The 72,089-nt window shown below is 43.7% G+C and overlaps 1 protein-coding gene across 1 annotated transcript; it reads left to right on the top strand.

Moving 5' to 3' along the window:
- The first annotated feature begins 17,059 nt into the window (after positions 1-17,059).
- LOC124723092 (myosuppressin) lies at positions 17,060-61,357 on the top strand. The gene is made up of 3 exons (XM_047248270.1): positions 17,060-17,107; positions 58,064-58,269; positions 60,900-61,357. The coding sequence occupies exons 2-3, from the start codon at positions 58,065-58,067 to the stop codon at positions 60,995-60,997; spliced, it is 303 nt and encodes a 100-aa protein (XP_047104226.1). The 5' UTR covers positions 17,060-17,107; position 58,064; the 3' UTR covers positions 60,998-61,357.
- The last annotated feature ends 10,732 nt before the right edge of the window (positions 61,358-72,089 follow it).

Genomic DNA, 72,089 nt, shown 5'->3' with positions numbered 1-72,089 from the left:
TGCAAACGTCCCCATCTGTTGATTCATGGATCGAGACGTGGTTGCACGATCCGTTACAGCCATGCCCATAAGATGCCTGTCATCTCGACTGCTAGTGATACGAGGGCTTTGGGATCCAGCACGGCGTTCCGCATTACCCTCCTGAGCCCACCGATTCCATATTCTGCTAATAGTCATTGGATCTCGACCAACGCGAGCAGCAATGTCGCGATACGATAAACCGCAATCGCGATAGGCTACAATCCGACCTTTATCAAAGTCGGAAACGTGATGGTACACATTTCTCCTCCTTACACGAGGCATCACAACAACGTTTCACCAGGCAACGCCGGCCAACTGCTGTTTGTGTATGAGAAATCGGTTGGAAACTTTCCTCATGTCAGCACGCTGTAGGTGTCGCCCCCGGCGCCAACATTGTGTGAATGCTCTGAAAAGCTAATCATTTGCATATCACAGCATCTTCTTCTTGTCGGTTAAATTTCGCGTCTGTAGCACGTAATCTTCATGGTGTAGTAATTTTAATGGTCAGTAGTGTATATTTGTTTTGATGTGCTGTACATCCTGTATTAATCTGAACAAATAGTTTCGAAACATCGTACATAAATGGTAGGAGAAAGGAGCCAGTTGCTAGGCTGATTGCAATTACTTCTACTGTGCTTATGCTTACATTGAAATAACTGGCGGAAATTAATCTTCAACGACTTTTCATAAAGGAAGGTGGGTGTCTCACTCAGTCTGAAATTTAGTGAGACGTACTCCAGCATCTTTGTATGTTCCTTTTACTAATTTGTCTCTCTGTGATGTGTTGTCGGACTGAATTTTCGCATTAGCTGGTTTGGGAAAGCAGTAAGAAATGCGGGTCCGCATCATTATTTATTGACTATGCAACCCTAAAGAATGCAGTGACACCTTCCTTCTGAGAGGCTAATTACACTCGCAGACAGGTAGCGAGTGACTAAAGCAATTGAATAGGCAAAAAAGGCAGAAAGGTACGAGAGGCATCTGATGGATTTCTCTCAGCATTCGTTACAGCAGTAATTCCGGCATCAATATTCAACAATCGTATGTCTTTTGCTGTTTCATAGAATTAGTGCAGATTTATACTAGGCACTCACTTAAAATATAAAATCTAGTGTCTACATCTACAAGACTAGCATGTTACCACACTGAAGTGCTTGGCAGAGGGTTCATCGAACCATTTTCAGACTCTCTAGAATACCGCATGGAAAAACGAACATTTAAATCTTTCCGTGCTAGCCCTGATTCGCTTATTTTATTACAATGATCCTTGCTCCCTAAGTATGTGGGCGTCAATAAAATATTTTCGCATTCGGAGGAACAAGTTAGTGATTGAAATTTCGTAAAAAGAGCTTGCCGTAACGAGAAATTAATTTGTTTTAATTACTACCACTCAACTTGCGTATCACACCCGTGAAACTCTGTCTCTCCTATTTCAGGCCAGAAAAAACGAGCTCCCTTCCTTGAACCTCGATGTCCTTCGTCAGTCCTATCTGTAAAGATTCCATACGGGATGGACAAGCGTAGCGTAGGCAGTCACCTTAACAGATTTGTTTCTAGAATCTAAAAAAAAAAGTGTTCGCTATAAACTGGACATTATTTGATGAAACTTGGCAGGAAGTTACGTGACATTTTCCTTGGATTAAAGGTGATGCAAACCCACTCTACACTCAGTTCGTCCGAGAGATCACGTGCACAGTCCTGCATGGCTATAAAACTAGAGCATCTACACAAGCTACTGCTTACCCGCCCTTAACTACAGTAATATGGGTCGCTACCATTGTCTTCTACAGGGTGAGCAAAATAAACCTTACCCAGAAAATATGTCAAGTACCTTAAGATAGGCAACCTAGCTTACATCAACACCATCCAGGGCAGTTGATGTAAGTTGCGGTGCCTATGTAAAGATCCATGAAACATTTTCTGAGCCCATTTTATTTTGTCCACCCTGTACAGGACAAATCCAAACTTCACCGACAAAATTTCGGATGTTGTTGAGGAACGTTTTCTGAGTAGTTTAGTATAAGGTTCCCGCGAGTAACTGTGTTTCGTTTGATTTCTTACACAAATCTGTCTTTCCTGAAAATACACTCAAAGACAAGAAAAAAGACGCACCACGAAGGAATTATTCTGATGGGACGGAAATGGTAGATGTGACGTATATGTACACACAAGCAAATGAGGACAGTTCCAGAAAAATTGGATGTTTTATTCAAGATAAAAATCTTCACAAACTCAGTAAGTCAATAACACGTTGATCCACCTCTGGTCCTTATGCAAGCAGTTATTCGGCTTGGCATTGATTGATACAGTTGTTGGATGTCCTCCTGAGAGATATCGTACCAAATGCTGTGCTATTGGTGTGTTAGATAGTCAAAAACCCGAGCTCGTTAGAGAGCCCTGCCCATAATGCTCCAAATGTTCTCAATTGGGGAGAGATCCGGCGACCTTGATGGCCAAGGTAGTGTTTGACAAGCACGAAGACAAGAAGTAGAAACTTTCGCTGTGTGCATTCGGGCATTACCTTGCTGAAATGTAAGCCCAGGATAGCTTCCCATGAAGGGCAACAAAACAGGGCGCAGAATATCGTCGACGTACCGCTATGCTGTAAGGGTGTCATGGATAACAACCAAACGGGTCCGGCTATGAAAATAAATGGCACCCCAGACCATCACTCCTGGTTGTCTGGGGCGTCTCCAGACACTTCTTCGCTGGTCATCGTGGCTCAGTTCGAAGCGGGGCTCATCAGTAAAGACAATTCTACTCCAGTCAATGAGAATCCAGGCCGAAGGCGTGTCTGGAGTCAGATACCAACCTGACTGTCGCCCGCCATACAGCCTCACAGCCAGGGGTGATGGTGTGACGGGGAATTTCTTTTCGTAACACTACTCCACTGTTTGTCATCCGCGACATCCATACAGTACAGGGGTAAGTTGGCGGTATTCTACGCCCCGTTTTATTGCAGTTCATGGCGAGACATCCTAGGCCTAAATTTCAGCAAGATAACTCCCGCCTACACAGGGCGAGAGTTTCTACTCCTTGACTTCGTGCTTGCCAAACACTACCTTGGCCAGCAAGGTCGCCGGTCTCTCCTCGCTTGGCAACTTTTGAAGCGTTATGAGCACGGCCCTAGAACTAGCTCGGCATTTTGACAATCTGACGCGGCAACTGGACAACATTTGGCACGATAACTCTCAGGAGGACATCGAACAACTGTATCAACAAAAGCCAAACCGAATAACTGCTTGCATAATGGCCAGAGGTATGGACCAATGCGTTACTGACTTGCGAAATTTTTGAAGTTCTTTCTCTTGAATATATCATCCAATTTTTCTGAAACTATAAGCATTTGTTTGTCTGTATGTGTACATCACATCTACCGATTTCCGTTGGGTGCGTCGTTTTCTCCTTTTTTCTGTCTTGGAGCGTATGTGTATGGCTCTGAGCACTATGGGACTTAACGTAGGAGGTCATCAGTCCCCCAGAACTTAGAACTACTTAAACCTAACTAACCTAAGGACATCACACACATCCATGCCCGAGGCAGGATTCGAACCTGCGACCGTAGCGGTAGCGCGGTTCCAAACTGAAGCGCGTAGAACCGCTCGGCCACTCCGGCCGGCGGAGTGTATGTGTATGCAACGATTCAAATGTCGATGTTATGTGCTGTATGTGTTTTTCGAAAGAAACTTGTTCCATTCTCTCACGTTACTTTCTGTTGACAACGGTAATGCCCTCCTCGGTCTTGGCTGTCAAAATTGCTCTGAGTACTGCTTGGGTTTGCTTTTACGACAGTGTTAGCAGCATATAACATTGATACATAGCAGTATGGGTAGGTCTACTGATGAAGAGGTGCCCTATGTGGACCTTGTGCATGGGGTCAGTGAATGCTGTTGAAGAACGCCACAATGACGCTATGCTGCCTTGTTCCCACAGCGACGGCAAATGGTTCAAATGGCCCTGAGCACTATGGGACTTAAAATCTGAGGTCATCAGTCCCCTAGAACTCAGAACTACTTAAACCTTACTAACCTAAGGACATCACACACATCCATGCCCGAGCAGGATTCGAACCTGCGACTGTAGCAGTCGCGAGGTTCTGGACTGAAGCGCCCAGCGACGGCAACCAAATGGTAGCACAACATTTGCATCTGTTTGAGGCTTGTATGTGCTTAACATTATTCAAGTATGGGGGTGACCTAGAACAATATGAAAGAAAAAAGTAAAAACGTCAAATAGCTAAAATCGCTAAATACATCTTCATTCTGACGACCGTTTCAGCAATCTAAGTTGCCCTCATTGGATCTTTAAAGCATATAGATCAAAATTACAAGAATAATGGGACAAATATAACAAGACGTGGTACATCTTTACATAACATGGAAAGATATAACATAAAAAAACGACGTTCTCGCCAAGCCGTGGAGACCCAAGGGTTGTCTGCCGACCGCCGTGTCACCATGTGCCTCGCGGCGTCATGTGGATGTGGTATGGAGGGTCATGTAGTCAGCACACTGCTCTCCAGACCGTTTTGCAGACTTTCCAGAACTCCTCAGTTGGTTTCACGAGGCTTAATGCACCACATACCAGTCCTTCCACAAAGGAGAAATCCTTGGTAGTACCGGGAATCGAACCCGGATCATCCACATGGCAGCCATCAATGGTTGTTTGGTTGGTTGGTTTAGGGAAGGGGACCAAGCAGCGAGGGCATCGGTCCCATCGGATTAGGGAAGTATGGGGAACGAAGTCGGCCTTGCCCTTTCAAAGGAACCATCACGGAATTTCCCTGAAGTGATTTAGGGAAATCACGGAAACCTGAATCAGGACGACCGGACAAGGATTTGAACCGTCGTCCTCCCGAATGCGAGTCCAGTGTGCCACCTCACTCGGTACAACCATCTATGCTGACCACCCAGCTACGGACGCGGATATACATTTTACGTACCTTATGCAAATACACCACAATGCATCTGCATTATATATACCGGGTGATCAAAAAGTCAGTATAAATTTGAAAACTGAATAAATCACGGAATAATGTAGATAGAGAGGTACAAATTGACATCCATGCTTGGAATGACATGGGGTTTTATTAGAGCCAAAAAATACAAACATTCAAAAAATGTCCGACAGATGGCGCTTCATCTGATCAGAATAGCAATAATTAGCATAACAAAGTAGGACAAAGCTAAGCCGATGTTCTTTACAGGAAATGCTCAATATGTCCACCATCACTCCTCAACAACAGCTGTAGTCGAGGAATAATGTTGTGAACAGCACTGTAAAGCATGTCCGGAATTATGATGAGACATTGGCGTCGGATGTTGTCTTTCAGCATCCCTAGAGATGTCGGTCGACCACGATACACTTGCGACTTTAGGTAACCCCAAAACCCCATGTACTTCCAAGCATGTGTGTCAATTTTTACCTCTCTATCTGCATTATTCCGTGGTTTATTAAGTTTTCAAATTTATACTGACTTTTTGATCACCCGGTACATTATAGCGTGCCACACCATAAAAAGTAATTTCCGGAACATGAAAGAAGAGATGTACCGGCATGTTAAGTATAAAACAAGGTTTAGATAAAATGTCATGCGTATTGCACCGGCTACACACGCTCGTGTTCGTACAACATATGAATAAAGACTGAGATTCGTCAACAGCCGGCCGAAGTGGCCGAGCGGTTCTAGGCGCTACAGTCTGGAACCGCGCGACCGCTACAGTCGCAGGTTCGAATCCTGCCTGGGGCATGGATGTGTGTGATGTCCTTAGGTTAGTTAGGTTTAAGTAGTTCTAAGTTCTAGGGGACTAACGACCTCAGCAGTTGAGTCCCATAGTGCTCAGAGACATTTGAACCATTTTTTTCGTAAGTCAACAGAAAATATGTTACGAACTGTCATCAGGTACTAGTGAACAGAAAAATACATCGCGACATGTGAAGCACAAGGGAGAAGTTACATCCAGAAATATGCAAACCAAAGAAAAATACACGTTTTTGTATGTACATATACAAAGCAAGAAATCCAAACCAGAGTGTAATGGAATAACAAAGCGCCTTTTTTTAAAACCAAAACTCTGTAGAAAGAGAACCACTGCTCAGAATGACGTCAGATTTGAACGGCATATTATTGATGCAAGGGAAAAGCGTCATGGAACATAAAAACAAATGGTTCAAATGGCTCTGAGCACTATGGGACTCAACTGCTGTGGTCATCAGTTCCCTAGAACTTAGAACTACTTAAACCTAACTAACCTAAGGACATCACACACATCCATGCCCGAGGCAGGATTCGAACTTGCGACCGTAGCAGTCTCGCGGTTCCGGACTGCGCGCCTAGAACCGCGAGACCACCGCGGCCGGCTACAGAAAAACATTTAACGAAAATTTAACCAATAGATTGCGCTGTAAGCGCCTTAACTTAAATAGGGTTGGCTACAAATGACAGATGACTCGCAGTACGACGGCTATGGTTTGAGTTGCACATTATGGCATCCGCACTGTTCAATGTGCATGACTGCATAACTTCAGCAGTCAACAGTTGTGGCAATTTTAGTTAGGTAAGCCCATCTACCGCGGCAAAGATGTACCACATCGTATGGGAAATTTTTAATTGTCCTACGGTCAAATGCCGCATAATAATCGAAATGAGATTGGTTTTTAATTGTTCTAGAATCAAAAACTGCATATAAAGCTAATGGCATAGTTTTCTAACTGTCGTGAGACTGGCACAAGGCATGATCAATATGCTGTGCTAAAAACTGAAATTCAGAAACAGCATGCCAAAACAGATCGGAGTGTCTCGGGGGTCACGTTCAGAATGCATTCCGCAATGCGTGCCTACAATTCAGCTACATTCATAATTAGAGCAGTGAACACAACATCTTTCAGATAACCCCACAGTCAGAAGTCACATGGATTAAGCTCAGGTGATGTGGACGGCCAGGCTGAAGGGAAATGACGGATGAAGATTCTAGCATTTTCAACATATCTGCATCTACATGGATACTCTGCAAATCAAATTTAAGTGCCTGGCAGAGGGTCCATCGAACCACATTCACAATTCTCTATTATTCCAATCTCGTAAAGCGCGCGGAAAGAAAGAACACCTATATCTTTCCGTGCGAGCCCTGATTTCCCTTCTTTTTTTTTTTATCATCGCGATCGTTTCTCCCTGTGTAGGTCAGCGTCAGCAAAATATTTTCGCATTCGGAGGAGATAGTTGGTAATTGGAATTTCGTGAGAAAAACTCCTTTGTTTCAATGACGTCCGTCCTAAATCCTGTATCATTTCTGTGACACTCCCCCCCCCCCCCCCCCATATTTCGCATCAGTACAAAACGTGCTGCCCTTCTTTGAACTTTTTCGATGTACCACGTCAATTCTATCTGGTAAGGATGCCACGCCGCGCAGCAGTATTCTAAATGAGCAGGGACAAACGTAGTGTAAGCAGTCTCTTTAGTAGATCTGTTACGTTTTCTAAGTGTCCTGCCAATAAAACGCAGTCTTTGGTTAGCCTTCCCCACAATATTTTCTGTGTGTTCCTTCCAGTTTAAGTTGTCCGTAATTGTAATTCCTAGGTATTTCGTTGAGTTTACTGCCTTTGGATGTGACTGATTTATCGCGTAAACGACGTTTTCTTTTAGAACTCATGTGGATGACTCACAATTTTCGTTCTTTAGGGTCAGTTTCCAGTTCTCGCACCATACAGATTTCTTTCCAAAATAGTTTTACAATTTGTTTTATCTTCTGATGACTTTACTAGTCGATAAATGACAGCGTCATCTGCAAACAACCTAAGACGGCTGCTCAGATCGTCTTTCAAATCGTTTATATAGAAAAGGAACAGCAAAGGGCCTAAAACACTACCTTGGGGAACGCCAGAAGTCACTTCTGCTTTACTCGATGACTTTCCGTCAATTACTACGAACTGTGACCTCTCTGACAGGAAATCAGGAATCCAGTCACATAACGTAGGCGATATTCCATAAGCACGCAATTTCATTATAAGCCGCTTGTGTGGTAAAAAAAAAAAAAAAAAAAAAAAAAAAAAAAAAAAAAAAAAAAAAAAAAAAAAAGAGAGAGAGAGAGAGAGAGAGAGAGAGAGAAGAAGATAGGAATCATCTCCTCGTAAGTCCTACGATAAACAATGTCGTCAACCTGTGCCACACAGTCACCTTCGCGGAACAAATTGGTACCGGTTGATGGTCGCGTGGATTTTCCGTTGCCTTTATTCTGCAGTTCTGCCTATTGACATGTTCTTGGAGATGTAAATGGACTTCATCTGTTCACAGTATGTTCCATGGTCATTCGTTATCCACTTCAATGCAACCAACAAATTTCAGAGACAATATTCGTCTCGCTGGAAGGTTAACAACTCATGAACACGGGTAATTTCTTATGGACAGCAAAGCTGGAAATTTCGTAGGATTTTATGTACCGTGCTCGCAAGCACGTAGAACGTTGCACAGTTTCTGTACACTGTATGTTTGCAGACCACCGCTCGTCCCTGCTGCAATGCCCTGACCACAGGTTCGACAGATGTCGGATCAGTTGTTTTCCTCCCTCTACCGCAATGCACTTCAGAAGAACCCGTTTCTTCGATTTTTGTAATCATTTCCTCCAGACCCTTAGCAGACATCGGACCAGTGCCCTTTTTCCATATCCTTGAATGTCCGGAACTTCAGCAGGGCTACTGGCAACAGTCGTCGCTTTGTAAAAGAATTTTACCAGCAGCACGCGATCCTTCATGGAGACACTGATGTTGGGTGACTCGGACGCAAACTTTTGGTACCTATACCTTCTGTTAAACTAAACGTAGACGTCGATCGCCATGTCAGGTAGCACCTACACTTTGGGATGTGCTGTGATCTGAGTCTGGTAGTACAAGAGTGCAACAGTTATTTGTTACCTTGGTTGCGTACATACATTATGAATGAGATTCATTGGCTCTGGAGAAATATTTTCTTCATGTACTTGCCATAAAACTGGCTTGACTATACGGAGTGGTCCATTGACAGTGACCGGGCCAAATATCTCACGAAATAAGCATCAAACGAAAAAGCTACAAAAAGGAAACTCGTCAAGCTTGAAGGGGGAAACCAGATAGCGCTATGGTTGGCCCGCTACATGGCGCTGCCATAGGTCAAACGGATATCAACTGCGGTTTTTTTTTCAATAGAAACCCCTATTTTTATTATATATTCGTGTAGTACGTAAAGGAACATGAATGTTTTAGTTGGACCACTTTTTTCTTTTTGTGATAGATGGTGCTGTAATAGTCACAAACGTATACCTACGTGGCATCACGTAACATTCCGCCAGTGCGGACGGTATTTGCTTCGTGATACATAACCCGTGTTAAAATGGACCGTTTACCAATTGCGGAAAAGGTCGATATCGTGTTGATGTATGGCTATTATGATCAAAATGCCCAGCAGGCGTGTGCTATGTATGCTGCTCGATATCCTGGACGACATCGTCCAAGTGTCCGGACCGTTCGCCGGATAGTTACGTTAGTTAAGGAAACAGGAAGTGTTCAGCCACATGTGAAACGTCAACCACAACCTGCAACAAATGATGATGCCTAAGTAGGTGTTTTCGCTGCTGTCGCGTCTTATCCGCACATCAGTAGCACACAAATTGCGCGGGAATCGGGAATCTCAAAAACGTCGGTATTGAAAATGCTACATCAACATCGATTGCACCCGTATCATATTTCTATGCATCAGCAATTGCATGGCGACGACTCTGAACGTCGTGTACAGTTCTGCCACTGGGCACAAGAGAAATTACGGGATGATGACAGATTTTTTGCACGCGTTGTATTTAGCGACGAAGCCTCATTCACCAACAGCGGTAACGTAAACCGGCACAATATGCTCTATTGGGCAACGGAAAATCCACGATGGCTGCGACAAGTGGAACATCAGTGATTTTGGCTAGTTAATGTATGGTGCGGCATTATGAGAGGAAGGATAATTGGCCCCCATTTTATCGATGGCAATCTAAATGGTGCAATGTATGCTGATTTCCGATGTCACTACAAGATGTTTCACTGCATGACAGAATGGCGATGTACTTCCAACATGATGGATGTCCGGCACATAGCTCGCGTGCGGTTGAAGCGGTATTGGATAGCATATTTCATAACAGGTGGATTGGTCGTCGAAGCATCATACCATGGCCCGCACGTTCACCGGATCTGACGTCCTCGGATTTCTTTCTGTGGGGAAAGTTGAAGGATATTTGCTACCGTGATCCACCGACAACGCCTGACAATAAGCGTCAGCGCATTGTCAATGCATGTGCGAACATAACGGAAAGCTAACTACTCGCTATTGAGAGGAATGTCGTTACACGTATTGCCATATGCACTGAGGTTGACGGACATCATTTTGAGCATTTGTTGCATTAATGTGGAATTTACAGGTAATCACGCTGTAACAACATGCGTTCTCAGAAATGATAAGTTCACAAAGATACATGAATCACATTGGAACAACCGAAATAAAAAGTTCAAACGTACCTACGTTCTGTATTTTAATTTAAAAAACCTACCCGTTAACAAATGTTCGTCTAAAATTGTGAGTCATATGTTTGTGACTATTACAGCGCCATCTACCACAAAGCGAAAAAAGTGGTCCAACTAAAACATTCATGTTTCTTTACGTACTACACGAATATGTAATAAAAAATGGGGGTTCCTATTTAAAAAAACGCAGTTGATATCCGTTTGACCTATGGCAGAGCCATCTAGCGGGCCAACCATAGCGCCATCTGGTTTCCCCCTTCAAGCTCGACATGTTTCGTTCTTTGTAGTTTTTTCGTTTGACGCTTATGTCGTGAGATATTTGGCCCGGTCACGATCAATGGACCACCCTGTATATGCAGTAAAATATTACAATTTGCACGCGACACCTTTTTCATATGTTTCTAAAATTTTCAATTATAAAAAATTTTGGGTTTGAAAAAAGGAATTTTGTTATTCTATTACACTCTGATTTTAAATACTTGCTTTATATATGTACATATAAAAGTCTATGTTTTACATTGGTTTGTACATTCCTTGGATGTAGCTCCCCCCTAATACTTCATATGTTACGATGCATTTCTGTCTGTTCGCTAATACGGTGCCACCTGGTGGTAATTTGTAACGTCTGTTCTGTTGACTTGTGAACCTGTCTCCATTTATCTGTTGTACGAACATGAGCTTGTGTCGTCGGTCCAACATGCATGATATATTATGTAAATCTTGTTTTATACTTGACATATATCTATCACGGTCCTGAACTGACTTTTCATGATGTGACACGGCATATTCTACGTATGATGGAGATGGATTGTGGTGTATTTGCATAAGGTATATTATATATATCCATGTTATATAAATACGTACCATACCCTAATACACTTGTCTCATTATCCTTATAATTAGTTTGTTCATCGTCATCGGTGTGCTACGTCACTGTTGTGCTTGGTGCTGTTCTCCCTTGACGTCAAGAGCTGTGATTTTAATCGTACATAGTTTTGCTGTCTGTGATTGTTATGTACTACGCCGCCCATCGCTACTTTTGTGCTCCGGCTGTGTTTCGCCTTGTGTTTCTTTTAATCGTCACAGTGTGTGCATTTTTGTGTACAGTTTTTAGATTTTTATCGCCATTTTTACCGTCACCAATTTTTTACGCCATCTTCCACTATGTTTCCTCTTTTATATGTCTGTTTCGCCGCATTTCCTCCTTTCTGTTGCTTTTAAATGTCTCCATGTTCTGCACGTACTGTCTGTCTCTTGGCTGAAGAGCGGCGCCTATGCTGCTGCCAGCACGCCCCATATGGGGCACTGAAATAAAATAAAGAAAAAAAAATCCTTATAATTTCTATCTATATGCTTTACAGATCCGATGAGGGTAACTTAGATTGCCGGAATCATCAAAATAAAGTTGTATTTAGCGATCTTAGCTGTTTGAAGTTTTTACCTCTGTATTTCAGATCTGAGAGATGTTGCATTATTCCGTGTTTTGTTTTGTATGCTTTGGTGATCACACTTTACACTATTTTTCGTTGTTCTTGAAGGTATTTCAAGAAAAACAATGGTAACGCGTGTAAAAAAAGTAAATTATAGTACGAGTACATTTTTCCTTTGCAACGAACTACCTAAGGCTACGTGTACCTTATACCAAAATACTCAGAAAATATTCTAGAACAACGTGCAAAACTTGGTAGCTAGGGCTCACAGTATATCACAACGCACGAGTTCTTAATTCTCAAAATATTTCATTTTAACTGAGCTTTTCGTCAATTTTTGCCAGAAAAACTTTGCAGTTATAAATGAAACGTAAAATATACCGCTTACTACTACCTACAGTTGCATGTACAGTTTTGCATAAAAAGAAAAAAAACTCATTATCACAACGAATATATAACTGCTCTCTTAAAGCAGTGAACGTAAGCTGACTGAGTTCGGTCCATGACGCAAATTCTGAGAGAGGAGTAACCGAAATACTGCATATATGAAATTACGCTGGTGGAAGCACGCACGCGCACGTTATTGATTTCAGATCTGTTGCCCATTATAGTAGCGTATGAAGCAAGGGGCTTCGACATGTGATACGCTAACTGAATCATGCCCGGTTTCATTTGGGATGCTAGCTCTCTGTGCTCTGGAAAATCGGAGTATATTAACAACGTACCGTGTTGTGGCAGTTCATCGGCAGTTTTAACAACTGAGGTGAATTATATTTGAAAGGGGCAAGAAAATTTGAGTAACTGTAAACGGACGAGATAATAAAACAAAGTGCTCACCTGAATCGAACTCCACTGGTCTTCGTTCAAAAGCTTGATTGTGTTACGATTCACAAAGCAGATGCGAGACAGACAGACACGAAAATGTAGATCAATCAAAACTTGGTTTCCTGAAATCATCGTTGGTGACTATGCAGGGTGAATCACCTAAAACTTATACCGCAAATATTGTGGAAATGGAAAGTGCTGTTGATGTGCGGTTTTCACACAATGGATTGGTAGGCAGGAGCTCGTATTGCTTACCAATCATCAGACTATAATAATACTTAGAAAGCGTACTTTTTATGCAAACATAAAATTTTTTAAATGGAATAATGCTTACTGACATTAAAAAACTAAAACGGCGTTAAATTAGAACGTCGATGGTGTTTGTTGCAGGATTCTAGTGCGAGTCGTTTAAGAGATATCGTATTTTGAAAAGCTGCCACACCGTTAATTTCACATAACCTATGCTAGCACGCACTAAAGAACAGCGCAAGTGCATACACTGGTTATGTAGATTCTGAAAAGTAAAGAGACAACTGATCATCGCAGGTTGTGTTCAAAATGACCACCGACAGCAGGAATACTCGCTTCCGGTCTGTTATGGAGCGACTGCTGCACACGTGCTAGCATTTCAGCAGAAATGTAGACAGCGTCTTTCAGCTTTCTCCACAGAAAAAAGTTTAGAGACATCAAATCCGGAAAACGGGCCGGCCGAGGTACAGGTCCTCTGCGTCCAGTCCAACGATTTGGAAGCGATTCGTTAAGACACGCTGTAGTACGTCGTACACTATGGGCTGGACGGCCGTCATGTTGGTACCACAGGTTCCTCCCACCTTGCAGAGGAACGTCTTGTAGCATCGGTGGAACATGATTTGTTATGAAAACGGGCCTACGAGATGATGGCTCAGTATCCCACGCTACACGTTTACACTCCATGGATGCTGACGTTGCACCTGACGAAGCCGACGGGGATTGACAATAGACCAACAATACATGTTTCGGCGATTTACCTAGCTAGCCGTGATGGCTAAATGTGGCTTCATCACTAAACAAGATACATGATATATCTTGAGTATCCTGTCTTAATGCCCATGTACAGAAGTTAACACGATTCTCGTGATCATTTCCTTGCAACTCTTGATGGAGAGAGACGTGATAGGGATGGAACCTATATCAATGGAGAATGCATAGGCCGCCCGATGTGGCCGTGCGGTTCTAGGCGCTTCAGTCTGGAACCGCGTGGCCGCTACGGTCGCAGGTTCGAATCCTGCCTCGGGCATGGATGTGTGTGATGTCCTTAGGTTAGTTAGGGTTAAGTAGTTCTACGTTCTAGGGGACTGATGACAACAGATGTTAAGTCCCATAGTGCTCAGAGCCATTTTTGAGAATGCATAGGACACTTGCCTGCCTCATGCCACTTCCTCGTGCGATTGCGCGCGAACTAACGTACGGATCAAATGCAACAGCAGCAAGAACGTTAATTTCCCCCCTGCTTTGTCGTTACGTGTTTCCTTCTGTTGGGTTGTCTACGTATTACACTACCACTCTCACGTAACTGGTTCAAGTGGTTGATAATTAATTGCCTCAATTCTTTTACGTCTGTTGGGATATCTTCCCGCATACACCACACAAGAACGAACTGAATTCTTCCCTACACTCTCGATACACCATACCCCGCCGACTTTTTCTGCAGTGGTAAATCCCATTGTTCACTCACGACTTACTGCTCGGACTGTCACACACTAACTGACTGACAACTCGCAGTGCACTCAAGTAACACATAAGCACACTCTAAAGAAACACAAGCTGTAGGCTTACACATTTCTCGTAGTGTTGTACCTGTGCTTTCCGCCAATTCTCTACGCTGGTCTTCAACTCGTAGTCTGTGCCAAAATGTTATTTTCATAGGAGTGATTCATGTGAGCATAGATGAAAGTCAGAGGGAGCCACATTCGGGCTGTATTGTGGATGGTCAAACACTTCCCTCTGAAAACACCGCAGGAGCGTCTTCACTGCCCCTGCAGTGTGCGGCCAAGAATTGTCACGAAGAAAGAAATGCCATACAGTTACGTTATGTGCTGTTGCGTGAAATGAGGCGAAATCTCTCGCAGGCACCTTTACTTGGCGGGAGACTTTTTTCTAGGCGTCTTTACGTGATCACTGTGGACTCAGAACTACGAAGAGCGACGTGACGCGATCGACGAGCGTACGAGAAACGCTGCCCAACATATCAGTGCAAAGCTTCATCGGATTTTCGCTATGGTTTCCACTTCGCGCTCGTTCGGTTCAAATGGTTCAAATGGTTCAAATGGCTCTGGGCACTATGGGACTTAACTTCTGAGGTCATCACTCCCCTAGAACTTAGAACTACTTAAACCTAACTAACCTAAGGACATCACACACATCCATGCCTGAGGCAGGATTCGAACTTACGACCGTAGCGGTCGCGCGGTTCCAGACTGTAGCTCCTAGAACCGCTTGGCCACTCCGGCCGGCCGCGATCGTTCGGAATCTACTTTCTCGGCACCCCTCGTATGTATTGGTGAAGAAAGAATTATTTTCTCATACAAAAGATACAGTTCCCAAACGTATTGATACGCAAATACGGAAATACCGTGATCTGAATTAGTCTTGCTCACAAGGGAACCTCCCCATCGCACCCCCCTCAGATTTAGTTATAAGTTGGCACAGTGGATAGGCCTTGAAAAACTTAACACAGATCAATCGAGAAAACAGGAAGAAGTTGTGTGGAACTATGAAAAAAATAAGCAAAATATACAAACTGAGTAGTCCATGCTCAAGATAGGCAACATCAAGGACAGTGTCAGCTCAGGAGCGCCGTGGTCCCGTGGTTAGCGTGAGCAGTTGCGGAGCGAGAAGTCCGTGGTTAAAGTCTTCCTTCGAGAGAAACGTTTATTTTCGCAAAGTTATGATCCGTCCGTTCGTTCATTGACGTCTCTGTTCACTGTAATAAGTTTAGTGTTTGTATTTTGCGACCGCACCGCAAAACCGTCCGATTAGTAGATGAAAGGACGTGCCTCTCCAATTGCAACCGAAAACATTTGATCTCAAGGTCATAGGTCAACCGGTTCCGCCACAGGAAAACACGTCTGATATATTCTATACGACACTGGTGACGGCATGTGCGTCACATGACAGGAATATGTTGTCGACCCACCTAACTTGTACACTTGGCGAATGGGTAAAGAGATTCTTCTACCCTGCCCAATTTAGGTTTTCTTGTGGATGTGATAATCACTCCCAAAAAAGTGATGAAAACAGAAGAGTTTGTCACATAAACTGAAAATAAAAAATTAAACTTTTCTCTCGAGTGAAGACTTGAAGCAAGGACCTCTCGCTCCGCATCTGCTCACGCTAAGCATGGAACTACGGCGCTCCTGTGCTCACGCTATCCTAGTTGTTACCTATCTTGCGCATGGACTACTCAGTTTGTATATTTTGCTTATTTTTTCATAGTTCCACACAACTTCTTCTTGTTTTCTCGATTGATTTGTGTTCAGTTTTTCAAGGTCTATCCACTGTGCCAACTTATAACTAAATCTGAGTGGGGTGCAATGGGAAGGTTCACTTGTCAGAACAATTCTATTACACCTAGTTACCACATCATATTTATTACACACTGTTGCCCAGATTCCGCTCCGAAGAGTCACGTAGCTCCGGAGACGTAGAAATCAGAAACAGACAAGCGTTAGTCCCATCTACATCTACATCTACATAACATCTACATACATACTCCGCAATCCACCATACGGTGCGTGGCGATTAAAGCTCTACAGGTAAATCTGAGCGAACGTAAGTAACCAGTTATTTGATGTGGTTCTGCGGACGCTAAAATAACGTTATCACACTGGGAGATTTTTGGAACAATTAATACCGTCGGATAGCGAGTGCCGTGACGGGAGACATCCAGAAATCGTGTTATACGGTCAAAAACTACCCAGAGTGTAACGCAGAGCACGAACATCCAGCCAACGGCTGCGTCACTCGGTCAGCCACGTGCTTCCAAGGCGGATCGGCTCGTGCCACTGCTCGTGTACGTGATTCGGCACCCTAGTGCGACATGCGGAGGCGTATCGATGGAGATGACGGTATTTAAAGCGGCCGGGGCGGCGGTGGTGAGCGGGGGTGGCGGTCCAGCGGCAGTGGCAGCGGTAGCGGAGTGGGGGTGGGCGGGGCGAGCCCGCGGCGCCTATAAGAGGCGCGCCGCGCCGCCGACGCTCACACCGACGCCGACGCCGACGCCGACGCCAACTCCATTCCTCTCGCTGCTTCTCTACACGCAGGTGAGCAGCCTCTGGCCCGCCGCTCCTTGCCGCTAGGCACCTGGACCTCCCGACACAGTTTCCTTACTCACCCTAAGACGAATACAATTACTGGTATACTGTTCAGTCCTTTCCTTTTTATTTGAAACACCACTACGTGTTTCACTGGTAATGTCAATAGCTTCAGGTTGAATGCGATATTTATATATAGCTGAATTTATTTGTAAGGTACTTGTGTGTCGGCTATTTGGCAGACAGCGCTGTGGCAGGTATATTACGTGTCTTGCATGAATATCTGGACGAATATGATTGTTGTAAGCTGTCATATCGAACTGTACATGTTTGACACCACATACTTTCCAGTACTTCAACAATTATGTGTAAATACTGTAACACTGGAAAGTCTGTAGTGACAAGCACGTGGAGTTCGCTATGGCAGCATACATATTCGCCCAGATACTCGTGCAAGACGACACATAAGCTCCCCGTCACAGCGCTGTGCCAGATAGACGACGTATCTGCATGTCACGAAAAAAATTCAAACATATAAAAATACCGTAATCCACCTGAAAATGACGGCATAACCATCGAAAAGCGCAGTGGTGTTTAAAGTAAAAATAAAAGTCACTCCATCAATATACCAATAATTTCACCTACACAGACGCAGCCCTTGACAAGTAGTCCATCATGGACTTACATACATTTTCGTGCAAATTTAAAAACATTACGACTAATATTAGTGACAACAAACTCATAACATTTTTCCAAAGAAATTCTGAAAAAATTTTAATCGTGGCAGTATTCCCGTGTTTTTAACATTTTTCTGCCTCTCAGTTACGTTAGCATGATCTAGAACACAGTAACTTCCATTTAATTTGCCAGTCACAAAACATGGATACAAGAGATCCTTTCTGTCACGGCCTTTTCAAATATTCTGTTTTGGAGAACCTTCAGCTCTCATGTACATTTAACAAATCCCTTTGTCGGTTTTATACGCAACTGAAAATCCATTCTGACGTGTCGAATTCTGGTTCTTGTACATATTTTCAAGGTCTTAATTGTCGGAAGTGTTCTTCTCATTTCATTTCGATCTTAAGAATTTTTTCTTCGCAGTGCGAAGATCTCCACCGGCCCGAAGCACTTTCCTAGGCAACACGACTGCATCTAGCAATCCAGACCATTCGACACAAAATTCCAATACATACACTTCGATAACTTACGTCGGAAGCTTAAAATACTATGACTAATATTTACGATACTTTTCTGACAAGTAACATATCACCAATCGTGGCAGTATTCATGATTTTTAAAATTTCGATTTCTACCTTTCATTTAGAACTCTTCTTACTTTAGTACGTCGTAAAGCACAGTTAGCGTACGAGCTAGAAAAATTAATGAAAGAGATACTTTCTGGCATGTCCTTGTCAAATATTCTGTTTTGGGGAACCTTTTGCGCTTCTTAACTGTCCAACAGTTTTATTTTTCTGCTCCCTATACAACAGAATTTCCCTTGTTGAACTGTCGAATTCTCCATCTTGCACATATTTTTATAGTATAAATTGTTGGAAACATTTATTTCATTTTGGTTTGATGTTGAGAATTTGTTCATTGTAGTGAGAATATCCCTCTTTCTCGATAACGAATTTTTTTGTTAAATGTTCACGATTTTTAAATGTATGTAGAATATACCTTAAATGTTAGATAATTTCTGAACGTATTAAGAAGTTTTGAATAGAATATTGCAAAGATAGATAGTGTTTAAAATGCTCATTTTAATTTCAAATTGTACATTTCAGTTCGCTCATTGGATAATTTTCATGTAAAGTACTTACTAGGCGATCTTCGCATGCTATATTGTATTCAGCAGCTTCCCGCGAGGTACTTCTGTGCCTCTTGTAGCCGGCGCTGTACAAGGGCGAGGCGACAAGCCCCTGTAGTCACCACTGCGTATCGACGCCGCCATAAGACAACACATAGCACCACAGAGGCGTAGGACAGACAGATTAAAATCCCTACTGTAAACACACCAGAACTCTAGCCAGCGACCATTCAGCTAAAGGAAACCCAGAGAACCTAGTCACCCTGCCAGAACTTTTTTAAATTTCTTCGATAGTTAAGATCGCAGAAACTCAGAAACACGCGCGCCATCTAAGACTGTAACGTAACACTTCAGCAAAAATTCACCCGTTGAATATAATGTAAAATGTTCCTTCCACGATTTTCTGTTAAATAATTTCGCAATAAAGTAACGTAAAATCAGTTTCAAAAAGTCTATGTGATGTTCGCCAGTAGCATTATGTTTCATTTCTGAAGTATCGGCAGGCTTTACTAGCAATCTGGACTATAAGTATTAAATCCGTATTTGAACTAGGATAAATTCTTGTTTGGTACTTCCTGAATAGGTAAGTTCGAATGCGATGGAACAAGAACACTTTTTTTTTTATTCCTCCTCCAATAGCTCTGACACGCAACATACCTGTAGATGACATCTTTACGTTGTTGGCCGGCCGAAGTGGCCGTGCGGTTAAAGGCGCTGCAGTCTGGAACCGCAAGACCGCTACGGTCGCAGTTTCGAATCCTGCCTCGGGCATGGATGTTTGTGATGTCTTTAGGTTAGTTAGGTTTAACTAGTTCTAAGTTCTAGGGGACTAATGACCTCAGCAGTTGAGTCCCATAGTGCTCACAAGGGAACATCCCCATCACACCCCCCTCAGATTTAGTTATAAGTTGTCACAGTGGATAGGCCTTGAAAAACTGAACACAGATCAATTGAGAAAACAGGAAGAAGTTGTGTGGAACTATGAAAAAATAAGCAAAACATACAAACTGGGTCGTCCATGCCTAAGATATGCAATAATAAGGGCAATGTGAGCCGAGGAGCGCCGTGGTCTCGTGGTTAGCGTGAACAGCTGCAGAAAATTTTGCTTTCTTTATTTTCGCAAAGTTATGATCTGTCCGTTCGTTCATTGACGTCTCTGTTCACTGTAATAAGTTTAGTGTCTGTGTTTTGCGACAGCACCGCAAAACCGTGCGATTAGTTGACGAAGGACGTGTCTCTCCAATGGGAACCGAAAACATTTGATCGCAAGGTCATAGGTCAACCGATTCCTCCACTGGAAAACACGTCTGATATATTCTATACGACACTGGTGACAGCATGTGCGTCACATGACAGGAATATGTTGTCGGCCCACCTAACTAGTACACTTGGCGAATGGGTAAAAAGATTCTTCTACCTTGCCCGATTTAGGTTTTCTTGTGGATGTAATAATCACTCCAAAAAAAGTGATGAAAACATAAGGGTTTGTCACATAAACTGAAAATAAAAAGTTAAAATATTCGGTCGAGGGAAGATTTGAACCATAGACCTCTAGTTCTGCAGTTGTTCACGCTAACCACGGGACCACGGCTCTCCTCGTCTTACACTGCCCTTAATATTGCCTATATTCCCTATATTGCACATGGACGACCCAGTTGGTATATTTTGCTTATTTTTTCATAGTTCCACACAACTTCTTCCTGTTTTCTCGATCGATCTGTGTTAGTTTTTCAAGGCCTATCCACTGTGCCAACTTATAACTAAATCTGAGGGGGGTGCGATGGGGAGGTTCCCTTGTCAGAGCCATTTTTTTTTACGTTGTTGTTCCACCTCAATCCTATGCTGCTATATAAGGTACGTTTGAAGTTCCTTAACGAATTATTCATTTGATTATTTTTAACGTTTCTTCACGTCAAGGGGCAGGGATCTACAAACAACTGTCAGTCTGAAACGCTGGTGGTTGACGGAAATCGATATCGCGATTTGTGGGTCCATACAGTTGCCCGGACATAGTGACAGTGTTCTTCGCTACTTCTCCTAATATCAATAGGTAACAACAATATTTTAGAAAATTATGTCATTCGTGTTAGTCGAACATTATAAAATGAATTAAACTCAAGCGTACTTCGAGATGCATTGAACAACGAAACCTAACACTCGTCAATAATATTTATTATAACAACTCGATTTCTTTTCAATGGGAAATTTGTATTCGACTGTCCAAATAGTCAGACTTCGATCAATCTACCGTTTAGAAGTCCGCAAAAATCTTTGAAAAGAGACCGACAATCTTGTCGGCTTTCTACCACTGTCTGTCATATGATATAGGCAAATTCAGGCACAGCTACCAAATGATACAGATAAATGCAATTTTCTAAATTAAAACAAACATATATTCGATACTCAGAGTCTGTTCTAAATTGCTGGTGACTGGAACATCGCCAAGATGCTCAATCTCGTGCATCCATCGTACAGAAACAAATGCTCAAGTCCGATTGTAATTGTTCATAGCACCTCTAGCTGCATCACGTTTAAAGCTTTTCGAACAGATTTGACCAATGCGCCACTTAATGCTCACGTCCTGTGTACAAGCACCTGAGCAACCCCTACCTCTCTCCCCGGAAACAATGGTCGTTCTAGCTTGCTAACCACATTCCAAGAAATCACCTAAAACGAGGCTTAGAGGCTGTAATGTCACAACACCCATGCTCGTGTAATACCGCAGCCTGCTAGAAGATGGCATTTGAGAAGGGAAACCCTAGTCCTCTCCCTCTCATCCCATATGTTGTCAACAGGCATTTCCTGAGGCGTCAGAATTACGTTTGCGTTTTCATGCTTTCTCCGTCGATGCGAAAACCTTCTAAACACCAGGTAGAATTCACTCACTAGCAAGAAATTTTCCTTCTGTAATAATAATTGCCTTAACATAAATATTTCTGCAGGAACATGTATTGAAAGTGGTTGATAATTTGACGTATACATAGAAAACATTATTCGCACTAGGTAACTGCAACAAAATCATTTTGCACCTTTATAAGAAATATCTTACAGCAAACAAAACTGTAGAGTACCGATGGATCAAAATGAAGTTAAATAAAATGTAATAGTCACATTATTATAGGCGCGGTGTGTTACTTGCCACCAGCAACATGTTTCGGTCGGCGAAGTAATAGACTCTATACTGGTTACTAGAAGGTTCGTAGTTGGTATCCGCCGTATTTGTCACTGTTGAGGTGCTTCATGATTTTCCTGGGTCAGTTGAGATAAAATTACGCTCACGTTCTGTGCAAGGATACCTGATTCGAGACTTCTCTGAAAACTCTGCGAAATTAGAAAACGTATTCTCAGACCTCGAAGACGATCGAGGCGATTTCCAAGTCGGAGTATTTTAGCACTGAAGTACAGTGTGTTTTGCTATTACTTTTATCGGAAGCAATGTTTCTTCTTGTAAATTTCACTCATTGTCTTTCTCTATCATATCTCGTTTCTTGCACAACAGCAAATACAATCAATACGTCGATGGAACGAGTTCGAACGAAATACATTCTAGACCCGGTCTGTAACTAAAAGCTGAGTTCTTTTGGCACTGCAACATTCCGAATCACGAGAGATCAGCGGGTTTAATGCACGTGCATGACCTTCCCTGACTTCGTCAAAAACTTTCATTCTGTTATTTTCATGGTTATGTCAAAACGACGAGCTACCGACTGGTTTATCATGTTTAGTACAAGATGAATTTTGGGAAATTGTCGCGTTTCCTAGCTGCCTTGCATACAATTGAGAGTCGGTTTATAATGGCAGACAGTATTTTCAGTTTATAACAATTTAGTTTTCTGCCCTTGAAAAAGCTGGAATGTGTCTAGAGCAAGAACTAGTGGCTGAAGATTAAATATAAAATTTTAGGGTCACTTTTCACTTGGGAATGTTAGGATACTGAGCAGCTGTCCACGTACCGCTTATTCAAGTATGTCGAAGATAAGGTTTAATTAATTACAGAACAAATAGAGGTGAATAAGCAATAGTTTTCCCCCGTAGTCCTTCCGTGAATGGAAAGTAAAACGAGTGAATTTGACAGCAGGGACAATGTCCTCTGGAATGTATTTCGCACTGGTAAGGGACTGATACTTGTAGATTTGCAACTTGTAACGAAACGTAACAACAGTAGGGCAAACTGCTGCAACCTACCAGATGAGGTAGTGCGGAACATCTTCTGTAAACTGAAGCCTGCAGGAGTTGGGATGATCTGACAAAGGGTTCATGGACAGCTCACTCCAACTGGTCATTTCTTGAAGGGTGCAATCGACAGATCAGATACCTGCCTCGTAGATGAGGCTCTAAAACAGAACACTTCAACATTGAATCCGTTATAGTTGTCGCCAAATATTTGCAGCTAACATCAATTACTGGAACCGTAACTGAGAGGGCGCGTCGTAGGGTTCTCGTTCATTCTGATTTACTCTAGATGTTACGCAAATACGTAAGTTGTTGCTACCAGATATTATGTTAGTCCTTTCCCAAAGCAAACTTCTGATTTCAACGACATCGATTTCTACAGCATACTTTAAGTCTTGTCGTCTGTCATAAAGTACGCTTGAGAAATAGCATTAGTTGCGGGTCAAGGAAATTGTTATCTTTAAAAAGTATTCCAAGCAGAAATGCGTTGAATTTCTTCCTTGAAGAAGAGAAAATTCTACTCAAGGAGCAATGCTTTTTCAGAACATATTGCGGACTGAAATATGTATATTTTTCTTCCCAGAGAGATTCCGTAGACTACAAGCGGTTTTACTAGGTTTTTGTAATCTACCACGCATTTCTTCATTGTCGACTGTTAGAGTAAATATATACATCTGTGCTGTTCCTTGATATACACACTATCTGACTAAAATACCCCCACGTGCGCATGAAGTTGCAGCAAGGTAGGAAGGAAAATTAAAATTCGCCGTCACGTCGACCACAAGGTCGTTAGAGATGGAGCCCAAACTCGTATAGGAGGAGAATGGGGAAGGAAATTAGCTTCGCACTTTTCAAAGCAGCGCTTTGCGTTTTGCAGCTTCTGGAAACGGTGGAAAAACTGAATCTGGATATCTGGGTGAGGATTTGAACTCTGCTATAGACACGTACGAGTCCAGTCTCATAAACCGTCGCGACATGGGCCGACTTTGCTAACGTAGACGTGGCGTTCAATGAGTTTTGTGACGTCACTTCGTGCTATTTCACGTTGAGGTGCCATTTCGTCACGTGAAACACAAAATAAGTTCTGTTATACACTCCTGGAAATGGAAAAAAGAACACATTGACACCGGTGTGTCAGACCCACCATACTTGCTCCGGACACTGCGAGAGGGCTGTACAAGCAATGATCACACGCACGGCACAGCGGACACGCCAGGAACCGTGGTGTTGGCCGTCGAATGGCGCTAGCTGCGCAGCATTTGTGCACCGCCGCCGTCAGTGTCAGCCAGTTTGCCGTGGCATACGGAGCTCCATCGCAGTCTTTAACACTGGTAGCATGCCGCGACAGCGTGGACGTGAACCGTATGTGCAGCTGACGGACTTTGAGCGAGGGCGTATAGTGGGCATGCGGGAGGCCGGGTGGACGTACCGCCGAATTGCTCAACACGTGGGGCGTGAGGTCTCCACAGTACATCGATGTTGTCGCCAGTGGTCGGCGGAAGGTGCACGTGCCCGTCGACCTGGGACCGGACCGCAGCGACGCACGGATGCACACCAAGACCGTAGGATCCTACGCAGTGCCATAGGGGACCGCACCGCCACTTCCCAACAAATTAGGGACACTGTTGATCCTGGGGTATCGGCGAGGACCATTCGCAACCGTCTCCATGAAGCTGGGCTACGGTCCCGCACACCGTTAGGCCGTCTTCCGCTCACGCCCCAACATCGTGCAGCCCGCCTCCAGTGGTGTCGCGACAGGCGTGAATGGAGGGACGAATGGAGACGTGTCGTCTTCAGCGATGAGAGTCGCTTCTGCCTTGGTGCCAATGATGGTCGTATGCGTGTTTGGCGCCGTGCAGGTGAGCGCCACAATGAGGACTGCATACGACCGAGGCACACAGGGCCAACACCCGGCATCATGGTGTGGGGAGCGATCTCCTACACTGGCCGTACACCACTGGTGATCGTCGAGGGGACACTGAATAGTGCACGGTACATCCAAACCGTCATCGAACCCATCGTTCTACCATTCCTAGCCCGCAAGGGAACTTGCTGTTCCAACAGGACAATGCACGTCCGCATGTATGCCGTGCCACCCAACGTGCTCTAGAAGGTGTAAGTCAACTACCCTGGCCAGCAAGATCTCCGGATCTGTCCCCCATTGAGCATGTTTGGGACTGGATGAAGCGTCGTCTCACGCGGTCTGCACGTCCAGCACGAACGCTGGTCCAACTGAGGCGCCAGGTGGAAATGGCATGGCAAGCCGTTCCACAGGACTACATCCAGCATCTCTACGATCGTCTCCATGGGAGAATAGCAGCCTGCATTGCTGCGAAAGGTGGATATACACTGTACTAGTGCCGACATTGTGCATGCTCTGTTGCCTGTGTCTATGTGCCTGTGGTTCTGTCAGTGTGATCATGTGATGTATCTGACCCCAGGAATGTGTCAATAAAGTTTCCCCTTCCTGGGACAATGAATTCACGGTGTTCTTATTTCAATTTCCAGGAGTGTATTTCGGTAACGTGTCACGTAAAGTAGAACCAACAGGAAGCAAGAACGCTACCTATGTCACGAACAGGAAGCATGATGCCCGCAGAAAGCAAGACACCATATTGCATTTGTCGTCTTCAGTATAAGCCTATATTCGGTTCCTTGTATGTTATACCCTACGAATATATGCTGTTCTAAGCACCAACACATTGAATATCTCTGGAACGAATCATTATTGGTACGATTTGTTGTAATAAAATGACGGGGAACGTCATATTGATGTTAAAGAATTTTCTTATTTAGTTGGTTATTTTCGCATTATAACTCGCGTGTTATAAAAATAACCCGTTTTAAGGCTAGAGCACATCGAAAAGTCACGAAAAACGTGTCGTTCTTGTTAGGATTTGTTGTAATTAAATGTCAGATAATAATATTTTGGCGAATAAAGTCTCCAGAACAATGTTATAAAATAGAAAATTCCAAGAAAGCTACAGCATAGTGAGTAGAAGCGTCATGTACAGAATGCGCTGTACGTCTGTAGAGGGTTCAACGCCAGTTATATCTAATTTTTTTTTCATTTTCGCGTTTTTTAAAAGATGGAACTTTTTTACAAAATTAGTATAAATAATTTCTTTAATACTTGATGTATGTAAATACAGTGTAAGCGCGCTCTCTGTTAGGAGTGAGATTGTTCGATTTCGTAAATTTTTGTAGGCTGATGTCTTTATTGACTGAACATGTAGCTTTCCTTTTTGTCTTATTACATGTTCACAGATATTGCAGTTATTAATTACATAGTTCATAGACAGCACAACATGGTTAACATATGAACAAGGGAGAAAATGTGCGCTTCAATGGAGCTAATGTAGGAATTTTACGCTTGTCGTTTTCGTAGACAAATTGTATTTTTTGCGAGCCAAATAAAGCCAGCATTTGCCACTGGAGAGCGCTAAGAGCGCAAAGTCACTTTAACCAGATCGTCCCACGTGCCGACGGCGCTGTGTCTCGTGAAGCTGGATCTCTCGTTTGTATGTACATCAACGTTAACTGCCTCGTCCTCTGTGTCGATGGCTTTAATCAGTGAGCCACCATCAGCCTCCATGCAGTCAAAATTTCCTCACAGGTCCATGTCAACGAGAAGACTGTTGTTGGATCATTTATTAAATTTATACCATTCACCTCTATCACAAGCTAATTCCCCACTCGTTCGATACGAGTTCTGCACGAAATAGAAAGCAATTTATCATATACAGGGGTTCTCTGTGTTGGTATTTGTGGTCTAGTATGAAGAATGTGTTGCAAGCTAAATTATTTAAATATTCAATTAGGTTTAAAGTTCTGAGCAGACCACAACGCTTTAAGTACGTAACTGATTATCCCATACTGTGAAATACGAATGAATGATCTTTCATTTTTATGCCTTACTACCAATTTACAAACAGGTCCCCAGCTTTACACATCACATACGTCGTCACACTATCCGCGAAACGTCAGTACTTACGTGTTGTCCAGTAGCAAGATACTGGAGATCTTTCCAAGAGGTACAGGTCACCGATGTGCTTGCCTAACATTTAAATTGCATTGAAGGTGTTGTGGTTGGCAGGAGAGCCAACACTGTGTTACTAGAGGAAGCCGAAAGGCACGCGTTTTAGCTCACGCAGGCTGGCGTGAGGTCTGGAACAGGACAAGAATTAGAATTTAGAAAAAACGGACGTAGCTGGTGGAATACTTAACTTTAATCCATTAATGGTGAACGTCGCTCTTGACGGTACATGATTCAAAGTATCAATAGTAACTGGTAATGGCGCCGTGCTAGGTCGTAGCACATGACGTAGCTGAAGGCTATGCTAACTAGCGTCTCGGCAAATTAGAGCGTATTTTGTCAGTGAACCATCGCTAGCAAAGTCGGTTGTACCACTGGGGCGAGTGCTAGGAAGTCTCTATAGACCTGCGGTGTGGCGGCGCTCGGTCTGCAATCACTGATAGTGGCGACACGCGGATCCGACGTATACTAACGGACCGCGGCCGATTTAAAGGCTACCACGTAGCAAGTGTGGTGTCTGGCGGTGACACCACATTCCTCCCCCGCAAATCGGCGTACGGTTGTGGCATAAGGCTTCCGCCCGCCGTGGGGAGGACCCCATGTTGACGTATGCGACGAGGTGGGGAGCCTAACAACAGGCGAGGCTGTGCCACCCGCACCTTGCCATTCGGACCGCGGGGAGCTAGGAAACGCCTGAAAACCTACTCCAGGGTGAACGCCAACATGCGGTGTATGCGCCCGCAGAGAGACAGGAGGGGCCAAAGGGTCGACCTCCACCGGGCCGGGGCACCCGACGGGCGGACACGACATATGGTCCGGAGCGGGCAAGAGTTCCATGTCGGAGGATAACTGGTCACGGGAAGCGATCGGCGGCGCGTGACCCAGGGAGGCGCCCGGCGGTTGCAGCGACGCGTCCACTGCGGGCGTCGCCGGCGGGAGAACAGGCGACGGCGGCGGCGGCGGCGGCGCGTCGCCATGGGGCAAAATGGAAGGCAGCGTCGGTAACACCTGGGGCCGAGGCGAGCCAGTAGATGGGTCCCCAGGGCGCTGACCGTACGGCACCGTCGCTGAAAGCAGACGGGCAGCGGCAGATCCCGTGCGACGACAGAGGCGCAGCTGATTGAGATGCTGACGCACCTCACCAGAGGCCCCCAAAACCAGATACACAGCGCGGCCGAGGCAGCGAAGAATACGCCCTTCGAGCCAACGCCGTGAACCTCGATAGTGGCGGTAGTAGGCAACGTCGCCTGGGGCAAAAGCAGGTGTCTGCCGCTGCACAGGAACCTGATGCGGCGGATGTAGCAAAGACATCAAGGTTCGATGAGGGCGACCGTGGAGCAACTCAGCCGGCGAGCGACCATCTCGGGGCTGAGAGCGATACGAGGACAAAAAGAGCAATAACGCGTCCTCCCGAGAATGCGACTCATTCAACTTCAACATCTGTGACTTGGAAGTCCTGACCAATCGTTCAGCGGCACCGTTTGACTGTGGCGAAAACGGCGTGGACGTCAGATGTTGAATACCATTGGCCTTGCAGAATGACTGAAATTCTGCGGACATGAATTGTGGGCCATTGCCGGAAACAATAGTCTGTGGAAGACCTTCAATGCAAAAGATAGCAGATAACGCTTGGATGGTGGCAGATGACATCGTGGAAGACATCTGGACAACAAAAGGAAAATTACTGAATGAATCTACCACAACCAACCATCGAGCATTCCAGAATGGACCAGCAAAATCGATGTGTAAGCGTTGCCAATGGGAAGTGGCTTTTGGCCGTGCAAAGAATTTCCGTGGTAGTGCTGATTGTTGTTCAGCACACACCATGCAAGAAGAGCACATATTCGTAATCGCGGCATCGATTCCGAACCAAGTACAGTGCTGACGAGCAAGTTGTTTCGTTTTCACTATACCCCAATGTCCTTGGTGGAGAAGCTGTAAGACAGAGGACTGTAACGAACGTGGGACCACGACCCTGGACTGATCATTATCAGAACGCAACAGCAAAACACCACGTCGTACAAAAAGTCTCTCCTGGTGAGCAAAAAATCGGCGAACCAACGGATCCCCGATCCGTGACTTTGACAAGGGCCATTGCTTAGCAACAAAACGCAGAACGGTAGCAAGGACAGGGTCGGCAGCTGTGGCAGTAGCTACACGACGAAAATCAATCGGAAACGATTCGACCACGTCATCGGTTTCCGAATCAATGAACATGCAAGCAAGTTCGGAGGAGTCAAATGCTCTATCCTCAGCAACAGGCAAACGGGACAACGCATCGGCGTTTCCGTGCTTAACAGTGGACCGATACAAGATATTGTAGCAGTACTGCGAGAGGAAAATAGACCAGCGAATGATTTTCTGCGCTGTACGTGGAAGTACAGGCTTGGTCGGATGAAAAAGCGATGTCAGAGGTTTGTGGTCTGTGAGGATGGTAAATTGACGACCACACAAGAAATCATGAAACTTTGTAACACCAAATACGAGAGCCAATCCTTCTTTCTCGATCTGTGAATAATTTCTTTGCGCAGACGAGAGCAATTTGGATGCAAAGGCAATAGGGCGATCGTGTGAACCATCTTTGTGCGCAAGCACAGCACCGATCCCGAAATCCGATCCATCCACCATCAACAAAAGGGGCTTCTGGGGATCGAATGGCGTAAGGCAAGTATTGGAAAGCAACGCCGATTTCAACTGGCGAAAGGCGCGTTCGCATGCCGTCGTCCAGACGAACGGAACACCTTGACGGCGTATGCGATGAAGCGGAGCTGAAATGGAAGAGGCCTGCGGCACATATCTGTGATAATAGTTAATAGTTTCCAGCACACTCTGTAGCTGCTTCAAATTCTGCGGCGAAGGCAAGTCTTGTATGGCACGGAGGTGCTCGGGACTGGGATGTATGCCTTGGGCATTGAGTGCATGTTCCAGTTAGGGCAAGTCACGAGCAAAAAACACACATTTGACCTTCCGCAAGCGAAGACCATTTTGCCGCACGACCTGAAATAATGTTCTGAGATTGGCTAAATGTTCTTCTTCTGTCTTTCTGGAGGTCACAATATCGTCCAGATAGTTTGCTGTAGTAGGGACCGACGCTGAAACAGTTTGTAGATATTGCTGAAACAATGCAGGGGCGGATGCGCACCCGAATGGCAGTCGTTTGAATCGATACAAACCAAGATGCGTGTTAACCACCAAAACGCGCTGGGAGTCTTCGTCCACCGGTATTTGCAAGTACGCGTCTGCTAGGTCCAACTTCGAAAAATATTTATCCGGGCACAGTTTGTCAAAAAGATCTTCTGGGCGGGGTAAAGGAAAAGTTGCAGTCACTAGTTGTGGATTCACTGTTGCCTTGAAGTCCACACAAAGTCTCAATTGTCCCGAAGGTTTTGGCAAAATTACTAAGGGTGATGCCCAGAGAGAAGCCTGCACACGTTCAATTACACCTTGTGATTCCAAATCGGTTGCACATTTACTTTCAGTTCCAAATGTGCTTTATAGTTCTTAGCGCAACCAAGGCCTGGTGCAAAAATGTCTGCAAATTCTTCACAAAGACGAGAAACACTGTCGGAAGGCACAGTCTGGTTCACTGATAGGATCTGATTTACTATAGACAAGTTAAACAACTGAAATAAATCAAAACCAAACAAGTTCACTGCAGAAGAAGACGTAAAATGACACAAGTTTTGTTTGTCCCTTGTATGTTGCAAAATTGCTGCACTGTCCGAACACAGGGATCTCTTGACCTGAATAGCTAGTTAACTTAACAGTTGTGGCACGTAACGGAGGTGTGCCCAGCAGTTTGTAAGTGTCTTGATTGACCAGTGAAACTGCAGTCCCAGTATCGAGCTGGAATGGTATCACTTTGCCGTTAATGTCCAAGTCCACAAAAAGTTTATTGTCCTGCTGACAACAAGAGCGACTGTCTCGAGCAATGTGCACTGACACTGGTACAAAATCACTTGCGACTTGACGGGAGTTCCGGCGATGTCGATGCACACTAGTTGTGGGACGAACACAGTCACTGTTAGAGAGAGTGGCACTGGGTGGAGTGGAATGAACTATATGAATTTCCGTGGGCGAAGTTTCGCGAGCCTGAGTATCCTTTGTTCGATTCCGATTTCAGCACGAAGCAAAGGGCCTGGAATGATTTTGAGTTTCCGATCTGAGCTTTTTCTGGCAAACACTTTGAACATGTCCTTTTTTATTACAGTAAAAGCAAATAGCTTGGCATGACGGGCAATTCTCGCGCGAATGTCTAGTAGCACACCGCGGGCACGATTTTAGCACTGCATTTGCTTGCCGGCAGGGTACACGTGGCTGAGAGCCTGGCGGCAGTGGCGCGGCCGGGCGCGAGGGCTGTTTACTGTTCCGTGCAGCTCGCCCGGCGGACCGGTTAACATGACACACGGGTGGCGAAGTTGCAAATGATTCCTGAGCAAAGTCAAGTGTGTCCTGCCGATCCAATATGTCCATCACTCGTTGAAGGGAGGGACTGACTAGTTTCAAAATCTGTTACCTTATACGAACATCAGAAATGTTCTGTGCAATTGCATCATGTACCATAATATCTGAATAAGGGACTCCACATTGACACTCAAAAGCACAATCTCTAGTAAGGCCTTGCAAAGTTGCAACCCACTCCCGATTAGTCTGACCTGCCGTACGTTTTGTACGAAAGAAGGTATACCGTTTGGCAACTACATTGACTGAGTCTTTGAAATATGCATCTAATGCAGACAAAATTTCGTCGTATGACAGAGTTGCCACGTCGCGTCGGGGAAATAATTTGACTATCACACGGTACGTGTGTACGCCGACCGAAGACAACAAAAACGGCTGCCGCTCGTTACCTTGAATTCTGTAGGCGGCGAGATGGAATCCAAATTGGCGTGACCACTCCGTCCAGCTTTCCAGTGCAGCATCAAAAGAACGAAAAGTTGGTGCAACTGCGTGTTGTGGCTGCGTTAGCGGTGGAGCGGCGACTGCCGCGTCGTTTTGCATTGCACGTTGACCCTGGACGAGCTGTCCAAGGGCATCCAGTAATGCCTGCGTCTGCTGATTCTGTAAGCGATAAAATTCGGACAGTACATCTGGAGATGGTGGCGAAGCCATTACACAAGTAAATCAGGGCAGTATAGTTAAGAACGCGGTATTGCCTCGCCGCCAATGTTGTGGTTGGCTGGTGAGCCAACACCGTGTTACTAGAGGAAGCCAAAAGGCCCGCATTTTGCCTCACACAGGCTGGCGTGAGGTCTGGAACAAGACAAGGAAATTAGAATTTAGAAAAAACGGACGTAGCTGGTGGAATACTTAACTTTAATCCATTAATGGTGAACGTCGCTCTTGACGTACATGATTCAAAGTATCAATAGTAACTGGTAATGCCGCCTTGGTAGGTCGTAGCAAATGACGTAGCTGAGGGCTATGCTAACTAGCATCTCGGCAAATGAGAGCGTATTTTGTCAGTGAATCATCGCTAGCAAAGTCGGCTGTACAACTGGGGCGAGTGCTAGGAAGTCTCTCTAGACCTGCCGTGTGGCGGCGCTCGGTCTGCAATCACTGATAGTGGCGACACGCGGGTCCGACGTATACTAACGGACCGCGGCCGATTTAAAAGCTACCACCTAGCAAGTGTGGTGTCTGGCGGTGACACCACAGAAGGCACTTTGCAGGCGATAGGTATCGTTCACCAGGTACTCGCCAAGCTCGCTCACTCCCATAAGGGCTCCATACAGCGTGCCATCATTCTTCATTAAAAGAAACTTCTTTGCACTGTTGTATGGGTCCTCCGTGACGTCCCACGCACCATCTACATCTACGTTTACATAAATACACCGTAAGCCACAGTACGGTGCGTGGCGGAGAGTACCCTCTACCACTACTAGTCATTTCCTGTCATGTTCCACTCACAAAAAGAGCGAGGGAAGAACGACTATTTATATGCCTCCGTATTGAGCTCTAATTGCTCGTATCTTATGTTCGTGGTCCTTACGCGCAATGCAATACCTGGGATTTGATCTTGTGATGTGTGACTTATCATAGGCTGCAACACAAGCCCAAGAGCCATGATACCTGAAAGTAATTCTGCAGTTATTTTATGGATGTTGCAACACAGAATTAACGTTTGGTCTGAACTACGGCTTATTTTTTATGCTGACTGAAGACAAAACTGTGTGGTCGACTAGAATTCCACCTCAACGTGGAATTCGAAGCATTTCTATGCTGGAACCCCGTCAGCCCAAGATAAGGGCTTTAACCTTGCATTGAAAGCACAGGTACTACTCCAATTTATCTTGGGGCACTTGACGTATTTGAGTCAGCAGTACTCAAGTCGAGTGACGATGGGATACTTCCGTTACGCAATGGGTTAATATCTACCTCCGTAATGCTCAGTGCTAAGTCGTTGAATTACTAGCGATAGAACAAGTAATATCGTCAGTATTTGTCTGTAAATGTGGTTAGAAGTAGTGCAACGATATTCCAGAGCACCACACGATCAGCCAATATCTGCGTTCAATCCCCGAACTACCCCCAGGTTCTCATGGTGAAGGACTTGAGCCACCATGGAGTTATAAATATTGTCAGTCCTCTTACCGCTGTTCTAGATCATTATACCGTATACTGACACCAAGTTTCGCCCTTCATTCGTTTCATTCCTTACCTATCCATAAAAACATGAGCACAACACTAGAGTGCGCAAATACCCACATACCACAAACAATGGACCCATTACACTGAGGAATGAACAGTTACCCTCACATTTCTCTACGTCCCACATGCAGCAATGAGAATGAGTCACAACATCATGGTTAGAAATAAAGACCAAGCGCACTCTTTACTAATTAAAACAGTCTCGACAGTGAGGACACAGCTCTTAATATTACCAGAGGCAGTTCACCAGAAACGCAATAGTAAATATTTTTAAAACGTCCCATCTTAAGCAAAGCGCAATTTATCGTTTTTCAGTATTTTTCATGAAGACGAAAAAAGCAATTGCGTTTTTCTCAAGGCGGAGTCTTTAAAATATATTTATTATGGTGCTGAGCTCTGAGCTCTCCCACAGAAATATCACCACAAGATGAAGAAACGCATCAGCTTTGGTCTTAGAACAAGGATCAGTCGAGACACTACTAGTAACCTCTATTTTCTTTACGAAACTGACAGTCCATGAGCTAAAATTCATTAGTTATTTTCACAATATTGCTTTAGGGTTCTAGCAAGGCCTCAGGTGCGTGAAAATGTCATATTCAGGATTGTTAAATGTCATGGAACAAGCTATGGTAGCTTACTGTCCAAAGAATGCAATTGTCAAGTTAACTAACTTAAGGTGACAGTAAGATTTTTTTTTTTTAAGTAGATTGACTCCAGTATAATAACGGAACTGATTTTCACAATTCGTTATGATTCCGTTATACAGTATTTATTGAAAATAGGAATGTTTAGTCCTGCTGATAGATGTGATTTGATCATTTGCACAAAGGATATTGGTGCAACCAACATATTTTGTAGGCACTGTCCTCCAAGTTTATTTAGCTATTTTGTCTTAATAAGCTCTCGGAGAGGACAGCGAGGAATTTAGAGGAAGAGTGACGTAGTCTGTACCATATTCTGTAAAAGTAATCCTCCAGATATGAGCAGCATGTTGATACTGCAGATTCCCCTCGCTGGTCGGACCCTAGCAGAGAGAGCTACAAGAAGGGAATTGACTCTCAAGATTTGGGGTGAATGTTAATGCTGCTAAAATCCTCTCACTGGTTGCACCAATTAGTTCATAACACTACACAAGCCACAATCGTTTTTTCGTTGTTACATTGTATTTCCGCAGCTTTCGAGAAGATAGCATCTCGAGCTTTTTTGTCACATCTTGCTTCTTCAGTCAAACATGGCTCCTTATTTCGACTTCTCACCTTCACTGACACTCGACATTGATGTTAGCAGAGGACGGCGACGTATCGAATTATTTCATGATATAACAAGACGCAACGTCTGTTAATGCATCAGAAACTTTTCACTAATCACGATGGACTATAAACAGTAGTTGGTTTCGGATGCAAAGTAGCTAATAATGCAAGTCACGGTGAAGACAGGAATGCGTTGTCGCAAAAAGTATTTTCGATTACGATGGATCACCGTTACTCTCGCTTTGTTGCAATACTACAGCTGCTATCGTTCCACTGATGCCATGAAACATCGAATAACAACAAATACATATTGCTTTTTTTCGAAGTTTGTGTCCCGTATTTACGGAAAAATACGTCATATATATTTAACGTAAGGTATACTTCAAACGCATTTCAATCGATGTCCGTCGCCTACCGGGCGCACGCGATATCCGTTGTTTGCGCATAAAGTAATTTCCAATCTCGTATGTGCAAATATCCGATTTCCTGCTGCACGAGACATCAGGAAAACTCGCTGAATATTGTCAACCTCGAATCAACGGACATCTGCTGCCCACATTCACGAACGATATTATCTCATAAGGGCATTCAAACAATGCCACACCAATACACCTTCATAAACAAAAGTGGTGAATTTAGGAAGCAGTTTAAAATGTCCCACTATTTGATTATGTTTGAGGAAACGGGGAAGAGTTGACACAGCCTTTATTTTTCATTTTTTAACAGATGGGGTTCATTTCGACTCTGAATGTGAAAAGTAAAGTGTTGACTGGCAAACGGGTGAAACACGAAGTTTCCTTCCATCATTTGAAAATTATATTTGTCTTTAGTTATTTCACTGTCTCTACTCGCTCGTTACAGCAATAAATAACTGATGTGCTGTAACGTCAAGCAGTAGTTCGTTCGCAGGGAGAACCACGATTTCACAACTTGCTTTCGTAGATGAGGTCGCTAGACGCATATTAGTATAATGGCGCAAGATATGTGGTTAACGCGTTCAAGATCTTGCGATAGAAGAATCTTTCGTGATCAGTATGTGACGTTGCTTACTTTAATCGTTTTGTGGGATGGGGACTTCAAGTACGGCGGTACCTATATCCCCACTTCATTGTCATTAATACGGGGTGAGACAAATAAAAATTTGCCCCTGAGATCAGAGCTACAGGGTACAAGGAATCACTGAAGAGGAAAGGAAATACAGTACTAAACTGACCATATCAGATGTGACCACCATTCATCTCTTGGCACTTTTGGGTCCTGACCAGCAAGCTGCTGAAGGCAAATCGAAGCTAGACTGCTGGAATTGCTGCAATCTCATCCAAAATGTTCTGCTGCAGCTCATGAAGACTATGAGGATTCTTACGATACACGTTAGACTTGAGGGTTCCCCACAGAAAAAAATAGCACGCTGACGGGTCAGGTGGCCAGCTAGGGCCGCGACTAGACTGACCTCTGCTAACAAATCTGTCAGACGTGAAGGTTGTGTAAATGTGCTCCAAGGTTCGGCCGGCTGTATGGGCAGTTGCTCCATCCTGTTGGGGTGTAGTTATATACATACATTCACGTCCAGTCGTTTCCACTCGTCCGGGCCACTTTCATTTGCCCCATCCTGTACAAGCACGAAATCGCATTCTATAAGTACTCGTTAGAGTTACCTACGAGAAACAGTCAAAGATAGGACTAAACACTCACAGTTCGTATAGGAAAACTGCTCAATTAGGTATGAAGTGAAAAAACTCTTATCTTGTCTGGTCAATGACACCACATCCACCAAGCTTCCAAAAACTGTTTTCTAATAAGAATTTGGTTACAAGTTGATGACAAAACTGAAACATACGTATTTAAAAATAATAGTTCTACCGATAGAAATTTCCTTCTAGAATGTTAAACTTTTTCCAGCCTCAAGAATAATTCATTGGTTGTTACTTTTCAAGGAAGAACATGGTACCAAAGCTTCTCCACACTTTCTGGACTTTTTCCACAGTTTCCGTAAATTAGTTAAGGGTATTGCGAATATGAATACTACATACGAATATTTAAGGACTGTCCGTGTTGGTCTCGTACTCAGTCCGCACAATGCCCGAGTGTTCTTCTCCAGTGGACTCACAGTCTATTGTACGTAACACTTGAATAGAGAAAAAAATTCTGTCATAAGTTGAGAATTTCGTCTGTCTATAACAAATCAGCCGACAGACTCCTCCACGTCGACAATCATTTGTAACGTAGAAAAGCACTGCGCGTACAGCAACGTCACATGCTGAATCCACATGTAGGTAAGGTCATCAGTTACAGAAAGGGCGTAAGTAGCGTCACCAGTTACAGAAAGAGCGTGAGAGACAAAAATGCTGTGTTCTCTGGAGCTCACGGACTAGAAGATGATCAGGTGATGGTATAAATAACTAAACGTAGAGCCTACCGTCACTCTGATGATCAAATGACTGAGTCGAAGAGAGATTTTAGTTAAAAGTTATATGTCGTGTCACCATTTGATTGGCACGACAGATATACTGTAATAATCATGTACTGGAAGTTTAAACCAGTTTAAACATCATCAAGTGACCTAATCCTCATTTCATAGCGATACGAAAACATGATGGAATATGCATGTTCTTTAAGTGGTCAAGCCAGGAACATATTTTCATTTAGACCAAAAAAAGGATCATTGAGTTTATGAGTAAGGTTCACGAGTATAAATGTTATAGCCATCTATTTAAGTAGCTGGGAATACAATAAATAGAGAACTTTATTCTCTGATGAAATTTGTTGTCAACATCCAATTCCTCTGCGATATCCAGAAATATAACAGTAGAAGGAAAAGTTAGCCGGCCAGAGTGGCCGAGCGGTTCTAGGCGCTACAGTCTGGAACCGCGCGACCGCTACGGTCGCAGGTTCGAATCCTGCCTCGGGCATGGATGTGTCTGATGTCCTTAGGTTAGTTAGGTTTAAATAGTTCTAAGTTCTAGGGGACTGATGACCTCAGAAGTTAAGTCCAATAGTGCTCAGAGCAATATGAACCATTTTTGAGAAGGAAACGTAATCTACACTTTCCTATAAGAAAGCCAACTTCTCCTCAGAAAGCGGTGAGCTCTTTGAATATATACCCATGGAAATAAAATGTCTAATAACAGATACATGTTTAAACGCAGATTATCATAGTTTTTCATTGAAAACTCCTCCGCCAGTGGACTATGAATCATTCAGGTATCCGATAAATATGAACTGGAAATCCACGACATAACCAAATTTTAATGGTCAGACCGAGATCTGAACAACAGTCTTTTCCAATGCGAGCCCATTATGTCAACCACTATACTACCTCGCTCGATGGAGAGGAGGCTGCAACGAGTATGCTGCCCAAAAGTATACACGTTTTCGCAAACGGCACAGAGGATGAAGAATGTATTCTAGCAGTCGCCTTTTCAGTAAATATACCTGCTAGAACCCATATAAAAAGTGCGGGATGTGAATGACTTACGAAACTTCCTCGCCGTGATGGATTACAAGATGTGAGGTATTAATTTATCACTGGTTGTTCTACGCAAAAGGCAGATCTCAAATGTTTAAAAAAAACTAAATCAAATTATTGATTGGGAATGACTCAAATCCCTATCGCAGATGCGCTGCTTTCCTTGTGCGTCAAAATTTCATCTAGTATAGTCACAGATATTCTTAGTATAACACAGGGCTTAATCTCACAGATTCCCTACTGCTACCTCAATGGTTTGAATTTATTTTAGGAAAAGCTACTCGTGAGTTCTTGTGCTTCGCCTAGAAGGTGGCTCACATAGGCGCCTGCAACGGTTTGGCGCTGAGGCCCGAAGACGTATTGTTGGAAGTAATGAAGACAGCACTGTCTCTCATGGGGCTTGCCACACCTGCTTAACTTCCGCAATTTTGCCGAGCGGATGTGTGCTCTCTGGACGTTCTACCCCTACAGCTGCCGCCCTGTGGACAGAGTTTATCTCCAATCACGTGGACAATCTTTAGATCAGGCACAATCTTCGCGACGGATCCAAACGAATCAGGCACTATGAAAACAACAAGTTCACCTTCCTACTGAAACAGTAAAATGACGGAGATATATAGTTAAAATACCAATGAAAATTGAAGTAAGTTTTTAACTCAAATCAGGGCGTGTGCCAACAACACGCATTTGGTTCCGTTACGGTAGATATATTTACGGTATGTCAATGGGATAGACTACGAAGTGCGAAAATTTAATATTAAATCAAATGAGTGCTATTTGTGTCTGGCAGTTGCAGCACTTCGTGAACCACAATGGCAATACATTTGTAGCGCTTCGTTTAAATGAGTGTTAGATATGAAAGTTATGACTGCGCATAAGAAGAGTCATTGGATGCTGATTATACTTTAGAAACTGTAAGACAGACATTGCTTCCCTCACGAAGGGCTATTGTCATGATTTCTTATACCGTTACATACATTGAGGTGTTGCTGCTACTCCTATCAGACGTATCCTACAAGAAATATGAAACGAAAACAAGAAAGCACGCAAAGGCAAAATTTTCTGTTTTGCTCCGTTCAGTGATAAAACACGAGAGGGAGAAGCTAGTTTTTGTGTCACGTACCCTCACAATAAACTGTACCTTGCGGAACATGGGTTAAATGTGTGTGTAACTACCGTGAAACTTTGCATTAATTTTGAGAATCTTGACTGTGGGATCTTCATATTGCTGTGTAAGGGGGCAGAAAATAGTGTTTAACAGAAGGGCTAAAGAGTCGTTTCACTCCGCAGACTTGCAGAGTCTGGGGAATACCTCGTGACATCAGAAAAATTTATTTTTAATTCAGAACTAATCATTCACAAATTGCTTGCCGCATTTGAAATCCTTTTCTGTTTCCGTTAATATCATTATGGAGTTAATTGCTGCATGTAGAAAAAAGAAAGCTCGTTAAAATTCTATTCAACAAGCGGAGAAATATGTAACGAGATGTCCAGAAGTTTTTTATTATTATTTAGGGGCACGCATCTCTCTGAGCTCATTTAGAAGAGGCAGAACTTACACCGCAGCAGTGAACATCGTTCATATTCAGCGCGCAAGTTCTGGGACAGTTTCTCTACGCAGACAGAGCAACGACCATTCAGTCTCCTACAGAAGCAGATACGACGACCGCACGTCTCCTGGGAGCAGCAAGATCCGCTTACCTTCTCTCGTAGCCCCTCACACGAGACGCTTCATTTCCAGCCATTGCTCACAGAAGCTTGTAAGAAGTGACTGTAGTCAGACTGCAGAATTTTGGCTGAGATTTTTTCCATCTACGACACGAAACTGACCGGCTAATGGTAACGGCAGCTGGCGTGGAATGAAAGGATTTCACACGCTACACTGAAGAGATTTAATTGCGAGATATTCTTAGTTAGGACTAATTACTTTTTCTGCCTGTAACGGAGAAACCATTCAAAATATACTTGCCATCTAAGATACATGTACAACTGGCGATTTTGTTGCTGTATTCTAACTAATATTCAGTTACGTCTGCATTTCACAAGTATGTCCGACGATACTCCCTCTGTTTCTGTTATAGAACTGTAAAAGATTGTGCGCCACTAAGCACGGGAAAGTCCATACTAAATAACTAGGATGAGTATAGTAACTAACAAGATTCAGTGATGCGTAAAATTATATGGAAGGTTAGAATCTGTTATGTCTTCGAAGCCGACGCCATTAGAAATGCAGCACGTGTTCCGTTGGAGATGAAAGGAAAAGGAAATTTGTGGACGCTGAAAATTTCCTCTGTAGGAATCAATATGGATTCCGCAACCAAAGAGCGTATGGAACCCTGTTCACTCTGATCGTCCAGGAGGCCCAGCAGGTAGATACTGGCGCCCACGTTGATACTGAGTTCCTTGAATTCCAGAAGACGTTCGATACAGTTACACGCTGTTGCCAGACGAATAAAATTCGAGCCTATGGAATGTCAGACCAGCTCTGTGACTGGATTGGGGGGTTCTTAGTAAACATAACACAGCATGTCATCCGTAAAGGAGAGAAATCAGACCTAACAGTCATTTTGGGCGTACCCCAAGCGACTGTAATACAACTATTACTATTCACTATATATGAACGACCTAGTAGATAACTTCGAAACTTCCGTGAGGCTGTCGGCGGATTATGCTGGTTTATACAGAATAGTTGCAACACAAGAAAATAGCAAAATAACAGGAAGACCTGCAGAAAATCAACGTTTAGTACAGGGTTCGGTAGTTAACTCACAACACAAATAAATCTGTAGTTTTGCGTATCAGTAAGCTGAAATTTCGATTACTATTCACTTACCGGTACACTATTGACGATAAAGACCTGGAAAAATAACAACTGTAAAATATCAAGGAAGTATCCGTACAGAGTGACCTGAACATGAAAGACCACATAAAATTAGTTGTAGTGAAACTGGGTGGTAGTCTGCGATTTCCTTAATGGTACCAAGGAATTGTACGAGGGCATGCTGAAAAGTAACGCAGCCCAATTTTTACGTGAAAACTCTAAAAGCTATTTTTAAATTAAATAAACGTTATTAACATTTTACATCTACATTCTTCATGTCTACATACTTGCAGCCCTATGCCGCTAGTGAGCTCCGAATTGTAGCGTGCAACATGGCGGTATGTAATGTAACTTGCGTGAGGCATTGCTTGCTGTAATCGAGTCTCCAATTCGAAGAGTTCGTCCACACATGAAGCACCCTCTACTTCAGCATAACAATGCCAGACCATACACGAGTGCTCCGACATCTGCAACTATCGGATGCCTCGGGTTCGCTGTCATCGATCATCCTCCATACTGTCCGGATTTGGCCCCATTCTATTTTCACCTGTTTCCCAACTTAAACAACACTTTCAAGGACTTCACTTGAATAGTGACGAAGCGGAGTAATCAGAGGTATGGTTGTGGTTCCGTCAATGAAGTCAAACATTCTACAGTGACAGTGTCAACATACTGATCTCTCTTTGGAAGCAATGTGTTTGTTGCCAGGGTGACTATGTTGATAAAAAATATATAACAATGAACAATAAAGACGTAGAATATTAATAACGTTGGTTTTATTTAAAAAGCTTAAAGAGTTATCACATAAAAAATTCGGAGGCATTAATTTTCAGCACTGTCTCGTAATTCATTTACGAAACAAGTGGCTCGAAAAACATTCGTTTGACCCATTCTTGAGCACTGCTCGCCGATCTAGGAACCATATCAGGTTAGAGTGATAAAGGAGGTAGAGAAGGACCAAAGAAGAATGGAGCTTTTCGTCACGGGATCGCTTGGCAAGCGCGTGTCCCCTTCGGAGATGTTCATCAAACACCAGTGGCAGACGTTACAAGAGAGATGTTGTGCGCCACAGACGAGTTTACTCTTAAACTTCTGAAGGCAGATGATCCAGGGAGAGGCACGCAATATATTACTTACTCCGACATACGTCTTAGGAAATGACCATGATGGGATAATCAGAGAAATTAAAGCTCATACTGAGGCTCGTCGACAATCGTTCTTTCCATGTATAATTCACCGGTGCAAAAGAAAAGAGGGATATATTAGAGGTACTTCAAGTACCTTCCGCCACACACCGTATGATTGTTGAATATAGTTGTAGATGTAGATGGAAATGTGACTCCCGTTCCGAACAACTTTAAGTCCAATATCTTAAATAGTACACCTCATTGTTCAGTTCTAGCAAGACAAGGCACTGCAGGTTAGTAAAACATTATATCCATTTCGACAGTCCACGGAATTGCCTCTCTGATTACCAAAATTGATAATAATTAGGAGCTTGCTAGTTAGAGAATGGAAGATCTCAACGAGAAATATCTGCAGAAACATATACCAACAACTGTTTCCCTCTGAGAATTCCGGTCTATGTACTAAGAAGTAATATTGCCGACAGTAACAAACTTCTGGCGTCCTAGTAAGACTTACTGAGAGAGATAGCGCAATGGTTAGCACACTGGACTCGCATTCGAGAAGACGACTGTTGAAATTCCCATCCGGCCATCCACTGTCATTCCTTTATAAAGGTCGTGGTCGATTTCTTTCTCCACCCTTTCCTACCCTAAGCCTGGTGCTCCGTCTCTGAATGGCCTCGTAGTCTTCCTTCCTTCCCTTCTAAGTTTCGCTGTGAAGGGTCTATGACATATAATTACTTAACTGGCTCAAGTAACTGTGCGAATCGTGTGTGACTGCATACGCACCGCTTCAGCGTGCATAGTTCGAATCCATCTCCGAAGTATGGGCAAAGTTGCTGGCGCCTTGCTTTAAGACGCCTTTCGTCGGATATTTCAGTAGCTCCAATTCCATGTCCGTCAGATCTTTCGTGACAATCGTCCGTCAGATCTTTCGTGACAATCATTAACGGATCTCCGACACATCTGCCGTCGAAACTGAGCTATTAAACGTGATGGTGCGTTGGTAGAAATACTGGACCGTTATTCGAAAGGAGCGTAGGCTAAATGTTCGCCGCCAATACTGATTTCGTTTCACCAAAATTCCGGTTGTTATGTGTGTGTTAAGATTATGGGGGCGCTCAAATGTGATGTTATCAGCGTCTTTATATAGTATTATATAGTAAAAGGAACGAATGTGGATAAATGTGTTAAAATGTTGTCATATCGAGAGGAGGAAATCTACAAAATGACATTGACTCACTCACTCCCATCTCACTGAAGAAGGTTTTGCTTAATTTTGTGCCTCATTCTTCGCTGCTTTGAGCATGTCCTCCGGCTATAACGACAATAACGTCAACGGAATGTTGAACACGCGCGATCATCATGAATGCAACGTTAGCAATCTCAGCATGGCTTATGTTCACTGGTTATTAGTACCGTCACAGAACATCAACCTCTCAACAGTATCAGCATCCGGCAAAAACAAGAGAGAAAGGTAGCTAACAGTATCACCATCTATTTTTAAAAGTCTTAATTACGTCGTATTTATTTTATGAATTTTGCTGTACAGATACCAGAGAACACAATAACAGCTAAGGAGAAAACACTTAAATTTCTTTGGGTTAATGTGCCAACTGGATTACTATGCCTCATCTCAATGTGCAAATTCAAATGCCACTCAGAAATTATCTACTTCCCACTCACTTTACTACGACTTCTTCAAGGTGGAACACGCGGGATCGAGAAGTGTCACATCTTTTATTAATATATGACCAAAATTCCTTGTGTTATGTGTGTGTTTAGATTATGGGGACGCTCAACTGCGAGGTTATCAGCGTCCTTATAAATGGCAAAAGGAACGAATGTGGATAACTGGGTTAAAATGTGGTCATATAGAAAAAAATGGTTCAAATGGCTCTGAGCACTATGGGACCTAACTTCTGAGGTCATCAGTCCTCTAGAACTTAGAACTACTTAAACCTGACTAACCTAAGGACGTCACACACATCCATGCCCGAGGCAGGATTCGAACCTGCGACCGTAGCGGTCGCGCGTTGTTGTCGTATAGAGATATGAAAATCTACAAAATGACACTGACTCACTCACACTCACTGCCATCTCACTCGCGTTGACTCGCACAGTCACCCCATCTCACACACCGCAACTCAAATTCTACTCCTAATAAGTAAAAAGAGAGATAAAGCAGTTGAACATATATTAATGACCTCCACTTCGATGGAGCACAAAGTTTCAGGTAAGAAAACGAAATGTATCGTCGAAAGAACGTAAAGGAAGTTTCCTCTATCAAACCGTTACCGATTTATTTACTCATCTCCGTCTAACTGAGTTAGTGCTCCGTCTCTAATGGTCTCTATGTCGACGGGTTGTTAATCGATTCCTTATAACATTCTGCGAATCACCTATAATTACATTTACGAATTTCCTGATTGTCTATACGACTAGGTAATATCTACATTTAGAACAAATTACGGTTCCTTGTGCATTCCCTGTGGCACTATTTTCACTATTCCAATTGGCTCTAATTCTGCACAGATTTGATATCCTCATATAACCTAGCGGAGTGTAATAATGTCGCCACACATTTTTTTCGTTATTGTCTGAGACACTGAAGCATTTCCAAACGGCTGCGGATACTGTTTTAGCTCTAAATTAGAAACGCTTTCCTAATTTCGGCGGGACTAACACATCTCACGCTCCTGTTTGAGAAGCGCTTTAGAACTGTTTAACGAGACCGCATGTATTGCAGATAACGAGCCCGGCGACAAGTTGAAGCTGCGACGGTACCATTCATGTGGACACTAAACGGCGAAGTTCGGACAGGATTAGGGGAGCTTAGAGCGCGCAGATCCCGCACTCAAACAAAAGTGATTGGCTGCGATAAGGAGCCAGCCGCTGCCCGCCCAAATTCACTTCGAACGGAAAAAATCCGAAGGTACACATCTGAGCAAGCGGGGAATTTCAGATGACGCATAAATTATGGGCGGTGTATTCCCCTCCTTAGCAGAGTAACGAGATACGGACGTAATGTGAGCTATCACAAATCCTTATCTCTGAGCGTAGTCTTCTAAATTTTCTTTTCAGCGTGTAATGTCCCGTCGGCAAAAAGATGTTTCGAGCTCCAGCTCTTCAATATATACAGGAATTGGCTGCAGCATTACACGAAGAATCCTTTCAGGTTTGATCTTCTGCGATTTACGCAAGTAAGAAAATTATTGATCGGTATGGTCATGCGGGTTTCAATTTCAGTAGCAGGTTTCATTATTAGACAGTGTGTACCCAACAGATTTTCTAAACAGTTATTCTGCTTCGAAATTTTAACGAGCAGTACTTTTGTGTGAGTGACGTTTGGAAAAATTTATTTTTTTATAAAATGCTAAAACTTGATATCCGGCTTCCATAAATACTTTCAGTGAGGTAACAGAACTGAATTACTAGATGTAATACTACAAACAACAGCCGGCCGAAGTGGCCGTGCGGTTAAAGGCGCTGCAGTCTGGAACCGCAAGACCGCTACGGTCGCAGGTTCGAATCCTGCCTCGGGCATGGATGTTTGTGATGTCCTTAGGTTAGTTAGGTTTAACTAGTTCTAAGTTCTAGGGGACTAATGACCTCAGCAGTTGAGTCCCATAGTGCTCAGAGCCATTTGAACCATTTTTGAACAAACAACATGAAACCATTTTTACCGCTAAGCGGATACGTAACAGCAGTAGCTGCTAGTATTAAGAAGCATACATAAAAACTATATTCAGTCAGTTATGAAGTAGTTCTAAAAAGGGACCTGAGCTATTTTAAAACAGTATAGACGCCCATAAAAACTGAACGTCACTCGCGCCCATGTAGAAATATTCGCAGTTGACTGTGTACTTGAAGCCATAGGTTGCTCTCTTTTGGCTATACGTTTCAAGGAAGAAGCTTCTCAGCAACAAAATGAACTAGGGCGTTGATTTACACTACTGGCCATTAAAATTGCTACACCAAGAAGAAATGCAGATAATAACCGGGTATTCATTAGACAAATATATTGTACTAGAACTGACATGTGATTACATTTCCACGCAATTTGGGTGCATAGATACTGAGAAATCAGTACCGAGAACAACCACCTCTGGCCGTAATAACGGCCTTGATACGCCTGGGCATTGAGTCAAACAGAGCTTGGATGGCGTGTACAGGCACAGCTGCCCATGCAGCTTCAACACGATACCATAGTTCATCAAGAGTAGTGACTGGCGTATTGTGACGAGCCAGTTGCTCGACCACCATTGACCAGACGTTTCAATTGGTGAGAGATCTGGAGAATGTGCTGGCCAGGGCAGCAGTCGAACATTTTCTGTATCCAGAAAGGCCCGTACAAGACCTTCAATATGCGGTCGTGCATAATAAGCTGAAATGTAGGGTTGCACAGGGATCGAATGAAGGGTAGAGCCACGGGTCGTAACACATCTGAAATGTAACGTCCACTGTTCAAAGTGCCATCAATACGAACAAGAGGTGACCGAGACGTATAACCAATGGCACCCCATACCATCACACCGGGTGATACGCCAGTATGGCGACGACGAATACACGCTTCCAGTGTGCGTCCACCGCGATGTCGCCAAACACGGATGCGACCATCGTGATGCTGTAAACAGAACCTGGATTCATCCGAAAAAATGACGTTTTGCCATTCGTGCACGCAGGTTCGTCGTTGAGTACACCATCGCAGGCGCTCGTGTCTGTGATGCAGCGTCAAGGGTAACCGCAGCCATGGTCTCCGAGCTGATAGTCCATGCTAATGCAAACATCGTCGAACTGTTCGTGCCTATGGTTGTTGTCTTGCAGACGTCCCCATTTTTTGACTCAGGGATCGAGACGTGGCTGCACGATCCGTTACAACCATGCGGATAAGATGGCTGTCATCTCGACTGCTAGTGATACGAGGCCATTAGGATCCAGCACGGCGTTACGTAGTACCCTCCTGAACCCACCGATTCCATATTCTGCTAATAGTCATTGAATCTCGACCAACGCGAGCAGCAATGTCGCGATACGATAAACCGCAATCGCGATAGGCTACAATCCGACCTTTATCAAAGTCGGAAACGTGATGGAACGCATTTCTCGTCCTTACACGAGGCATCACAACAACGTTTCACCTGGCAACGTCGATCAACTCCTGGTTGTGTATGAGAAATCGGATGGAAACTTTCCTCATGTCAGCACGTTGTAGGTGTCGCCACCGGCGCCAACCTTGTGTGAATGCTCTGGAAAGCTAATCATTTGCATGTCACAGCATCTTATTCCTGGCGGTGAAATATCGCGTCTGTAGCACGTCAGCTTCGCGGTGTGGCAATTGTAATGGTCAGTAGTGTATATATAGTTAAAAGCCAGATTGTTGTGGCGACCATCTCAGAAACGGCGAAGCTAGTCGGCTGTTCCCGTGCTACTGTTGTGAGCATCTATAGAAAGTAGTTGAAGAATGCCGAAACCACGAGTAGACGACAAGAAGTTGGACGTACATACCTCATCACAGAACGTAGGGCTCGGAGGCTTGCCGCTCTCTAAACCAGGAAAGGCGGTGATCTGACGACAGAGTACAGTGCTGGTGCAGTCACAACTGTGTTGGACCGCACTGTGTTGCACATGGTGTTTCGCAGCGGACGACCCCTCCGTGTTCTCATGTTGACCCAACAACATCGTCAATTGTGATTAGAGTGGGAGCGGGATCGTCAAGATTGGACCGTGGATCGATGTAATCGTGTCGTCTGGTAGGATGAATCCCGTTTATTGTCAAACCAGGTCGATGGTCGTGTCCAGATACGCAGCCATCCAGGCGATCGGCTTCTCGAAATATGCAGCTCGTCACGGACGCAGGCCGGTGGGAGCGGTATTATGTTTCTTCCTAAACAGCGATGACGTCTTCCAAGACGACAACTGTCGTTCAAAAATGTACAAATGTGTGTGAAATCTTATGTGACTTAACTGCTAACGTCATCAGTCCCTAGGCTTACACACTACTTAACCTAAATTATCGCCGGCCGACGTGGCCGTGCGGTTCTAGGTGCTGCAGTCTGGAACCGCGAGACCGCTACGGTCGCAGGTTCGAATCCTGCCTCGGGCATGGATGTGTGTGCTGTCCTTAGGCTAGTTAGGTTTAACTAGTTCTAAGTTCTATGGGACTAATGACCTCAGAAGTTGAGTCCCATAGTGCTCAGAGCCATTTTGAACCTAAATTATCCCAAGAACACACACACACACACCCATGCCCGAGGGAGGACTCGAACCTCCGCCGGGACCAGCCGCACAGTCCAACTGTCCGTGTCAAGAGGTGGGACGCTATCGAGTACCAGCTCCACGCCCAGAAACCAACCGCCCGTAAATTACGAGAAGTGTGTGACCTGCGCATAGGCATCTGGTGCCACAATTCTCTAGAAACCTCTCAAGTACTTGTCGAATTCGTTACACACATAATTACTGCTGGACTGCGTTCCAGAAATGGACCAACGCGCTTTTAAGCAGGTGGTCACAATGTTTTCGCACATCAGTGGATTTCTTACTGGTGCCTGAAGCAGTAAGGAATTCGAAAGAAGTATCATTATTCATTCTACAGTGTCTGTTACACGACAATAACACATAACCATGGTTCATTTATATCTACTGGTAAAAAGCGGACGTAGTCTACCTACTCCCCGAAGAAATAGAGAGCTTATATTTCATGTCTCGTTTCATTCAGTTACAATAGCACAGGTCTTCTATTGAGACAGACCGTCGCCATAGTTACGTTCTCTGTTGTAGAAAACCAAGCACTCAGAGCATTATGTAGGATGTCTTGAATATCTAGATGTCACAGAAGCGCGGAAATTGGAACTCCGCAAGAAAGCTCTTCTCCGTAAATATAGCATAATATAATGCGAGGTGCAATTTCGGAAGAGGACAGATTTAAGTGCCAGCAGGGTGTACGTCACCTGCTATCCCAGCCACGAAAAGTGATGAAAGATAGGGCGCCGTTTTCTTCGGTAAGTGGCCTAGTAATTATTTGGAGTGTACTTGTAAATATATTTCCCCGGGGACCGCCGCCGGCGCACGATTGCATTAGTGACCGGCAGCAGTGCGCGCCGGTAGACGTTAAGATGGGCAGCACGTACGCGCACATTTTATTTGCCACGCTTAAAATGTTCCCCTGCGATTTGCTACGACCATAAACCTGTGCTGACATCTGTGGTAGCATTCGAATACGACGGTGAGGTAGAATGAGCGTATACGTTTAGCATCGCTGACAAATATATTTTGTTTTCCATAAAATAGTGTTCGTCGTCCAGTTTAAGAATCACGGCGCACTCAAAGCAACGTCAATTGCGTTCAGATGGTATGATATATTCATTTGAAAAGGATCAGGCACATAAAATTCTACAGCTCTAGAAGAGTTTTGTCACATTCACAATTTCTGTAATGTCTATGGACAAACACCGCCCCATACTAGTACAGAAAAATATTTCCTAGGCTACAACACGTCAATAATATCACCCCTTAAGCAACGGCTCTCCATATATAAAAGTGCCATAACGGTCATAGGAACGGATTCTTATTTCAGTGGAGTACGACTGAAATCACATGCCGTCCATAGTGACGGAATATTCTGTGGGTTACTTCTGAGTGAATGTTGGGGTGGTTCAGCCATTTAGGCTTCCGCCGATATCTGCCCCCACGATTTCTACCGCTACGTTTCTAATGTCTACGGTAAAGCCGAAATGTAGTGGCGTATATCACTTCTGTTGAATGTTAATTACATTTTCATACGCCTAACAATAGAAAACCCGCGTGACAAACCAGCATGACAACCTGGTACAAGAATACAGCAAACCACATTAGACCGACGGAACTGACGAGGAACTGGCAGAGTTCTTGGCCATCGCAGCTACCACACAGTTGACAAATGCCGTGATAGCCTCATGTGGCGTTGGCGTGTGTGTGACGATGTGACTGGCAGGTACAGAATTACTGCTGTCAGCGGCAGCACCCCTGCCCCTTGCGTAAGTGCGGTACTCTCAAGGGTGTCCGACAGCCGACGCTGAAACACCGACACGCGATTCTGTGCTCTCTGTACGCTAATTGCACTTCGCTAGGAACAGTGACTGCTGTCTTAGTGAATCTTAAGCGCTGACTACTCTGTTATCTCTTGCCATGTCAGTACTCAGTCAATTTTGTTACTCTGCCCTGCAAAATAGAAACAGGCAATAGGCCCTACTCCAAATGGTTTCTCCGATAGAACGCATTTTCATTGTTATTTACTTTCTGTATTATTCAATACATTGTCGGATTTACCCCCAATACAACAGTTAGTAAAAATTACAACATGCGTTTTACGGAGTATCGATTGAGAAATACGTATTTTTAACACATTGTCCTTTAAGCATTATCGTACACGTCACATTACAGCTGTTGTACAGCTCACAATAAATGTTCGAATATCCCACCGTCATCTTCAATGAATTTGTGTGCTCATAGGTGAACATACCACGTTGTTTGTGTGAGTACCTCTGCTCGTTCCCTAAAGAGCGAAACAGCGTCCATGATGAGACCAAGCAGTTCATCTCGCGTTTTCGCCTTCTGTTTGTACACCTCAGACTTCATCGAACCCCACAAACAAAAATTTAATGGAGCAAGGTCTGGCGATCTTGGCGGTCAATTAATTGTACTACCTCGACCAATCCAGCGATTAAGGTAAGACACATACGTGCGCACCAATAACCCAAAAACAAGTTAAATGTGTTCTACGTCGGAAACATTTTGGAATAGGGCATATGCCCATATGAAACTTTTTGATTCAGACGAGCGTTTCTGAATATTGCCAATTCCTCCTGGGATACCCTGAATATCATACATATCGAAAACGCCGTTTTTGTAGGTTGTTCTTACCCTATGCGTCAAACCACACCATTTCACTGCAGGACTTTTTGGCTTCTGTAGAAGACAAGCTATAATATTTTCGAATTTTATGGCAACCTGTTTTGAGATTCGATCATCCTGAAAAACTTTCTTTACAGATTCAGTGGTGGAAAAGCATATTTTTCTGTTAACACATCGTACCCCGATTGGAAGTTCTCAAAAATTTGCAAGTGCATGTTTCAGAAACAAAGCATCTCTTTGGTTGCGATATGAACTGTTGTACAAGCAATACAACAGCTAGGTTAAATAAGGAACCTCCACGTGCCTGCCTGAGGATATTTTACGCCAGCATTAAGCTGAGAGTTCTGCTTTTGGTGCAGTGTCGCACGTGTTGCGCAACATTTGCGGGAAGCTTTATATGTTGATATAGCAAAGTAGCAGCAAACAGTTCCGAAACTGTTAAGGCCGCGGCCAACCCTTCTCTTCTAATTTCAATCGGCTGGGCTTTTGGCAGCTACTTTAGAACGCAATTATAGCCTGCTAATGAAGTCTGACATTCTTGAGACAGGCGTAAAGTTAACAGGTTCAGACTTAACCCCATTTCCGAAATCGTTCGCACGTTGTCACAAAGGCACCATGAAGCATTTTGCGGCACTCCGCCGTCAAACTTAGGGCAATATTACGTCATGTAATACAGTACTGTGTTCGAGATCTGTGGCTTCTCCATTTCTGTGGGCGGTGCCGGCTGTGTATGGTGGAAAACACTTCGCGGAGAACGTTAGCTGCTACCTTCGTAATTAGTCTGAACGAAACTTGTTAGCCATTAACGTCCTTTTCATACGTCCTTGAGATATTTCTGAAAGACTCTGCAGAGCGCCTCTCTTGCAGAGTCTGCCACTTGAGTTTGCTAAACATCTCCGTAACGCTATCACTCTCGCCAAATAACTCTGTGACGAAACGCGCGGCTCTTCTTTGGATCTTCTCTATATCCTCCGTCAACCCGACCTGGTACGGATCCCACACTGATGAGAAATACTCAAGTATAGGTCGAACGAGTGTTTTGTAAGCCACCTCCTTTGTTGATGGACTACATTTTCCAAGGACTCTCCCAATGAATCTCAACCTGGCACCCGCCTTACCAACAATTAATTTTATATGATCATTCCACTTCAAATCGTTCCGAACGCATACTCCCATATATTTTACAGAAGTAACTGCTACCAGTGTTTGATCCGCTATCATATAATCATTCAATAAAGGATCCTTCTTGCTATGTATTCGCAATACATTACATTTGTCTATGTTAAGGGTCAGTTGCCACTCCCTGCACCAAGTGCCTATCCGCTGCAGATCTTCCTGCATTTCGCTGCAATTTTCTAATGCTGCAACTTCTCTGTATACTACAGCATCATCCGCGAAAAGCTGCATGGAACTTCCGACACCACCATCTAGGCAAGGGATTAGTGTGGCATTCGTGTTTTACAACGTGCGTACGGTAAATGCGGAAGCGTGAGTTATGGCGACGTTATTATCAAATGCGTCCAAAAAGGACAAACGCGTTGTTATTTTTTTCTTGGTTGCCGATATCCGGTAGACATCTATCAGAGAATGAATAATGTGTATGGGGCAGCGTGTCTCTCAAAACCCACAGTTGTGGAATGGTACAAGGGGTGCTGCTGCTTCATGATAACGCACGTCCCAAATATCGCAAATGTTGTAACGCAGAAGTTACGCCAACTCAAGTGGCAGACACGCGAGCACCCGCTTATATTGTCCTCTTCTCTCTCCATGCGATTATCACGCTTTCGGCTCTTTATCGAAGGCCTTGAAGGGTCGACGATTCCTGTCGGATGAGGATATGCAGGAGGCAGTTATGAACTTCTTCACGCAGAAGGATAAGGTGTTTTACCAAACGGATATCTTCAACCTGGTGCATCTGTGGCATGGTTGCCTCAATGCTCACAGTGATTTTGCTTGATTGGCATACCGATTCTGGACTGTAGGGCCTTCGACCGGAAACTTTTTGAGCGGCACTTCTACTTAAACCAAGCACCTGCTTCTACAGTTTCATTTGAGCTTTAGTAGCAATCATATAAAGAGAGACAGAAGAGACCGAAATCGTCTTTATAAATCTGAAGAAAGTAACGTTGATTCCTGGGCTCTTTCATTATGATTGAAGTGAAGCTATCTTGAAACCTGGGCACATAATGGTGATAGATACCCGTATAGAAAGTTAAACACAGTACTGAGGTATAAGCACTCTCGAATAAATTATGATGACCAGGAACTGAGTGATATTAACAATATTTTAACATACAACTCTTGCCTCAAATAAACCGTATTCTGATAAAATTGAGAAATTACAAACAAACATGTCGGCAGCAGAATTCATAAACTTGAAGCAACATGATCAGTATGACTGATCCCAAGATGGGAAAATTGCAGTGGAGTGTGGTGTTCAACAAGCCGATTAGCAAACTGACTCATATTTAATTTGTGGTGACATATGGTCACCCTGCACCGGACATGGGAAAATTGAGGCGATTTTTAGTACGGTAAGTAATTACAGATGCATCGCGTACAGACAAAGCGTGGCTAAATAGAAGCAGCCTGGGACCTATGTTTTATTTAGCAGCAAGCGGTTGTGCTGGGAGCGTCGCCTTTTGCAGGCGCCTAGACCTCATTTCAGATAAGCAGCTGAAGAGGATACGTACCGCGCAGCTACGGCCTTGCTAACCCATGTTGCGCAGCCCACCAACTCGTCACACCGCAACTTCGCCCTTTTCATCAGTGAGTAGGGAATCGTGGAATCATGGGCCATTCTTTATTGACATAGCACTCAGTCACGTGCAAAAAAAATGTTTCTTAACACCCGCAATTCACACTTTTTATCTTACTGAACGATTATACATTGTTCGTCAAGAGTAAAACTATACAGATACCTCCGCAAACAACTTAAGTTTACTGAAGCTTCTTCAAATAATATTCACCAACAGAAGCGCCGATAGCTGTGTAATATATCTTTGTAAGGAAAGAGACTTGATAATAAATACAACGTATTTCCTTTGTCTAACACACAATGAAGATAGAATGATACCGACCTTTCCAGGAATACGTGAATAACCAATTACTGTAATGGTTTTCTCAAGGTGCCTTGAGCAACCTTGGACTCATGTCTGATCCATTGCTAGAACACTCTTAGAACGCGAGCCGATGAGCAATCAACGAGTAATAAAGTTGCCGTACCTCAATCTAAAATCACGCTAAAAATCGAACAAAGTGAAAGAGGATAGTGTACGAGTGATTTTTTCCGGCTTGTTTATATAATTGAACATCACTGCTGCTTTAGAAGGATATTTTCAGTTTTTAGAAGAAAATAATTGTAACTATTGGTACACGCGATCACATTTTCCCAGACTTCAGAAGAATCGGATACAGTTCTTAGTACTCCAGACCACATCTCCCCACTTTCCAGAAGAAATAGAGTACTCAAGACCGCCTTTCGCTCTCTCCAGAAGAAAGAGAGTTGCAGTTTTTGGCATTTAGGACCACATATCCTCACTATATAATTAAAAGGCACATAAAACATAGTCACAACACGTTCCAATTGCAAAAATTAAAATTGTACAAAAAGTCTAGTTTTCATTACTCTATAACTAAGTTGATAAGAAGTTACGGATTACGCACCACTTGCATGTAACTGTATAGCTTAACTACAGTTTTCAAAGAAAAACACATCTAAAATGAGAAAAACGGGCACCCAGACGCTTTAATTTGCTTAGCTTTTGCATACTTGGGTTAAGTTACGGCATCATAGACTGTAAGGATATAGTATTTTCAAGGTCATCCGCCTACTACAATAATAATCACAGGACAGAGAGAGCGCATTATTGTCTTTATAACTTAATCGCATCGTGTTCCTTTAATCTGAGTACAGTCAGGGAGCTGTAGGGCCTATTTTTTTTTTTTTTTTTTTACAGAGGCTCTTCGATAAGCACAGTTATATCTGTTAGAACTACTGTTTTCCTCGGTAGACTGTGAAATAACTTATTATAACAACAAAAAAGAAAAGGCAGATAGGCGTGCCGCTCAAATTCTCGAATTCTGTCTCGATTGTTTAGTCTCCTTACTACGTCACTAATCATAATTATGCAGCAGTTAAAGCACTAGACACATTGCTCGTATTCCTGTCCGGTCATTCTGATCGAGGTTAGCCTTCATTCTGTAAATTACTTCAAGCGAATGCAATAAGTCACAGACGGTTTCCTTCCTTATCCTTGGATAACTGCTACGTCTGTGTTGGCCAGCCGCGCGGTTTGAGGCGCCATGTCACGGATTGCGCGGCCCCTCTCGCCGGAGGTCGAGTCTTCCCTCGGGCAAAGGTGTGTGTGTCTTAGCGTAAGTTAGTTTAAGTAGTGTGTAAGCTAGGGACCGATGACCACAGCAGTTTGATCCCTTAAGAGTTCACACACATTTGAACACTTCTGTTGATCACGCCTTCGACATGTCGTCTACCTTATACGTTTATTTCTCCCTTATTATATAGCTCTGCCGAATGATTTCATCCCTTTTATGTACCACTACAATTATTCGTGTGTAGCCCCTTTGGTTGGCACAGTTTTCGTTTTCTTGGCCTCTTCACTTTCAATAACTTTCACCCTTTCAAATATGTCAATTATCGTTTGTCGTTTACGTTACCATTGCGTTAGCAATAAGATCGAAAGTGATAACTACTGGATGTTCAAATAGTAAGCCACCCTTTTGGAGTTACTGAACTTACTGAGAGTGATTCTGTCAAGCGGTTCAAGCAACTGATACGTCGCTGTATGTTCTTAAAAACCAGCAGTAATGTTTGTTGAGAAATTGCAGCAAAATATCGTTCGTTTCTTTTTTGTAATTCATGAGTAGTGTGGAGGTGAATTTTGTCTGCAGCCATTCTTAAGGTACCACTACAAGAAAAACTTTAGCGGAGATTCACAAATCCATCAAGATGGAATATTGTCTCATCAGGCCAAAACCAACTATTGAATTCTTTAGCATCTGTCATTACAGATGACATGAAGCACGGACAGAACACGACATTTTTAATTTGATAGGAGGATGTAAATGTTGAGGTAGAAGTCGTGGGAGCATAAGCTGCGGGTGGTCCGTCTTATAGTGATTGCCTAGGTCTTGAAGAGATGAACATGAGCAGCCACTAGTTGCACCAGGAGGCAAACTGATTGAGATGAAGGGTCCTTTGGTATCGCCAGACGGAAATTTGAACCCCGGTCGTACCGAATGGGAGTTGAGTGTGATAGACGCTGTACCACCTCAGTCGATAAAGTACGGGTGGTGAACAAAAATAGAGAAACATTAAAAACACAACACATTACCATGCCTGATACAGTATAGGAAAACCGTTGGCATTCAAAACAGCTTCCAGTCACGGAATAAATAAATACAGATCCTCTATGCTTTTCAAGGGAATCGTATACCGTTCTCCCTGCAAAATAGTGGCAAGTTCAGGTAACAATGATGCTGGTGAATACCAATCACACACCTTTCTCTCCAAAGTAGACAACCAAGGCTCAATAGCGTTGAGATCGGGTGACCGTGGTGGACAGACGAGATGCGACAATTCATTCTCGTGCTCACAAAACATGTTCTAGACAATTAGAGCTGTGTGAACTGAATCCTGTCATCTTGGAATACAGCATCGCGATTGAGGAACAGACATTATAGCATCAGATAGACCTCATTATCCAAAATGGCTTGCAGAGTAACAACAGAGCCCGTGGAATACCATGATATGGCTGCCCAAATCTCACCAGAATCTGCAGCATGTTTCACTCTTAGGACGTAAACTCGACCAGAAGTTGTAAACTGTTTGCAGCAGGACTCATTCGTCCAAATGATTTTCATCCATTGCTCCGTGTTTTGTGGCTTCGGCTCCACGTTTTCCTGTTACAGGCATTTCCACACTGATGACTGGTTTTCTAATTCTAGATCGCCCTGTAATTCCCTGTTTCTGAAGCTCTCTTTTAGCCGGCCGAAGTGGCCGTGCGGTTAAAGGCGCTGCAGTCTGGAACCGCAAGACCGCTACGGTCGCAGGTTCGAATCCTGCCTCGGGCATGGATGTTTGTGATGTCCTTAGGTTAGTTAGGTTTAACTAGTTCTGAGTTCTAGGGGACTAATGACCTCAGCAGTTGAGTCCCATAGTGCTCAGAGCCATTTGAACCATTTTTTTTTTTTTTTTTTTTTTTTTTGAAGCTCTCTTCGTGTTGTTTTGATGCTGATAAGGGATCGCGAATACTTTATTCATCTCTACAGTTACTTTTTCAGCTGTTATCCTCTTATTTTTCGTCACAATGCACTTCAATTACCGCCCCTCACGTTCACTGTAAAACACGCTTTTTTCCGCTTTGTGACTTAGCACATGATGTTTATCGCTTTCCATGTATCCTGTACAAATCATCGATACGGTGCTTCTTGAAACACCGAACTCTTCTGCAACCTCGGTTACGGAAGCACACGTAATGCTCTGACAACTACGCAGAACACTGTTCTAGCCACCGCTGACACTTGCAACATGTTGTCGGCATTGCACAGGTGCTACTCGTGGTCAAATAGGACAGCGCCACCTGCAGGCTCGGCTAATTACTGCATTTATGTTGAAGCATACATTTCTCGCGGTGTTGCCATATTTTTGTCCAACCCCTGCACGTCTGTGCAGCGCAAGTGGCAGACTGGCTGAGGTTTTGAGTGCCCCCGCGTGTTGCAGGATGCGCAGCTGTATGGTGATTGTGGTAGCCCTGGCGGTGAGCGCGCAGCTGGCGTGGTGGGGCGCGCAGGCGAACGCGGTGCCCGTGACGCGGCCCATCGTCTGCGCCACTGACGACGTCTCCCCGCAGATCCGCAAGGTGTGCCAGGCGTATGAAGCCTTCTCCGAGCTCGCCACTTCCGCCAAGGACTACCTCGATCATTTTGGTAACTACGCTACACATTTTCACTTCCTTTATTTTCTTTTATACGCACACCATTTCATTTTATTAGCCTATCAATACCTAAATAAACTGCCACATGAAAGAAAAAAAGAAAAAAGTGTGTCGCCTTAGAAACACTCGAAACATTCAGGATATGGCAGCACGTTTCAGAAGTGTTAGAAGCGTTGTGTCGAATATGCATCTACCGCTACTGGAGCTTAAAAACTGTTAACCTTCCATTTGTTTCTTAGCGTCGCATTGGTATGATGCGAATTCGTGACACTCGGCGTTTAGAGGTTGAGTAGAGTTTATAGTTTCTTTGGTACGGAAGATGCGTCTAGTCTCAGTTGGAAATTCATTAATCATCCATAGAGTATCTAAATGTGACCTCTTAACCAAATAAATTACGGAAAAAAGTTTAGTATTGTTTGACATTGAACCTAGCAATATCAAGGCATTTTCTATAACGCGCATTACCATGGCGAGGGGGTCTCGATTGTTGTTGAATTATATTAACAACGCTATTTTTAAAGGGGTACTGATATGTAAGTAGGGCTCGGAATCTGAAAATACCTTTAGCAGTACCAACGCACATTTAATAACGTGTACTACCGACTTTATGGTCACCAAAAAAAATTTAGAAATTGCAAATTTGCTTCATTGTTGTTGACTTTTGCTCTCAACATAGTTTTTAAAGAGATATTGATGTATAAGCAAGACCCTAAACCTGGAAATATTGAGTACGACGTTTCCTGAGGAAAGTGGCATCTATTACAGAGAATTACGTTTTGGGTTAAATTTAACTGAACAATTTAAAACTTATATGGAATCTAGTAGAAGAATTTGTAAGTGTTGGCAGAAGAGCCAACACCGTGTCACTAGAGGAGGCCGAAATACACGCGTTTTAGCTCATGCAGGCTGGCGTGAGGAGGGAAGAACTACACTGACGTGAGGTCTGGAACATGACAAGGAATTAGAATTCAGAAAGCGGACGTAATTAGTTTGATACTTAACTTTAATCCATTAATGATGAACGTCGCTCTTGACGGTACATGATTCACAATATTATCTGTTCAGGATACATAGTAACTGAATATGGCGTCTTGCTAGGTCGTGGCAAATGACGTAGCTGAAGGCTATGCTAAAATGTCGTCTCTGCAAATGAGAGCGTAAGTAGCCAGTGAACCATCGCTAGCAAAGTCGGCTGTACAACTGGGGCGAGTGCTAGGAAATCTTCTCTAGACTAGACCTGCCATGTGGCGGCGCTCGGTCTGCAATCACTGATAGTGGCGACACGCGGGTCCGACGTATACTAACGGACCGCGGCCGATTTAAAGGCTACCACCTAGCAAGTGTGGTGTCTGGCGGTGACACCACAGAATTCATTAAAAACAAAAGGTGGGCATGAAGTAGTCCTCCCCCCCCCCCCCCCCCCCCGCACAAATTTGGAAATTTGTGGTAAGGTCTTATGGGACCAATTGCTGAGGTCATCGGTCCCTAAGCTTACACACTACTTAATCTAACTTGAACTAACTTCCGCTAAGGAGAACACACACAACCATGCCCGAAGGAGGACTCGAACCTCCGATAGGAGGCCCCCTCGCACAAAGTACCCCATCCCCCTCCCCCTCACGTTGGTATTACGATGATGATAATGATGATGATGATGATGATGATATTTGGTCTGTGGGGCGCTCAACTGCGCGGTTATCAGCGCCCGGTTGGTATTACGAGAGTTAAAAATGTGCACTTACACCATTTTTCGTTACACACTTTTAACTTTCGTCTTCGTTGGTTCGTGTCTGCAGAAAAATAAAGGGGGATTTGTCCTGTGTCGACCTTGATGCTGTATCATTGTTATTTGTTTTTAGATACACCAGGGTCTTCCTCGATCACTCTAGTAATCACTCCAGATGTTTACCCCAACTGTTTTTTTTTCCACGCACCTTTAAGGTTTTATTAACCGAAGTGGCGACTGAGTTTCCACGTACAAAAGATACTTGCGGTCTTGGCTACGAATTCGTTTATTATTCGTAGAGTATCTGAATGTGACCTCGAAATAAATAATTTAGAGAAAAAAATTCGGTACTGCCGACAAATGCCGTCATCTTGATATTGTTTGATCTTAGACGTGTGCACTTACACAATTTTTCGTTATACACTTTTAACTCTCGTCATGACTGGTCCGCTTATGTATAAAATAATGTAGGATTCGTGACCTTGCCTTGATGCAATACACTGTTATCTCTCTTTCCCTATACACATTTTGACGGAGCTGTAATTCCGTCAGCGAGTTTTTCTTTTCTTTGCTTGCATATTAGCTGCACGTTAGAACAGAATCGCATGCGACTGAACACAACAGGCGAGGTGATGCTCGCAGAAAACTCTCGCCTTCAAGGTATATCACGCGTCCTCGTGTGGACCTCCTCCTCCCTGCATTCTGCACTCCTTGGGAATCGAACGCACTCGTGTAAAACTGCCGGCTTGTTCGAAATACAGTTCTGTTTCCTCTGTTCCCAGCCATAGCTTTTGCACTTTTTCAGTTTATCTCAATGATTATAACGCATTGAAGTATTGCATGGTACGTAAGAACCGATGAGATATTGGTAGCAGTGGCGTGTCCTGTGCTTGCAGCTGCGGAGGCGCACCGACAATCGGTCCGCCCGCTGCCAGCCGGCATCAAGCGAGAAGACGTCGGCCACGTCTTCCTGAGATTCGGCAAGCGGCGATAACCTCCCAGCCCGTTAGACCATATGTATAACGTCTCTGTAAACGATGCTTTGAAATGATGCTAAAATAAATGCCATTTATATAACTAAACTATTGCTCTTAATAAAATTAAACAAATTTCACGTAATATATAACAAAAGAAAGAAACGTTCTGAAACTTATAATAACCACATAAGAAACAATATCTGAAATTGTGCCCATCTGTTTGAAACATCGAGGAGATCAATAATGACATATGTAATGCCATTGAAATTCGTATTACTGCGTTGGAACCATTTCCTTGTTATCATATGTTACAAAACACACTGATTCTTCCTAAGATTACCTATGTAGAAACACTGAAAATCACTGAAGCCACATTCCCAAGCATACCACACAATAAAAACTGTTGAAAAAAAAGAACTCTGTAACAAGTCACTAAAATAAATTCGTCTCTGTCTGCCTGCCTATCTATTTGTCCAGCTACCTACCTGTCGCCATCTACGTACACATCTGTGTGTGTATGCGTTTATGTGTGTGTGTGTGTGTGTGTGTGTGTGTGTGTGTGTGCGTGTGTGTATGTGTGTGTTTACAAGGAGAAAAGAGGCATTACGCATAATGTACAAACGATTTTATGTGTGATCGATTAAGTGTGCTGGGAGAAATTTGCATATTTGGTTTGCGTCACCATAGGAGATGTAACTAATACTGCCCCGTCCTGGATATCCTTCAGTGTAAATGTATTTAGTTCTTTCGGAGCTTTTCAGTGCAAACAGCCTGGATCTTTGGTACAGATAAGAGTGAAATTCAATCATACTAATGGGGAATAGGAGTCAGTTTTGCATCTGTAGTAAATAATTAAATAAGAACTGTGTTGTTGACTGTCATACAGCATTCAGGAACGTATTCATAGGACAGTCGCTGTGTTGCTTTACTATTCACTAGGCTGATTTCTTCCTGTGTTGATGAGAATCGGGAGCATACGAGGGCAGGCTGAAAAGTAATGCTTCCCAATTTTTTATGACGAAACTCTCAAAGTTTTTTTATAAAACATACGTTGTTAACATTTCACATCTTTATTCTTCGTGTCCTCATATTTGTAGCCCTCTGCCGCTAGAGGACTACGAATTGTAGAGTGTAACGTGGCGGTGTGAAACGTAACTACATCGGTTCGTGAGAAACAGCTTGCTGCAATCGAGTTTCTAGTTCGAAGAATTCCTCCACACATGGAGCACACACACCACACACCAGGTCTGCGAAATGTGCAACAAGCCGACTCCTTGGGTTCACTGTCATCTGTCATCCCCTCTACAGTCCAAACTTGGACCCAATCGATTTTCGTCTGTTTTCAAACCATTTTCGAGCACTTCACTTGACAATGATGAAGCGGTCCAACCACAGAGTTTGGCTCCGTCAACTAAGTCAACCATTCTACAGTAACGGTATCAACAAACTGGTCTCTCGTTGGGACAAATGCATTCATTGCCAGGGTGGTCATGTTGAGAAATAAGTATGTAGACGTGAAGAATAAAGATTTATAATGTTACTAACGATTGTTTTGTTTAGGAAGCTTTAAGAATTTTCACATAAGAGTTTCGGAGGCATTCATTTTCAGCAAGCCCTTGTAGATTTAGTATTAGTCACAGGCTTCATTCTGGGAACAGGATAAAATAGCACTGTCAAACTGTTCAACCCTAAACAAGTTATTAGCTAGTCTATCGGCTTAAACATTAAGATGATGGGGTGGTTTCATACGCAAGCAGTTGAGCTCCCAGACTGCACTAATATATTTTTTTAGTTTTATTATTGTCAGTATAGTTGACATGATGCTCTGTACAGTTGATCAGACATGGCCTGCGTCTCTGTAAGAGGTTTTCTGACAGCAGTACAGCCAGGAGCGTGACGTTGGTTGTGTGTTCGCAGCAGCAGTGCGGGATCCCGAGCTGTTCGTGGAGGACAAGCGACCTGATGTGGACCACGTCTTCCTCAGGTTCGGCCGCCGACGCCGATAAACCAGCCGCAATCACTTATTTATCCTTTTCACTAATTTTAATTTCTCCCTAAGGAATCAAGTCCCAAACTGTGTATGCATAAGGAAAGGACATATTATGGCGTGACAAACTGTACTCAGTGGTGTATAGTCTAAAGAAGCAAAATAAAATGTGTGATCTAAATCATGCAACTTGTTCTGTTCGTCTTTTCATTGTAACAACACCTACTCCTTTCTGTACAAAAGTAGTGCATCAGTAAATGAATTCATTGAAAGTATGCTTAATTTTACATTTTCTCAGAAGGAATGAATTCATTGAAAGTATGCTTAATTTTACATTTTCTTCAAATACATCATGATACTACACACTCGGAGATGTTCTGCTAAAGTATTCGGAATTCATATTCAGTCTGTAACATACCTTTTACTGTACATATCACACATTTATTAGCAGTAGAAGGGCATCTAAAATAGGTAAGTATATTTACATGATTGGTAAGCTACAATGACGGGAAAAAATCCCAACACAAAGAAATAATTAACACAGAGTAATGAAATTTGGTGAATACATTCATCTAAGTAACATATTTAAGTGATTAACGTTGCAGTTCACAGATTAACGTAAGCGCGAGAAAGGCCATTGCAAATGTGAAATTGTGGTACATTAATAACCGGTGAAACCACCAGAATGTTGAATTAAGCATTCAAGCGTCCATTCACTGTGTCGTACAGGTTCGGGATGTCAGTTTTTGGGGTAGAAAAAAATGGCTCTGAGCGCTATGCGACTTAACTTCTGAGGTCATCAGTCGCCTAGAACTTAGAACTAATTAAACCTAACTAACCTAAGGACATCACACACATCCATGCCCGAGGCAGGATTCGAACCTGCGACCGCAGCGGTCACGCGGTTCCAGACTGAAGCGCCTTTAACCGCACGGCCACACCGGCCGGCTTTTTTGGGGTAGACTTCCATGCCTGTTGCACTTGGTCGGTCAATAGAAAGACTGTTAATGCTGGTTGTGGATGACGCTGAAGTTGTCATCCGACGATGCCCTATACGTACTCGACTGGAGACAGATCTTGTGATCGAGCAAGCCAAGGCAACAAGTCGACACTCTGTAGAGCATTATGGGTTACAACAAAGGTACGTGGGTGAGCGTTATCCTCTTGGAAAACAACCCCTGGAATGCTATTCGTGAATGGCAGGACAATACTGTGGTGCCAACTGCCGCACGGATTGCTACTACAGACAATGCGCCACAGAGATTCGCCGAACACGACCGTCTTCCATCTCGGAAGTGTCACGTGGTCGACCGGAGCCCGGTCGTATTGTCACCATACCTTTCCGTGACCACCGCTACATTTCTGCTAAGTCTTTCTGCAGTATCGCGGAAGGAACATGCAACTTCTCGTAGCCCTACTACACGAATTCGTCTTCTTCGTCGGCTTAAAGGCATTATTGACTAACATCAATAAACTACGTCCAATCTCAAAGTTAATTAACGCTCACGGCCATTACAGCACGTATTTAAGGCAAACCTGATTCGCATTCTCATGGTGGTCCTATTTACTCCACTCTTATGCAACCTGCGCGAAATGTGAATAGATGTCATATTTCCTACCAACCTTGCTTTATCTCGCACAACTCCTTTCTTTTCCGTCAATGTATATAACGGTTCATGATGGGAAGGACCCTCCATGGTATTATTCACCGTAAAGAAACTTCTAGAGAAAGAGTATAACAGATGTAAATCGAAACATAAGGCTATAGATAGAGGAATTTTGAATGAAATGGGTTTGGCTTTGAAGAGATTAATACCTGAAGCCTTCAGTGATTACCGTAACAGAATCTTAGAAAAATATCTCCAAAACTCAAAGAAATTTTTGTCTTATTTAAAGGCTACCAGAGACATCGTCCAAGTTAGGTCCACATTCTCATGAAGAGCACACGAACCGAAATTGAGGATATAAAAACAAAAGTATAAATAATGAACTCCGTTTGCAATCATTTCTGTACTACGGAAGATACAGATGTCCTGCCTTAGTTTACTTCTCGGACAACTGCAAAGGTGAGTAATATAGATGTTAGCGTCAGCTAAATTACACGTGGCTCGACGGCGCGATGGGATTTCTGTCAGAGTCTATACAGAACTTGCAACTGTGTTAGCCCCCATTGTAACCAAAATACATCGCAGATCCCCTGAAAGAAACAAGTGTGTCCAGTGACTGGAAAAAGAACGGGACACATCCTCCTGCAAAAACGGTAACAGACGTTATCCACAAAATCACTACCCAATGTCATTAACATTATTTTTTGTAGAATCCTAGAACATATTCTGAACACAAACATAATGAAATATCTCGAACAGAATTACCTCCTCCATGCTAACCACCACGGATTCCGAAAACATCTGTCGTACGAAACTCAACTGGCACTTTTCTCTCGTGACATCCTGAAAGCCATGAATGGAGGCAATCGTGTATACGCAGCACTGACTTCTAAAAAACATTTGACTCTGTATCACAATAACGTTTATTAACAAAAATTCTGCTGTATGGGGTATTAAACAATATTGGTGACCAGATAAGGGTTTTTTTATGCGGAGGACGCAGCGTGTTATCTTGGATGGAGAGTCGTCAACAGAGATATGTCACTTAAGGTGTGTTCCAGGGAAGTTTGTTCAGACCCTTACTGTTCATGTTTGGTATGAATGACCTTCCAGGAAATATTATCACTAACCTCAGGCTTTTTTGCGAATGATGAAGTAATATATAATGGAATACCGTTTGAAAAACGCTGCAGATATACTCAATCATTTCCAGGTAAGATTTCAAAGTGGTGCAAAGTTTGCCAACTTGTTTTGAATGTACAGAAAGGTACAATCATGCACTACACAAAACGAGAAAAAGACGTAGTATCCTATGACTATGACTATGACTATGACTACGGAAAAAGTTCAAGGGAATCGTAAAATGCGTTTTAGACAGGTACGTGCCGAGTAAAGCTGTGAGGGACGGGAAAAACCCATCGTGGTACAACAACAAAGTTAGGAAACTACTGCGAAAGCAAAGAGAGCTTCACTCCAAGTTTAAACGCAGCCAAAACCTCTCAGACAAACAGAAGCTAAACGATGTCAAAGTTAGCGTAAGGAGGGCTATGCGTGAAGCGTTCAGTGAATTCGATAGTAAAATTCTATGTACCGACTTGACAGAAAATCCTAGGAAGTTCTGGTCTTACGTTAAATCAGTAAGTGGCTCGAAACAGCATATCCAGACACTCCGGGATGATGATGGCATTGAAACAGAGGATGACACGCGTAAAGCTGAAATACTAAACACCTTTTTCCAAAGCTGTTTCACAGAGGAAGACCGCACTCCAGTTCCTTCTCTAAATCCTCGCACAAACGAAAAAATGGCTGACATCGACATAAGTGTCCAAGGAACAGAAAAGCAACTGGAATCACTCAACAGAGGAAAGTCCACTGGAACTGACGGGATGCCAATTCGATTCTACACAGAGTACGCGAAAGAACTTGCCCCCCTTCTAACAGCCGTGTACCGCAAGTCTCTAGAGGAACGGAAGGTTCCAAATGATTGGAAAACAGCACAGGTAGTCCCAGTCTTCAAGAAGGGTCGTCGAGCAGATGCGCAAAACTATAGACCTATATCTCTGACGTCGATCTGTTGTACAATTTTAGAACATGTTTTTTGCTCGAGTATCATGTCGCTTTTGGAAACCCAGAATCTACTCTGTAGGAATCAACATGGATTCCGGAAACAGCGATCGTGTGAGACCCACCTCGCTTTATTTTTTCTTGAGACCCAGAAAATATTAGATACAGGCTCCCAGGTAGATGCTATTTTTCTTGACTTCCGGAAGGCGTTCGATACAGTTCCGCACTGTCGCCTGATAAACAAAGTAAGAGCCTACGGAATATCAGACCAGCTGTGTGGCTGCATTGAAGAGTTTTTAGCAAACAGAACACAGCATGTTGTTCTCAATGGAGAGACGTCTACAGACGTTAAAGTAACTTCTGGCGTGCCACAGGGTAGCGTTATGGGACCATTGCTTTTCACAATATATATAAATGACCTAGTAGATAGTGTCGGAAGTTCCATGCGGCTTTTCGCGGATGATGCTGTAGTATACAGAGAATTTGCAGCATTAGAAAATTGTAGCGAAATGCAGGAAGATCTGCAGAGGATAGGCACTTGGTGCAGGGAATGGCAACTGACCCTTAACATAGAAAAATGTAATGTATTGCGAATAAATAGAAAGAAGGATCCTTTATTGTATGATTATATGATAGCGGAACAAACACTGGTAGCAGTTACTTCTGTAAAATATCTGGGAGTATGCGTGCGGAACGATTTGAAGTGGAATGATCATATAAAATTAATTGTTGGTAAGGCGGGTACCAGGTTGAGATTCATTGGGAGAGTCCTTGGAAAATGTAGTCCATCAACAAAGGAGGTGGCTTACAAAACACTCGTTCGACCTATACTTGAGTATTGCTCATCAGTGTGGGATCCGTACCAGATCGGGTTGACGGAGGAGATAGAGAAGATCCAAAGAAGAGCGGCGCGTTTCGTCACAGGATTATTTGGTAACCGTGATAGCGTTACGGAGATGTTTAACAAACTCATGTGGCAGACTCTGCAAGAGAGGCGCTTTGCATCGCGGTGTAGCTTGCTCGCCAGGTTTCGAGAGGGTGCGTTTCTGGATGAGGTATCGAATATATTACTTCCCCCTACTTATACCTCCCGAGGAGATTACGAATGTAAAATTAGAGAGATTAGAGCGCGCACGGAGGCTTTCAGACAGTCGTTCTTCCCGCGAACCATACGCGACTGGAACAGGAAAGGGAGGTAATGACAGTGGCACGTAAAGTACGGCAGAGGAAAACCTTAAAAGGAGATCTCGTTTCAAATCCACAAGGATTAAAATGGAGTAGGTGGGGGTAAAGCTCGCACCGAGGTTTTGAACGGACCGGCATCGGTTCAGGAGTTGACCACCTGGTAGCAAATTTGCCTTGTTGTAACATTTTGTTTCATGAAAATTTGTTCTGGCTAATAGTTCCAGAGGTGATAAAATGAGGTAAGTCTATTTTTTACTACAGACATGTAACTTTTCTTATGTTTTACTTTAACATTGTGTAATTTAGGGTTTGAAAAGAAGAATCAACGGATTACTCGTTGCCACTGTTGCAATTGGGCTTCACTTTAGCTTGAAAGTAACTGTTCCAGTTGGTCCCCAAAATCAACAATGGCGCACTTGTCAGAAAATGGCGAAATGGGACAAATTCCCACAACACCAACAATGTGACGACAATTCTTCATAGATAATCCCCGCAAAAAGGTGACATTCAACACACGCTGCGTGAGATTATCCCATCCGAAGATACAATTCCGCTGTCTAAAATATTTAGGAGAAATTTTCTTGCAAAGCACTGAAATGTGTGCTTCTAACGTCGACGAAGAAGAATGCATGAGAAAAGAAAAGCTTACTACTCATTAGGAAAGACGCGACAAAGAAATAAAATGGCGTGCTATAGAAACGAAACGACTAAGTTAGATTTCATTATACTGAGGTGACAATTCGTGGGATAGCGACATGCACATACAGAAATGGAGGTAGTATCGCTTACACAAAGTATAAAAGGCCAGTGCACTGGAGGAGCTCTCATTTTTCTCGGGTGATTCATGTGAAAATGTTTCCGATGTGATTATGGCCGCACGACGAGGATTAACAGACGTTGCACGCTAAATGGTAGTTGGAGCTTGAAGCATGGGACATCCCATTTCGGAAATCCGTAGGGAATTCAATATTCTGAGATTCACAGTGTCAAGAGTGTGCCGAGAGTACCACATTTCAGGCGTTGTCTGTCACCACGGACAAAGTTGTGGCCGACGGCCTTCCCTTAACGACCGAGAGCAGCGCACTTGAGTAGAGTTGTCAGTGCTAACAGACAAGCAGACAGCGTGAAATAACCGCAGAAATCAATGTGAGACATACGGCGAACGTATCCGTCATGAGAGTGAGGCGAAATTTGGCGTTAATGGACTAATGCAGCAGACGACCGTCGCGAATACCACTGCTAGCAACACGACACTGCCTGCAGCGCCTCTCCTGGGCTCGTAACCATATCGGTTGCACTCTAGATGATTGTAAAACCACGACCTTGTCATATGAGTCCCGATTCCAGTTGGTAAGAGCTGGTAGTAGGGTTCGAGTGTGGCGCAGACCCAAGGACAAAACGAATCCAAATTGTCAACAAGACACTGTGCAAGCTGGTAGTTCTTCCATAATGGTGCGAGCTGTGTTTACACGCAATAGACTGGGTCCTGGCTATGTTCTCGTAGTTGGAGACCATTTGCAGCCATTCATTGAATTCATGTTCCCAAACCACGATGGAATTTTTATGTCAATGCGCCATGTCACCGAACAACAGTTGTTCACGATTGATTTGAAGAACATGTGGACAGCCGAGCGAATGGTTTGGCCATCCAGATCGCCCGATAGGTATCTCATCGAAAATTTATGGGACATAATAGAGAGGTCAGTTCGTGCAAGAAAATGGTTCAAATGGTTCTGAGCACTATGGGACTTAACATCTGAGGTCATCAGTCCCATAGAACGTAGAACTACCTAAACCTAACTAACCTAAGGACATCACACACATCCATGCCCGAGGCAGGATTCGAACCTGCGACCGTAGCGGTCGCGCGGTTCCAGACTGAAGGGCCTACAACTGCTCGGTCACATCGGCCGGTTCAGTTCGTGCACAACATCCTGCTCTGGCAATGTTTTCGCAGTTATGGATGGCTGTGGAGAGAGCATGTTTCAGTGTTCCTGCAGGGGACTTCCAACGACTTACTGAGTCCATGCCCCGTCGAATTGTTGCCCTACACAGGGCAAAAGGAAGTCTGACAGACTATTCGGAGGTATCCCATGACTTTTGTCACTTCAGAGTACATCATTGCCAAAAAGGAAGAAAACAGATGAAACAACAGAAGAGTATTCTTCAGAGTCAGAATCAGACTTCTCACCGGCATTGCGGGGCTTTACCTCATTTTCTGGGGTAAAAATTAATAATCAGACAGAGCTGGAATTGTGATGAGTTATAAGTAACCAACATGACGGCGTCAACTTAAAATCTCGAAAAAATCTATCTATCGTTCATCACAATATTAGAAAAACTGAAAAGTACGGGCCTTTACCCTCACCTAACCTACTCTGTATATGTTACATCTGGTACCATATCTCAATAACGGTTACGCTACAACAACGTATGAATTTGCAAGAAACGATAACAGACCAAAATAACAGGGAATAGCGTTGGACAGAGCATCATCGCATAGATACCACCTGCAGAGAATGACTAAATTGGTAAATACAGCATTGGGTTCTGATCCATCTCTGATATCGTATAATCGCTAATCACCTCCAAAGATCCTCATAGTGGACAGATGAAGCACCATAATTTTTACTTGATAGAGAAATGATGCAAAATCTGAAGCATATCATGACAGAGTAACTATAACATTGTGACCCACGCAACCACTAATATACATTGTCCGAAAAAAATAGTGAGTCACCCACAAGACGTGTTCGGATGCGAGTGTAACTTCCTATACGTACACAACATCGACGGATACGTAAATAATTATAACTGCAATTCTCTGTGACAGGTAGAATGGCCACCAAAGTGCATTCGTGTTTACTGTTGTTACCAGGATGGGTAGGGTTTGTAAGGAGCATGGAGAGGGTCATATGTTGAGTTATGCTGTGAAGGACACTTACATTCCGTGTACTCTTTTGAGATGGCGTTATCAGCATCTGACAGAGATTGAAACGGACCTAACTTTGTTTTTCCATTTGGTCTGCTAATAGAATCGTGCAATATCCAGATTTTTGGGGCGTTTGGAAATCACAGTGGCTCGATTTTGGACTGGACTGGAACGTGAGGATAGTATACTCGTCGTCAAGGTTCAGATCGACCACGTCTGACCAACACACGGGACGATCGTCGTATTATGCACCAAGCACACTGCAATTACTTCACAACCGCGCCTTCCATCCGATAACAAGTAATGGACTCCCTGCGACATTCTCTGTCATCCTACAACATCGATCGGAGATTAGAACTCCCGGACTAGGGAATTACCCTCCCATTCGTAGGATGCAGTTAACACCACAACACTAACAACTACGTTTGGAGTGGTGATGTTACCGGGAAACATGAACTCTGATGGATGGCGTCACATTGCGTTCAGAAATTTATCGCGGTACTTCACTAACTCGGATGACCATCGTCAGCGACTGAGGCGGCGACCTGAGAAATGGTTCCACTCTTCCAATGTTATGGCGAGGCACAACGGTGTTATTCCTGGTATCATGGTGTGGGGAGCATTCGGGTATGGTTCAAATGGTTCAAATGGCTCTGAGCACTATGGGACTCAACTGCTGAGGTCATTAGTCCCCTAGAACTTAGAACTAGTTGAACCTAACTAACCTAAGGACATCACAAACATCCATGCCCGAGGCAGGATTCGAACCTGCGACCGTAGCGGTCTTGCGGTACCAGACTGCAGCGCCTTTAACCGCATTCGGGTATGACTTCGGGTCGTGACAGCTAGTAATTGAGGGAACTGTGGCGACATAACGCCACATCAAGGACATACTGAGTTCTCATGTGTTACCTTTCACGGACAGTGTCATGGTGCCATTGCTCAAGAGAACAATGCTCGTTCACACATGACTCGTGCCTCTATCTCTGCGTCATGTTGAAGTACTCGCGTAGATTGCAAGATCCCCACATTTGTCCCCGATAGAACATGTGTGAGACCAATTTGAACGTCAGCTCCTCCCAGTAGTAGTATCCAGAATATCTAGGATCATTTACAACGATTGTGGTCCAGATTGCCTCGGGAGATAATACAGCGTCTTTCCCAACCGAATCAGTGCTTGAATCCAGGCCAGACGATGTACAACGTCATACTGATAAGAAGACTCAAGCTGTCAAGTTCTTTTTAAATTTGATTCGAGTTTTTAATCACTGGAGTAACATGAAATATCCACTCAATCCTTGAAGTTTCATGTTGTTTCCTTCTCCCCTACTGTG

The sequence above is a fragment of the Schistocerca piceifrons genome, chromosome X (genome assembly GCF_021461385.2).
Source record: "Schistocerca piceifrons isolate TAMUIC-IGC-003096 chromosome X, iqSchPice1.1, whole genome shotgun sequence".
Classification (NCBI taxonomy): Eukaryota; Metazoa; Arthropoda; class Insecta; order Orthoptera; family Acrididae; genus Schistocerca; species Schistocerca piceifrons.
This window is presented reverse-complemented; position numbering and strand designations above follow the sequence as displayed.

Excerpts from the sequence above, each read along its gene's own strand:
- LOC124723092 (XM_047248270.1), top strand. The coding sequence starts at position 58,065 with ATGCGCAGCTGTATGGTGATTGTGGTAGCCCTGGCGGTGAGCGCGCAG. Across the intron at positions 58,270-60,899 it reads GGACTACCTCGATCATTTTG|CTGCGGAGGCGCACCGACAA; the intron begins GTAACTACGCTA and ends CTGTGCTTGCAG.